The sequence below is a fragment of the Entelurus aequoreus genome, linkage group LG17, assembly GCF_033978785.1.
Source record: "Entelurus aequoreus isolate RoL-2023_Sb linkage group LG17, RoL_Eaeq_v1.1, whole genome shotgun sequence".
Classification (NCBI taxonomy): Eukaryota; Metazoa; Chordata; class Actinopteri; order Syngnathiformes; family Syngnathidae; genus Entelurus; species Entelurus aequoreus.
Genome location: NC_084747.1, coordinates 23,989,564 through 24,061,652, shown reverse-complemented (window position 1 = coordinate 24,061,652; position 72,089 = coordinate 23,989,564). Strand labels below are relative to the sequence as shown.

The following is a 72,089-nucleotide window of genomic DNA, read 5'->3' as shown; positions in this document are numbered from 1 at the left end:
TGCCGGGACTTCCTCCCCGTTGACAATGAGTGGGCATTACGCAATCTACTGCATATCCCAGTGGGAGCGTTCCAACATGCACGCAGTCCACATTTCACTTGCACTAGCAGGACTGCTACTTAGTGACTTGAGGCTGTGTGCTAACTGTTAGCATTGGAGTCCTCACCTTCTCCAGGACCTTGCACACGTACTGGCACCACAGGATGAGGAAGATGATGATGACCAGCAGCAGGATGATGGTCACCAGGCAGCCAATCAGAACGGGTGTCTTGCCGTCATCGGGCGCGTCGCTGGCGGAGGGATTGGCGGCTGGCGAGGGGACGAGACGGCGAGTGAGTGCGGTGACAGCGACTTGTGAGGGAGAAGTGTCAAAGGTCATACCGGGTGTGGCCGTGACGGTGCTGTGGTCACTTGCTGATGGCGGCGTGGCGGCTAAGATGGAGTCTTCTGGGGGCAGACAGGAAGTCAGGCGTGTCCGCGGCGTGACGCGGTGCGTGTGTGTTACCCGACTGGAAGGAGATCTCGCTGAACATCATCCACACGTCAGCAAAGTAGAAGCGGCAGCGCAGCGACACGGCGGTGTGGCGCTCCAGCGGCACGGTCACGTAGCGGGAGCTCGGGTTGCGGTCGTCCAGCACCGTGTTGAAGACCACAGGCTCCGCCTCCCAGTTAGCGAGCAGGCGGGGCTTGAACCAGCAGGAGACGGAGGAGAAGATCTTGACGCCTCGAGTGAACATGTTGTTGCTGTGGACCTGGACAGGAAGTAGACAAGTGAGGCCTTTCAAAGTAAAAGCAGAGACATGTATACCTTCATGGAGGTGAAGTTCCTCTGCTGGTCGAAGACAAACTCCATCTCTACGTGTCCGCCGCCGCCGCCCAGCGAGTGGTTCTTCCAGCCCAGGTAGTCGTAGCCGGGCCACACGTGGTACTGGCGCGTCATCAGGAAGTCGTCCAGGCCCGTCACGCCGTCCGTCAGCTGGCCCAGGCCGCCAAACAACTTCCTGTTGGGACGACACGGTCAGAGAGCACGCGGCATGACGTGCGCTTGGTAAGAGCGTGCCACCTGCCTCTTCTCGTGCACGCCGTCGTAGGTGGAGTCATTCAGGCTGGCCATGGGGGAGCCGGGCGGCGCCATCAGCTGACCCTCGGGGGCGCTGTAGGAGATCAGGCCGTCTGTGAGGCAGGGAGGAGACGCGTCAACGCTTTGGCGCTTTCAGCGGGTTGGACAATGTGGGCGTGGCCTACCCTCCCACGGGCAGCCGTAAAGCTCCGCCCTCATGCAGACGGTGGACAGCTCGGTGAGCGGGATGAGGCGCACCCAGCGCGTGACCACGGGGGGGTGCAGGTCGTTGATGACGGGCTCGTAAGCGTTCTTGTTGCCTTCCATCACCTGCAACACCAAACTTCCTCTTTAAGCTCCGCCCACACACTACTTACACTATTGATGTGTTGCCTTCCATCACCTGCAACACCAAACTTCCTCTTTAAGCTCCGCCCACACACTACTTACACTATTGATGTGTTGCCTACGGGGGACTTCGTTTTTTTGTGCCCCTTGAAGTTTATCTGTATGTGTCAAGATAGTTCTTTACTAACATTAAACATTTTATTACGTTACTGCCTCTCACGCCCCCTTTCCACGACCCCCCACAGTGCCCCCCATAAGACAGATTTTTTTCCCCACGCCCCCCTGAGGTTACTCTTTTTATCTGTATGTGTCAAGATAGTTCTTTACTAACATTAAACATGCTATTACGATATTGCCTCTCACGCCCCCTTTTGCCCGACACCTCACTTGAGGGTGCAGAATATTTTTTATGACCGCCCCCCCTCCGTTTATTTTTGTATCTATACGTGTCAAGATTTCCTAGCATTAAAGATGCTATCAAGCTATTGCCTCTCACGCCCCCTTTCCCACAATACGGCGCCCCAGGGGACAGAATATTTTACACGCACCCCCCTCCTCCGCAAAGTTGTTTTTTTTCATCCGTATGTATCAAGCTAGTTCTTTGCTAACATCAAAGACGCTATTACGCTATTGCTTCTCACGCCCCCTTACCCCGAAACCTGAGGGTGGCCCCCCTTTTGGGAACAATTATTTTTTGCGCCCCGTTGAAGTTTATTATTTAATCTGTATGTGTAAAGATAGCTCTTTATGCAACTAGGCTATTGCTTCTCACGCCCCCTTTCCCCTGACACCTCAGGGTGCCCCCCCAGGGAACAGGGTTTTTTTCACGCCCCCCCCCCCCCCAGAGATTTCTTTTTTTTATCTGTGTCAAGAAAGTTCTTTACTAACATTAAAAATGATATTACGCCACTGCCTCTCACGCCCCCCCCCCGCTCCCCGACACCTCATGGTGCCGCGCCAGGGACAGATTTTATTTTCACGCCCCCCCACACACACACACGTTCCTTTTTTTTTATCTGCATATATCAAGATAGTTCTTTACTAACATTAAAAATGATATTACGCCACTGCCTCTCACGCCCCCCCCGCTCCCCGACACCTCATGGTGCCGCGCCAGGGACAGATTTTATTTTCACGCCCCCCCACACACACACGTTCCTTTTTTTTTATCTGCATATGTCAAGATAGTTCTTTACTAACATTAAAAATGATATTACGCCACTGCCTCTCACGCCCCCCCGCTCCCCGACCCCTCATGGTGCCGCGCCAGGGACAGATTTTATTTTCACGCCCCCCCACACACACACACGTTCCTTTTTTTTATCTGCATATGTCAAGATAGTTCTTTACTAACATTAAAAATGATATTACGCCACTGCCTCTCACGCTCCCCCCGCTCCCCGACACCTCATGGTGCCGCGCCAGGGACAGATTTTATTTTCACGCCCCCCCCCCCCCACACACACGTTCCTTTTTTTTATCTGCATATGTCAAGATAGTTCTTTACTAACATTAAACAATTTATTACATTACTGCCTCTCACGCCCCCTTTCCCCTGACACCTCAGGGTGCCCCCCCAGGTAACAGGGTTTTTTTCACGCCCCCCCCCCAGAGATTTCTTTATTTTATCTGCATATGTCAAGATAGTTCTTTACTAACATTAAAAATGATATTACGCCACTGCCTCTCACGCCCCCCCCCGCTCCCCGACACCTCATGATGCCGCGCCAGGGACATATTTTATTTTCACGCCCCCCCCACACACACACGTTCCTTTTTTTTATCTGCATATGTCAAGATAGTTCTTTACTAACATTAAACAATTTATTACATTACTGCCTCTCACGCCCCCTTTCCCCTGACACCTCACTGGGCCCCTCCCCCAGGGGGCCCAGTCTCACTATTTAAAAAGGGGACATCATTTTTTCACGCCCCCCCCCCCCCCGCCCCCCCTGAAGTGAATGTTTAGGTATTTATGTGTCACCAACAGGAAGTGGAGGTGGTCATGTGACTTGGGCAGAAGGTGTGGAATTGTTTCCCTCAGCCCACTTCCTTCCTGGTGTCCATCACACACACACACACACACACACACACACACACACACACACACACACACACACACACACACACACACACACCATGTTTCCCAGGCGGTTGGTCCATGACTTCCAGGTGACACCGTCCCGGCTGTAGTTGAGGCTGTAGGCGTGGGCGAACTCGATGCCGTTCCTGGCGTAGCGCCCCTGAGTGGCCACCACCGTCAGAAAGGTGAGACGCCGCAAGTCCACCTGAGCGAAGAGACGTGCGCGTTTGACGTGTGAGTGACAGCAGGGGGGACGGGGGGACGGCCAAACCTGCAGGAACTGGGAGTCGGTGGCTTCCAGTTGACCTTCGGGACACCAGGCGCCGTCGCCGTCCTCACGGTTCAACCTGTGAGGAGAAAAAGTGTCACCTGGCGCTCAAAGGACACGTGGACATGGGTCAAGGGTCAGAACTGGAGGTGACCTGGCGTACTGCGGCCCTGTGGTCTCGTGCCATTGGCTGGAAGCTGTGATGTCATCATCCTTGATCCGCCCATCCTCCATGCCCAAGGCATAGCGACAGTGCGCTGAAACACACGTCAGGCGTCAAGGTGCACGTGTGTGTGTGTGTGTGTGTGTGTGTGTGTGTGTGTGTGTGTGCGTGTGTGTGTGTGTGTGTGCGTGTGTGTGTGTGTGTGTTGCTCCCCTTCTTGAGACACGAAGAAGGAAAAGTATCTTCCATATGAGGAGGTGTGAACAAGTGATGACATAAATCAATAACATTGCAATGTCTCATTTGCACCCCTGCTGGATTTGTCACAAAGTGCTCCCCCTCTGGCCAACATATGAAATAACAAGTGTGTGGAAGAAATGGACAAATCCAAATAAATACATACATAGCGACATACTGTAATAACTTCGAGTAAATAATGAAGATTAAAAACCAACCACAAACAAAAAAAAGGAACTAAAGGCAGTCTTTCTCACAATGTGTTGACTTTTTTCTCATCAAATTGGGAACAATTTCTCACATTCTTTCCGTTACTGTAACATTGCAATATTTCCTCGTAAAATTATTACTTTTTAATAGAGATGTCCGATAATATCGGTCTGCCGATATTATCGGCCGATAAATGCGTTAAAATGTAATATCGGGAATTATCGGTATCGTTTTTTTTATTATCAGTATCGTTGTTTTTTTTGTTGTTTTTTTTAATCCACATAAAAAACACAAGATACACTTACAATTAGTGCACCAAGCCAAAAAACCTCCCTCCCCCATTTACACTCATTCACACAAAAGGGTTGTTTCTTTCTGTTATTAATATTCTGCTTCCTACATTATATATCAATATATATCAATACAGTCTGCAAGGGATACAGTTATTAATATTAACAATATATCAATATATATCAATACAGTCTGCAAGGGATACAGTTATTAATATGAACAATATATCAATATATATCAATACAGTCTGCAAGGGATACAGTTATTAATATGAACAATATATCAATATATATCAATACAGTCTGCAAGGGATACAGTTATTAATATTAACAATACATCAATATATATCAATACAGTCTGCAAGGGATACAGTTATTAATATTAACAATACATCAATATATATCAACACAGTCTGCAAGGGATACAGTTATTAATATTAACAATATATCAATATATATCAACACAGTCTGCAAGGGATACAGTTATTAATATTAACAATATATCAATATATATCAATACAGTCTGCAAGGGATACAGTTATTAATATTAACAATATATCAATATATATCAATACAGTCTGCAAGGGATACAGTCCGTAAGCACACATGATTGTGCGTGCTGCTGCTCCACTAATAGTACTAACCTTTAACAGTTAATTTTACTCATTTTCATTCATTACTAGTTTCTATGTAACTGTTTTTATATTGTTTTACTTTCTTTTTTATTCAAGAAAATGTTTTTAATTTATTTATCTTATTTTATTTGATTCATTTTTTTTTAAAAGTACCTTATCTTCACCATACCTGGTTGTCCAAATTAGGCATAATAATGTGTTAATTCCACGACTGCATATATCGGTTGATATCGGTATCGGTTGATATCGGTATCGGTAATTAAAGAGTTGGACAATATCGGCATATCGGATATCGGCAAAAAGTCATTATCGGACATCCCTACTTTTTAACGTTAATTTATTACTTTTGAATGCAAAATGGTGACATTTGTCATATAAAATTCTGACTTTATCACAATATTGACAATTTATTTGTTGTTCTTGTAAAATAGTGACATTTTTGGAGTAAAATGATGACATTTGTCCTAATTTTGCCAAGCAAAATTCACATTATTATTATAATATTGCCAACGTTTTAAAGTGTTGTTATAAAATTGTGACTTGTCGAGTAAAATTACGACTCTTTTCATAAAATTGCCCAAATTTTAAGCTTTTCTTGTAAAATTGCGACTGTTATTCAGTAAAATTCCAACTTGTATCAAAGTATTGCACAAAGGTTCAGTTTTTCTTGTAACATTTTGACTTGCATTTAGTAAAATGAGGACTTTTATTGTAATACTGCCAAAATTCTAAGTTTTTCTTGTGAAATTCCAACTCATTTTTCACAAGAAGCTTCTTTACACTTGCATAGTATGTATATATTATTAGTGTTGTGTACCTGGATCAATCTGTGCGATGGCTGCTGGGGGGTGCAGGATCATCAGCAGGAGGAGGAGGTGCATGATGCTCCACACACACTACATCTCTGCCAACACAAACACTCACTTCATTAGGAACACACCTATCCTGTATTATTATCAGGCAACATCCCATAATATTCCCTTTCGGAAAGATGTCAACACATGCTAGCTGGTTAGCATTAGCACGGGGGTGTAGCTAATCGGAACAATTGTAAGCAAGCTAATATTAGCATGCTAACTTCTTTTGCAGGTATTCACCGCGGTGTCAAACATTTTGGTACATTAGCATGCTAGATTGTTTCAGCTAGTTTAGCGGGTGTACACCTTGGTGTTATATATTTTGGTATTTCACTAATGCTGGCTGTTAGCATGATAGCGTAGTACTGTTAGAATGCCAGCTTTTTTAGCTCATATTTTTTCTTACTTGACGAGTGAGACCTGTTAGCATGCTAACTTTAGTATGCCTGATCTTTTTCTTAGTTCATTTTGTAGGTATACACCTCAGTCATATTTTGGTACTTGATGCATGCTAAGTAGGTAGGCTAGCATTTTAAATACATTTTCAGGTAGACACCTCAGAGTAACACATTTTGGTACTTGACGCATGTTACAGATAGCATTTCAGTATGCCAACATTAGCATGCTAGATTTTTTATTTATAGCTAATTTAGCAGGTATACAAGTCAGGTATTTCACTAATGCTAACTGTAAATATGCTATTGTTAGCATATTTTTAGCTCATTTTGCTAATATTTCTTGTTTCTTGACACTATCTGGCCACTTACTGTTAGCATTTCACAACAGTTTGGCTTTGGCTTTTGAGCATTCCCAAGAAATGTCTACCAAACATGCCTTTTCGAGTTCTTTAAAACCAAATCTAAATATTTGAGTATTTTGGTAGGTGAAAACTACCAAAATGGCCCCCGCATCCTTTGATTGGTCAGTCTGTGGCCCTCGCTGGAAAAAGTTTGGGCACCCCTGCATTAGCATATCTAGCTGTCTTGTTTGACTGACTCCGCCCCTTCACGGGCCCCTCCTCTTGCACTCACTAGTCCCGCCCCCTCCCTCCATGTGCCAAATGCCTCAACATTCCTGACATTCAACACAAGCCTGAGCACTTTTTCATTCTCTTCTGGTGTGTGACAAGAACGCACACGTCTTTGATTGACAGCTGGCCGTTTAGCGTGTCAGTCAGTTAGCAGGGTTAGGGGCGGAGCAGGAAGTAACAGCACCTGGGGGGGGCGTGGCCTGCAGAGAGCATGTGAGGAATGTGTGCCTTTGACTTAACATGTCAGAGCACACACACTCTTTTGTTTGGCTGAGAACGCTCACAATAAAAGACCTAAACAACGATAATAGTATGCTAACTAGGGATGCAACGCTTAGTATTACGTTTCTAATCTTAATTATCGTAAAAGCGTGATCAAACTTTGACAAACTCAAGGCGATACTGCTCATTTCCTGGAGGAGCAGCTAGCATGCTAATCGCAAGCTGGCTTGAACGCTAACATATAAACATAAGACATTAACACATGGCTGTCCCAGCAACTATCATATTCAATTGTCTTCCTTCTTTAAGGCAAATACATTTATTCACGAAACGTACTGAATATCAATGAAAAATGTGTTCAAAAAAACGTTGGATATATATACCGTATTTTTCGGACTATAAGTGGCAGTTTTTTTCATAGTTTGGCCGGGGGTGCGACTTATACTCAGGAGCGACTTATGTGTGAAATGATGAACACATTAGCGTAAAATATCAAATAATATTATTGATGTCATTCACGTAAGAGACTAGACGTATAAGATTTCATGGGATTTAGGAGTGACAGATTGTTTGGTAAACGTATAGCATGTTCTATATGTTATACTTATTTGAATGACTCTTACCATAATATGTGAGGTTAACATAGCAGTTGGTTATTTATGCCTCATATAACGTACACTTATTCAGCCTGTTGTTCACTATTCTTTACACATTTTAAATTGCCTTTCAAATGTCTATTCTTGCTGTTGGCTTTTATCAAATACATTTCCCCAAAAAATGAGACTTATACTCTAGTGCCACTTATATGTTTTTGTCCTTCTTTATTATGCATTTTCGGCCGGTGCGACTTATACTCTGAAAAATACAGTATATACAAATATAGATTTATTTTGTCTTCGTGGTAAGAAAATGTCTCCCTGTAATTTGTCTGCTCTTGAATGGGATTGTGCTGAAAACCTTCATTAACCTTAAGTATTTCTGATTCTGAAAAAAACGTTGGAAATATATACAAATATAGATGAATTTTTTTCTTCGTGGGAAGAAACAGGAAGTTGCAAAGCAAAGGTTGGTTGCATGGACAAAGGCAGTGGGAGTGACACGCTAACAGCCAATCAGGTAACAGTATCAAGTATCAAAAGGTGGTTGCGCGGTTCATTCTTTGCATGCAGTGAGAAGAGAAGAGAAAACATTTAAGAAATTGTGCGTAAAAGAGGAAAAGTCATCTGGACAGTTTGGCAGTTTTTTTTTTGGGAGGGGGGGGATTTTTTTTTTCAACAAACCGTAGTCAGACTAATGTGGTGTGATGATGACCAGCCCACCCTTTAAAGCACAGCTGTAACTTCCTGCAGAAAACACTTATTCTCAGGTTTCTACATGCTTATATTTTTTATACTATTTTCTTACACTTTATTAAGCATTTCTTACATATTCCTTATTGTTGAACCTTCATTTTATTTGTTATTTAGGTGGACTTTTGTTTACATGGATTGTTTGAGTGTTTTCCATGCTTGTGTTGACAGAAAGGTCTGCCTTGACAGGAGTAAAACAGAAGAAGGTTACATTTGAAATAAATACGCTTACATTCAATTCATTTTTCTCCTGCTCCTTATTTTGCATAGGTCATAACAAATATGAGTAATGATCAATATCAAGCGATATATAAGACTTCTGTCCTGTTGCCCAGATAACTTTGACATGAAATGTTACGTCCCTAATGCTAACATGTTACAAACATGCTGACTTGCTAAATAAATAGTTTAGAAGCTTATTTTGTCACAAAGTCTCAATACTTTAGCCGTCCTTTAGCTAGCTATCCCAGGATGCACTGGGACACGGAGAACACTTCCTGTTGTTGTTAGTCACGTGACCTGTACTTTAGCTTCTTGTGCTAACTTAACGCCATGTTGCGTTAGCACAGCTTCTTAGCTATTGCTACCGCTTGTCCACACACGCTAGCTTAGCTTCTTTAGCTCCTGACCGCGTGTTTGTGTCGCTAAAGTGACGTCAAAGTGACAAGTTAGCGACAACAGCCCGGCCCTGCTCGTGCACGCCGCACTGCCAGCCGCGCGCGCGCGCACGTCAGCAAAACTTTTTTTCCACGCTCGCTCGTGACGTCACACTCTTCTTGCAGCTCGCGTCCACTTGTGACGTCACCACCTTTTTTAGTGCACGTCTATCCTTACCTGTCCTGGCGCTCCTCCCGTGCGCGCCCACCGCGGCGTGCGTGTCGTCGTGGTAGTGGAGGGGGGCGCGCGCGCGTGCTCGGACAGGAAGTCTGATGGAGGCGTTCGTAAGATGGACGCTTTGTGGTTCGTAAGATGGACGCTTTGTTGTTCGCCAGATGAAGACAAAAGTGTGATGGAGGACAGACGGCTGGTCCGCGAGCAGAGGAGAAGAAGAAAAAAAAAACATTCACGTACGTCACATCCGCTTGCTGAGGCGGAGCGAGGGACAAACCGGAAGTAGTTTGCGTCTTCACTATGGACTACACTTCTGTGACGTCACCTGAGCACTAACAGGTGAATGGATGCTACATATCACCTGGGAGAATACAATTATACTTGGAATGTTCTCGTCCACTTTTTACTTCACTCCAAGAGCGTCTTTTACCACTTTGTGTTTCACTGCGTGTGTTTGACACCAGGGGGCGCCATAGTGCAGCGTCAGTCACCTTAACTGTTACATCAGCGGCTGCTGCTGCTGCCGGTCACGTGTTGCACGCTTTACGGCAGCCTGGCCCGGTCGCCATGGCAACGCATCACTCAAACCCTTCACAGAACGACGCCAGGCCAGGTTGCCAAAAGACCAGGGCTGTCCCTCCTAAATGTGCATATTACACCAGGGCTGTCCCACCTAAATGTGCATATTACACCAGGGCTGTCCCTCCTAAATGTGCATATTACACCAGGGCTGTCCCACCTAAATGTGCATATTACACCAGGGCTGTCCCTCCTAAATGTGCATATTACACCAGGGCTGTCCCTCCTAAATGTGCATATTACACCAGGGCTGTCCCTCCTAAATGTGCATATTACACCAGGGCTGTCCCTCCTAAATGTGCGTATTACACCAGGGCTGTCCCTCCTAAATGTGCATATTACACCAGGGATGTCCCTCCTAAATGTGCATATTACACCAGGGCTGTCCCTCCTAAATGTGCATATTACACCAGGGCTGTCCCACCTAAATGTGCATATTACACCAGGGCTGTCCCTCCTAAATGTGCATATTACACCAGGGCTGTCCCTCCTAAATGTGCATATTACACCAGGGATGTCCCTCCTAAATGTGCATATTACACCAGGGCTGTCCCACCTAAATGTGCATATTACACCAGGGCTGTCCCTCCTAAATGTGCATATTACACCAGGGCTGTCCCACCTAAATGTGCATATTACACCAGGGCTGTCCCTCCTAAATGTGCATATTACACCAGGGCTGTCCCTCCTAAATGTGCATATTACACCAGGGATGTCCCTCCTAAATGTGCATATTACACCAGGGCTGTCCCACCTAAATGTGCATATTACACCAGGGCTGTCCCTCCTAAATGTGCATATTACACCAGGGATGTCCCTCCTAAATGTGCATATTACACCAGGGCTGTCCCTCCTAAATGTGCATATTACACCAGGGATGTCCCTCCTAAATGTGCATATTACACCAGGGCTGTCCCACCTAAATGTGCATATTACACCAGGGCTGTCCCTCCTAAATGTGCATATTACACCAGGGCTGTCCCTCCTAAATGTGCATATTACACCAGGGCTGTCCCTCCTAAATGTGCATATTACACCAGGGATGTCCCTCCTAAATGTGCATATTACACCAGGGCTGTCCCTCCTAAATGTGCATATTACACCAGGGCTGTCCCTCCTAAATGTGCATATTACACCAGGGCTGTCCCTCCTAAATGTGCATATTACACCAGGGCTGTCCCTCCTAAATGTGCATATTACACCAGGGATGTCCCTCCTAAATGTGCATATTACACCAGGGCTGTCCCTCCTAAATGTGCATATTACACCAGGGCTGTCCCTCCTAAATGTGCATATTACACCAGGGCTGTCCCTCCTAAATGTGCATATTACACCAGGGCTGTCCCTCCTAAATGTGCATATTACACCAGGGATGTCCCTCCTAAATGTGCATATTACACCAGGGCTGTCCCTCCTAAATGTGCATATTACACCAGGGCTGTCCCTCCTAAATGTGCATATTACACCAGGGCTGTCCCTCCTAAATGTGCATATTACACCGAGGCTGTCCCTCCTAAATGTGCATATTACACCGGGGATGTCCCTCCTAAATGTGCATATTACACCGAGGCTGTCCCTCCTAAATGTGCATATTACACCGGGGATGTCCCTCCTAAATGTGCATATTACACCAGGGATGTCCCTCCTAAATGTGCATATTACACCAGGGCTGTCCCTCCTAAATGTGCATATTACACCAGGGCTGTCCCTCCTAAATGTGCATATTACACCAGGGCTGTCCCTCCTAAATGTGCATATTACACCAGGGCTGTCCCTCCTAAATGTGCATATTACACCAGGGATGTCCCTCCTAAATGTGCATATTACACCAGGGCTGTCCCTCCTAAATGTGCATATTACACCAGGGCTGTCCCTCCTAAATGTGCATATTACACCAGGGCTGTCCCTCCTAAATGTGCATATTACACCAGGGCTGTCCCTCCTAAATGTGCATATTACACCAGGGATGTCCCTCCTAAATGTGCATATTACACCAGGGCTGTCCCTCCTAAATGTGCATATTACACCAGGGCTGTCCCTCCTAAATGTGCATATTACACCAGGGCTGTCCCTCCTAAATGTGCATATTACACCGAGGCTGTCCCTCCTAAATGTGCATATTACACCGGGGATGTCCCTCCTAAATGTGCATATTACACCAGGGCTGTCCCTCCTAAATGTGCATATTACACCAGGGCTGTCCCTCCTAAATGTGCATATTACACCAGGGCTGTCCCTCCTAAATGTGCATATTACACCAGGGATGTCCCTCCTAAATGTGCATATTACACCAGGGCTGTCCCTCCTAAATGTGCATATTACACCAGGGCTGTCCCTCCTAAATGTGCATATTACACCAGGGCTGTCCCTCCTAAATGTGCATATTACACCGAGGCTGTCCCTCCTAAATGTGCATATTACACCGGGGATGTCCCTCCTAAATGTGCATATTACACCAGGGCTGTCCCTCCTAAATGTGCATATTACACCAGGGCTGTCCCTCCTAAATGTGCATATTACACCAGGGCTGTCCCTCCTAAATGTGCATATTACACCAGGGCTGTCCCTCCTAAATGTGCATATTACACCAGGGCTGTCCCTCCTAAATGTGCATATTACACCAGGGCTGTCCCTCCTAAATGTGCATATTACACCAGGGCTGTCCCTCCTAAATACATTTATAACTTTGTTTGCCAATTTTGCAGCCAAAGACCTTAGACTCGTACAACTTGGTACTTGACACATGCTAACTGTTAGCATGCTAATATTAGCATTGTAGCATGCTAACATTAGCGTCGTAACTTTTTAAGGCAATTAAGCCGAACACCTAAGAGTCATATAACTTGGTACTACTTGACACATGCTAAATGTTAACATGCTAACTTTTTTCACCAATTTTGTAGCCAAAGACCTTAGACTGGTATAACTTGGTACCTGACACATGCTAACTGTTAGCATGCTAATATTAGCATTGCAGCATACTAACATTAGCATTCATAACTTTTTTGATGTCAATTTTACAGCCCAACACCTCAGAGTCATATACCTTATTACTTAACACATGCTAACTGTTAACATGCTGACTTTTTTTGTGCCAATTTTGCAAACGCCTCAGACTCATGCAACGTGGTACTTGACACATGCTAACTGTTAGCATGCTAACATTAGCATTCTAGCGAGCTAACTTGATTTTGGCCAACTTTACAGGCGAGCAGTCCTATAACTTGCTATCTGACACTTGTTAACTGTTAGCATGCTAACATTAGCATATTAACATTGGCAACTTTACACCTCGGAGTCATTTAACTTGGTACTGGATACATGCTAGCAGATAACATGCTAACTTTTTTTCAGCTAATTCTACATGAGTGAGCTCTCTAATGTCATGACTTGCTGCATTCTAACTCCTTGCATGCTAACATTAGCATTCACTTTTCAGCATTCACACGCAAGTTCTCCAAAATTGCATATTCTCGTTTTTTTTTTTTTTTTTTTTTGCTGTAATGTTCTAATCCGGAATGTTTTTTAAAAAATGATGCTCAGAATGTGTGGCGGGCTAATACGTAACAACCCTGCAGGAGGTGGCGTGACTGTACGCTAACACAACACATGTTGTCAGGCTTTACATGGAAACAGCAGCTATGTATTTTTGTCAAACAAAAAACATCCACTGGGAGACTAGAATGTTCTAGGACAAAAATAGTCTCTTCTAATGTTGATAACACCCTGATTTGTCTTTCTGCCTGGCAGACAAAAGGCGGGGCACAGTGCTGACACGTCAGGACATGCTGGTGTTCACCTTGAGGATGACAACTTTACCACACTTTTTGTTCTTGGATTACAAAACCCCAAAGCCAGTGAAGTTGTCACGTTGTGTAAATGCTAAAGAAAAAGAGAATACAACCAGTCATTTTCAACTTATATTCAATTGAATAGACTGCAAAGACAAGATATTTAACGTTCAAACTGGTAAACTTTGTTATTTTTTGCAAATATTAGCTCGTTTTGAAATTGATGCCTGCAACATGATTTAAAAAAGCTGGCACAAGTGGCAAAAAAGAGTGAGAAAGTTGAGGAATGCTCATCAAAGACTTATTTGGAACATCCCACAGGTGAACGGGCAAATTGGGAACAGGTGGGTGCCATGATTGGGTATAAAAGCAGCTTCCATTCACCAACAAGGACGGGGCGAGGGTCACCACTTTGTCAACAAATGCCTGAGCAAATTGTTGGAATTTAGGGATTTCACCATCTACTCTCCGTAATATCATCAAAAGGTTCAGAGAATGTGGAGAAATCACTGCAGGTAAGCCATGATATTACACACCTTGGATCCCTCAGGCGATACTGCATCAAAAAGTGATATCAGTGTGTAAAGGATATCACCACATGGGCTCAGGAACACGCCAGAAAACCACTGTCAGTAACTACAGTTGGTCGCTACATCTGTAAGTGCAAGTTAAAACTCTACTATGCAAAGCGAAAGCCATTTATCAACAACACCCAGAAACGTTTCGCTGGGCCCGAGCTCATCTAAGATGGACTGATGCAAAGTGGAAAAGTGTTCTGTGGTCTGACGAGTCCACATTTCTAATTGTTTTTGGAAACTGTGGACCAAAGAGGAAAAGAACCATCCGGATTGTTCTAGGGTAAAAGTGTAAAAGGCAGCATGTGTGATGGTATGGGGGTGTATTAGTGGTCAAGACATGTTCTAGGGTGAAAGTGTAAAAGGCAGCATGTGTGATGGTATGGGGGTGTATTAGTGGTCAAGACATGTTCTAGGGTGAAAGTGTAAAAGGCAGCATGTGTGATGGTATGGGGGTGTATTAGTGGTCAAGACATGTTCTAGGGTGAAAGTGTAAAAGGCAGCATGTGTGATGGTATGGGGGTGTATTAGTGGTCAAGACATGTTCTAGGGTGAAAGTGTAAAAGGCAGCATGTGTGATGGTATGGGGGTGTATTAGTGGTCAAGACATGTTCTAGGGTGAAAGTGTAAAAGGCAGCATGTGTGATGGTATGGGGGTGTATTAGTGGTCAAGACATGTTCTAGGGTGAAAGTGTAAAAGGTGTGATGGTATGGGGGTGTATTAGTGGTCAAGACATGTTCTAGGGTGAAAGTGTAAAAGGCAGCATGTGTGATGGTATGGGGGTGTATTAGTGGTCAAGACATGTTCTAGGGTGAAAGTGTAGAAGGCAGCATGTGTGATGGTATGGGGGTGTATTAGTGGTCAAGACATGTTCTAGGGTGAAAGTGTAAAAGGCAGCATGTGTGATGGTATGGGGGTGTATTAGTGGTCAAGACATGTTCTAGGGTGAAAGTGTAAGAGGCAGCATGTGTGATGGTATGGGGGTGTATTAGTGGTCAAGACATGTTCTAGGGTGAAAGTGTAGAAGGCAGCATGTGTGATGGTATGGGGGTGTATTAGTGGTCAAGACATGTTCTAGGGTGAAAGTGTAAGAGGCAGCATGTGTGATGGTATGGGGGTGTATTAGTGGTCAAGACATGTTCTAGGGTGAAAGTGTAAAAGGCAGCATGTGTGATGGTATGGGGGTGTATTAGTGGTCAAGACATGTTCTAGGGTGAAAGTGTAAGAGGCAGCATGTGTGATGGTATGGGGGTGTATTAGTGGTCAAGACATGTTCTAGGGTGAAAGTGTAAAAGGCAGCATGTGTGATGGTATGGGGGTGTATTAGTGGTCAAGACATGTTCTAGGGTGAAAGTGTAAAAGGCAGCATGTGTGATGGTATGGGGGTGTATTAGTGGTCAAGACATGTTCTAGGGTGAAAGTGTAAAAGGCAGCATGTGTGATGGTATGGGGGTGTATTAGTGGTCAAGACATGTTCTAGGGTGAAAGTGTAAAAGGCAGCATGTGTGATGGTATGGGGGTGTATTAGTGGTCAAGACATGTTCTAGGGTGAAAGTGTAAAAGGTGTGATGGTATGGGGGTGTATTAGTGGTCAAGACATGTTCTAGGGTGAAAGTGTAAAAGGTGTGATGGTATGGGGGTGTATTAGTGGTCAAGACATGTTCTAGGGTGAAAGTGTAGAAGGCAGCATGTGTGATGGTATGGGGGTGTATTAGTGGTCAAGACATGTTCTAGGGTGAAAGTGTAGAAGGCAGCATGTGTGATGGTATGGGGGTGTATTAGTGGTCAAGACATGTTCTAGGGTGAAAGTGTAAGAGGCAGCATGTGTGATGGTATGGGGGTGTATTAGTGGTCAAGACATGTTCTAGGGTGAAAGTGTAAAAGGCAGCATGTGTGATGGTATGGGGGTGTATTAGTGGTCAAGACATGTTCTAGGGTGAAAGTGTAGAAGGCAGCATGTGTGATGGTATGGGGGTGTATTAGTGGTCAAGACATGTTCTAGGGTGAAAGTGTAAGAGGCAGCATGTGTGATGGTATGGGGGTGTATTAGTGGTCAAGACATGTTCTAGGGTGAAAGTGTAAAAGGCAGCATGTGTGATGGTATGGGGGTGTATTAGTGGTCAAGACATGTTCTAGGGTGAAAGTGTAAGAGGCAGCATGTGTGATGGTATGGGGGTGTATTAGTGGTCAAGACATGTTCTAGGGTGAAAGTGTAAAAGGCAGCATGTGTGATGGTATGGGGGTGTATTAGTGGTCAAGACATGTTCTAGGGTGAAAGTGTAGAAGGCAGCATGTGTGATGGTATGGGGGTGTATTAGTGGTCAAGACATGTTCTAGGGTGAAAGTGTAAAAGGCAGCATGTGTGATGGTATGGGGGTGTATTAGTGGTCAAGACATGTTCTAGGGTGAAAGTGTAAAAGGCAGCATGTGTGATGGTATGGGGGTGTATTAGTGGTCAAGACATGTTCTAGGGTGAAAGTGTAAGAGGCAGCATGTGTGATGGTATGGGGGTGTATTAGTGGTCAAGACATGTTCTAGGGTGAAAGTGTAAAAGGCAGCATGTGTGATGGTATGGGGGTGTATTAGTGGTCAAGACATGTTCTAGGGTGAAAGTGTAGAAGGCAGCATGTGTGATGGTATGGGGGTGTATTAGTGGTCAAGACATGTTCTAGGGTGAAAGTGTAAAAGGCAGCATGTGTGATGGTATGGGGGTGTATTAGTGGTCAAGACATGTTCTAGGGTGAAAGTGTAGAAGGCAGCATGTGTGATGGTATGGGGGTGTATTAGTGGTCAAGACATGTTCTAGGGTGAAAGTGTAAAAGGCAGCATGTGTGATGGTATGGGGGTGTATTAGTGGTCAAGACATGTTCTAGGGTGAAAGTGTAAAAGGCAGCATGTGTGATGGTATGGGGGTGTATTAGTGGTCAAGACATGTTCTAGGGTGAAAGTGTAAAAGGCAGCATGTGTGATGGTATGGGGGTGTATTAGTGGTCAAGACATGGGTAACTTACACATCTGTGAAGGCACCATTAATGTTGAAAGGTACATACAGCTTTTGGAGCAACATATGTTGTTATCATGGACGCCCCTGCTTATTTCAGCAAGACAATGCCAAGCCACATGTTACAACAGCGTAGTAAAAGAGTGTGGGTACTAGACTGGCCTGCCTGTAGTCCAGACATTGAAAATGTGTGGCAGCTAAAATATGAGAAGGGAGACTGTTGAACAACTTAAGCTGTACATCAAGCAAGAATGGGAAAGAATTCCACTTCAAAAATGTGTCTCCTCACTTCCCAAACCTTTACTGAGTGTTGTTCAAAGGAAAGGCCATGTAACACACTGCTAAAAATGCCTTTTTTGCAATGTGTTGCTGCCATTAAATTCTAACTTCATGATTATTTGTAAAAAATACCAAAGTTTCTCAGTGTGAACATGAAATATCTTGTCTTTGCAGTCTATTCCATTGAATATAAGTTGAAAAGGATTTGTTGTATTCTCTTTTTATTTACCATTTACACAACTTCACTGGTAGATGTTATGTATGATCATCTTCTGGCATGTGTACATGATGTTTGACACACAAGAAGAAGAAGAAGAAGAAGAAGAAGAAGAAGAAGAAGAAGAAGAAGAAGAAGAAGAAGAAGAAGAAGAAGAAGAAGAAGAAGAAGAAGAAGAAGAAGAAGAAGAAGAAGAAGAAGAAGAAGAAGAAGAAGAAGAAGAAGAAGAAGAAGAAGAAGAAGGTTAGGTGTGAGAGGACTTTCCTCCTGGACAAGAAAGACTTTCATGGTCCTGAGAGAAGGAAGAAGAATGAGAAGAATGTGTGGTGGCCAGGGAGCGTCCAGGGTGTGTTGGGTTTCTCCACCTGACTAAGTGCTGTTGAGCAACCCAGCAGGAAGTACAATACTACTTCCTGCTGGGTCCAAGTTGGTCTTGCTGCGACTTGCCCGACACCAAACCCACCACTCATCAAGAGGTGTTTGTTGCACATGTTTCATGTTTGTGTTGTGGTGAGTCATGTTTGTCCTCCATATACACTATATTGACTAAAGTATTTGGACACCTGCCTTGACTCACATATGACCTTGAAGTGCCATCCCATTCCTAACCCATAGGGGTCAATATGACCTTTTGCAGATATTACAGTTTCAACTCTTCTGGAAGGCTGTCCACAAGGTTGCGGAGTGTGTTTATATCTTCTGGGAAGGCTGTCCACAAGGTTGCGGAGTGTGTTTATATCTTCTGGGAAGGCTGTCCACAAGGTTGTGGAGTGTGTTTATATCTTCTGGGAAGGCTGTCCTGGTGGACCAGGTCATGAAGACTGTCTAGAGTCTAAGGTGTCAGGGTCACATACCTTAGACCGGGGCTGGTGGACTAGGTCATGAAGACTGTCAAGAGTCCAAGGTCTCAGGGTCACATACCTTAGACCGGGGCTGGTGGACCAGGTCATGAAGACTGTCTAGAGTCCAAGGTGTCAGGGTCACATACCTTAGACCGGGGCTGGTGGACCAGGTCATGAAGACTGTCTAGAGTCCAAGGTCTCAGGGTCACATACCTTAGACCGGGGCTGGTGGACCAGGTCATGAAGACTGTCTAGAGTCCAAGGTGTCAGGTTCACATACCTTATACCCGGGGCTGGTGGACCAGGTCATGAAGACTGTCTAGAGTCCAAGGTGTCAGGGTCACATACCTTAGACCGGGGCTGGTGGACCAGGTCATGAAGACTGTCTAGAGTCCAAGGTCTCAGGGTCACATACCTTAGACCGGGGCTGGTGGACTAGGTCATGAAGACTGTCAAGAGTCCAAGGTCTCAGGGTCACATACCTTAGACCGGGGCTGGTGGACCAGGTCATGAAGACTGTCAAGAGTCCAAGGTGTCAGGGTCACATACCTTAGACCGGGGCTGGTGGACCAGGTCATGAAGACTCTCAAGAGTCCAAGGTGTCAGGGTCACATACCTTAGACCGGGGCTGGTGGACCAGGTCATGAAGACTGTCTAGAGTCCAAGGTCTCAGGATGTTTCTTGAAGAAGTGGTGATGTCCTTTAAGAGTGTTTACTTATCTACACATGATCTTTCACACGGTCACTAAGTTCTTAGTTCTAGTCCTCCCCAGCGTGCGCAGATAGTTAACAACATGAAGAAAGTGTTTTCTTGATGATTGATGTTCCTTCTTTTGAATGATTTTTCTTCCCCTCTTTTATTTTGTCATTTAGGCTTGTAAGACTGAAAATAGAAACATGATAAAAGTACATTTAGGCTTGTAAGACTGAAAATAGAAACATGATAAAAGTACATTTAGGCTTGTAAGACTGAAAATAGAAACATGATAAAAGTACATTTAGGCTTGTAAGACTGAAAATAGAAACATGATAAAAGTACATTTAGGCTTGTAAGACTGAAAATAGAAACAAGATAAAAGTACATTTAGGCTTGTAAGACTGAAAATAGAAACATGATAAAAGTACAATTAGGCTTGTAAGACTGAAAATAGAAACATGATAAAAGTACATTTAGGCTTGTAAGACTGAAAATAGAAACATGATAAAAGTACATTTAGGCTTGTAAGACTGAAAATAGAAACATGATAAAAGTACATTTAGGCTTGTAAGACTGAAAATAGAAACATGATAAAAGTACATTTAGGCTTGTAAGACTGAAAATAGAAACATGATAAAAGTACATTTAGGCTTGTAAGACTGAAAATAGAAACATGATAAAAGTACATTTAGGCTTGTAAGACTGAAAATAGAAACATAATAAAAGTACATTTAGCCTTGTAAGACTGAAAATAGAAACATGATAAAAGTACATTTAGGCTTGTAAGACTGAAAATAGAAACATGATAAAAGTACATTTAGGCTTGTAAGACTGAAAATAGAAACATGATAAAAGTACATTTAGGCTTGTAAGACTGAAAATAGAAACATGATAAAAGTACATTTAGGCTTGTAAGACTGAAAATAGAAACATGATAAAAGTACATTTAGGCTTGTAAGACTGAAAATAGAAACATGATAAAAGTACATTTAGGCTTGTAAGACTGAAAATAGAAACATGATAAAAGTACATTTAGGCTTGTAAGACTGAAAATAGAAACATGATAAAAGTACATTTAGGCTTGTAAGACTGAAAATAGAAACATGATAAAAGTACATTTAAGCTTGTAAGACTGAAAATAGAAACATGATAAAAGTACATTTAGGCTTGTAAGACTGAAAATAGAAACATGATAAAAGTACATTTAGGCTTGTAAGACTGAAAATAGAAACATGATAAAAGTACATTTAGGCTTGTAAGACTGAAAATAGAAACATGATAAAAGTACATTTAGGCTTGTAAGACTGAAAATAGAAACATTATAAAAGTAGAAGGCGTCACATCAATAAAATAGCTTTAGTGTTAACTCACACAGCAAACATTGCACACATGTGCTTTAACACAATTAAACCTGAGGTGTAGCTTTGTCGCTTTTTATTTGGATTTGTTCAGGGTGGATCTTCTTCTACTCGCCCACTGCTGCTTCATTGTGACACACATGGCTCACTGTTGCCCCCCTGCAGGGCGGTGGCAGTACTGCGTACACGAGCGACCCTGTTTAGGACACTTTCATCCAGACTATCTGGGTGTTGTTGACTTGAAGAAAGTCTGCCAGTGGTCACCAAGCACCACCTCAGAAAAAATACATTTTATTATACAAGGAACAGAACACACATCTTTTTATGCTGCAATGAACACAACAAACATGTTTCAATCATACAACTTTTTATTCTGCAATTGATGGACACAACATGACTCTTTTTTATCATACAATAAACACAACATGACTCTTTTTGTTTAAAAAACATAACAAGTATGTTCTTATTAAACAATGAACATAAAATGTATGTTTTATTATATACATATAATACTATACATGTTCTTATTAAACAATGAAGATAAAATGTATGTTGTTATTGTCCAATGAACATGTTACATAGAATAATGATGTCACTGACATGTGTTGTAGCTTAGCTGCCATAGTGGCTCACATGTGAACATGATCAAAATAACTATGAAAGTTAAAAATAACTATAATGAAAGTTAAAAATAACTATAATGAAAGTTATTAAAGACCTAAAAATACTTTTCTGTTTCCAAATGATAATGATGATGATGATGATGATGATGATGATGATGATGACGGTTATTAGTTGAAGTTTCCACTCAACAATCCAACCTGAATCATGATGTCATTCATGTCTTCATATCATTCATGTCTTCATATCATTCATGTCTTCTTGTCATCCATGTCTTCATGTCTTCATATCATTCATGTCTTCTTGTCATTCATGTCTTCATGTCTTCATATCATTCATGTCTTCTTGTCATCCATGTCTTCATGTCTTCATATCATTCATGTCTTCATGTCTTCATATCATTCATGTCTTCTTGTCATTCATGTCTTCATGTCTTCATATCATTTATGTCTTCTTGTCATCCATGTCTTCACGTCTTCATATCATTCATGTCTTCATGTCTTCATATCATTCATGTCTTCATATCATTCATGTCTTCTTATCATCCATGTCTTCACGTCTTCATATCATTCATGTCTTCACGTCTTCATATCATTCATGTCTTCTTGTCATCCATGTCTTCACGTCTTCATATCATTCATGTCTTCATGTCTTCATATCATTCATGTCTTCATATCATTCATGTCTTCTTATCATCCATGTCTTCACGTCTTCATATCATTCATGTCTTCACGTCTTCATATCATTCATGTCTTCATATCATTCATGTCTTCTTGTCATTCATGTCTTCATGTCTTCATATCATTCATGTCTTCTTGTCATCCATGTCTTCATATCTTCATATCATTCGTGTCTTCATGTCTTCATATCATTCATATCTTCATATCATTCATGTCTTCATGTCTTCTTCCAGTCCCACGGGGCAGTGGAATGTTCCACCCTCCTCCTCCCCCCCCCCCGGTCTTCCCCAGCAGGAAGTGAGTCCAGACTGAGGTGTGTGAGTCACGGTGCAGCAATGAGGGGAGGAGGAGCAGCAGGAAGTGGCTCTGCAAACTTTATTTTCCTGCTCTTTGTGCCACTTGAACACACGTCATGTGACCACCATGTGACCTCATCTTTTCTGTCATCTTGCCCTCCTACGCACTCACACACTAACTGCTGAGTGTGTGTGTGTGTGAGTGTGTGTGTGTGTGTGAGTGTGTGTGTGTGTGTGTGAGTGTGTGTGTGTGTGAGTGTGTGTGTACCAGTGAGTGTGTGTGTGTGTGTGTGAGTGTGTGTGTGAGTGTGTGTGTGTGTGTGTGTGTGTGTGTGTGTGTGTGTGTGTGTGTGTGAGTGTGTGTGTGTGTGTGTGTGTGTGTGTGTGTGTGTGTGTGTGTGTGTGTGTGTGTGTGTGTTGTCACATTTGCTACTTTCCTCAAGCTACTTACACACACACTATGAATGAATGAATGAATGAATGGTGAAGACTTGGATCTTACTTCCAACATTGTGGGAACTTTTGGAGAACTTTTGTGTTGACAACACATGAAGACCTGCTGGGAGGAGTTTGGTGACCTCTGACCCCCGCCACACACAGGTCACACACATGACTTGTGATTGACAGGAGGAACACACACATGACTTGTGATTGACAGGAGGAACACACACATGACTTGTGATTGACAGGAGGAACACACACATGATTGGTCAGGTCCACATGATTCATGTGTGGGTCTAGACTTCTTACTTGGCTTAGTCCAAGACCGTCCATCTGGTGATGTCATTGCTTTCTTGTGATGACATCACCACAAACATGGCGATGTCATCACAAGACAACAAAGTGTCTGAGCATTCAAAGAATGTGTGGTGAAACTTCTCAGCTTCTTTACATCACTGACATCATGCACCTCCCCACTATAGTCCCACACCTCCCCACTATGGTCCCACACATCCCCACTATGGTCCCACACCTCCCCACTATAGTCCCACACCTCCCCACTATAGTCCCACACCTCCCCACTATAGTCCCACACCTCCCCACTATGGTCCCACACCTCCCCACTATGGTCCCACAACTCCCCACTATGGTCCCACAGGTCCCACTATGGTCCCACACCTCCCCACTATGGTCCCACACCTCCCCACTATAGTCCCACACCTCCCCACTATAGTCCCACACCTCCCCACTATGGTCCCACACCTCCCCACTATGGTCCCACACCTCCCCACTATGGTCCCACAGGTCCCACTATGGTCCCACAGGTCCCACTATGGTCCCACAGGTCCAGACTATGGTCCCACAGGTCCCACTATGGTCCCACACCTCCCCACTATGGTCCCACAGGTCCAGACTATGGTCCCACAGGTCCCACTATGGTCCCACACCTCCCCACTATGGTCCCACAGGTCCAGACTATGGTCCCACAGGTCCCACTATGGTCCCACAGGTCCCACTATGGTCCCACAGGTCCAGACTATGGTCCCACAGGTCCCACTATGGTCCCACAGGTCCCACTATGGTCCCACAGGTCCAGATATGTACTGTATATAAATGATGAATACATTTAATAATCATCATGTTGATTCAACAAACTAACAAACACATCGTTAACGCAATGTAGCATTCTTGCTAGTGGCTAATGTGCCTCCACAGTGCAAAGCCACTTCTAAGTCAGCAATCCTTGCCTCCATGGTGGCAAAGAAACTATGCTTTTGTACAAGTAACATTATCACTGGAGGACGAGGAATAGCTGAACATGCTACACTACACGCTGTAGGAGGGTATGCTAACCGCTAACCAAACCCTAGCACTCTTGGCTGTACACAAAACCAAGGCTGTTTGATACAAATATCGACAGTACCGATACCAAGGAAGAATTAGTATACGCTCGATATTAAAGTGATATTTTTTACTATCTTCTGTCCATTTTGTTATTGTTTACAAACTCAGTAAATAAGTCTTTTAGGAGGACTTTAAAAAGGGAACTGTACTTTTTTGGTAACTTTGTCTACTTCTGGGTCTATGTCCACAACCTTCTACTATCCAGGTGAGCGCCATTGTTGAATTACAATCAACTTTCACCAACTCAGAGGCGATGCGGCAGCTCAATATGTCAACATATAGCAGCAAAAGCTAGTTAGCTCGCCGCGATCACGGCACCGCTAAAAGTAGTTCCTCTGAGTTAGCGCTAATAATAACAATATGGCTAATATTCAGGTCGCCACATGTAAACGGAGGATTGTTGGTGCCTTTTTCCCGCCGTTAGCTGCATTGTTAGCCGCCTCGTACTTGCCGTATTTTAGGGGTTAGAATGTGTTAAAAAAAAAGAAAACCATCTTGTCTTACTTGAGGATTGTGAATGACTCCTAAAAAAGTGCAGTTCCAGGGGAGTGAATGTAGAGCCAATAGTAGAAGATCATTGACATATCTAATTTATGTTGTTACACCAGCAAATGTAATCATGTCAAGTATCAGCATCTAGTATCACTAAAGTGTCCAACAACAGAAGAATAAGTGCACTTTACTTTTGATGGAAACATCTTTAAACAGGAAGTCATCATATTTGCATAATATTAGTGTTGATTTATGGTCATAGGAAGTGTTTAGAAATGTGTTATTGGTAAATGAAGTTATATCAGTATGGATGTGAGTGTTGTCTTTAGGCCTGAGACATGACTTCATTCATGTTACATCATTGGCACGAATGAATGAATGAATGAATGAATCACACTGTACGAGCTGAAACACATTCCTGTCTTTGCCTGGAGTTGAATGAATATTTGTGTAATATTCATTATTCATCTTCCTGATCGGAATAAAGTGAACACGTGGACCCCGACTTAAAGAAGTGGAAACACTTATTGGGGTGTTACCATTTAGTGGTCAATTGTAGGGAATATGTACTGTACTGTGTAATCTACTAATATGTACTGTACTGTGCAATCTACTAATATGTAGTGTACTGTGTAATCTACTAATATGTAGTGTACTGTGTAATCTACTAATATGTAGTGTACTGTGTAATCTACTAATATGTAGTGTACTGTGTAATCTACTAATATGTAGTGTACTGTGTAATCTACTAATATGTACTGTACTGTGTAATCTACTAATAAATATGTAGTGTACTGTGTAATCTACTAATATGTACTGTACTGTGTAATCTACTAATAAATATGTAGTGTACTGTGTAATCTACTAATATGTACTGTACTGTGTAATCTACTAATATGTAGTGTACTGTGTAATCTACTAATATGTACTGTACTGTGTAATCTACTAATAAATATGTAGTGTACTGTGTAATCTACTAATATGTACTGTACTGTGTAATCTACTAATATGTAGTGTACTGTGTAATCTACTAATATGTAGTGTACTGTGCAATCTACTAATAAATATGTAGTGTACTGTGCAATCTACTAATATGTAGTGCACTGTGCAATCTACTAATATGTAGTGTACTGTGTAATCTACTAATATGTACTGTACTGTGTAATCTACTAATATGTAGTGTACTGTGTAATCTACTAATATGTACTGTACTGTGTAATCTACTAATATGTACTGTACTGTGCAATCTACTAATAAATATGTAGTGTACTGTGCAATCTACTAATATGTACTGTACTGTGCAATCTACTAATATGTACTGTACTGTGCAACCTACTAATATGTAGTGTACTGTGTAATCTACTAATAAATATGTACTGTACTGTGCAATCTACTAATATGTACTGTACTGTGCAATCTACTAATAAATATGTAGTGTACTGTGTAATCTACTAATAAATATGTACTGTACTGTGCAATCTACTAATATGTACTGTACTGTGCAATCTACTAATAAATATGTAGTGTACTGTGTAATCTACTAATAAATATGTAGTGTACTGTGTAATCTACTAATAAATATGTAGTGTACTGTGCAATCTACTAATAAATATGTAGTGTACTGTGCAATCTGCTAATAAATATGTACTGTACTGTGCAATCTACTATTATGTACTGTACTGTGCAATCTACTAATAAATATGTAGTGTACTCTGTAATCTACTAATAAATATGTACTGTACTGTGCAATCTACTAATAAATATGTAGTGTACTGTGTAATCTACTAATAAATATGTAGTGTACTGTGCAATCTACTAATAAATATGTACTGTACTGTGCAATCTACTAATAAATATGTACTGTACTGTGTAATCTACTAATAAATATGTACTGTACTGTGTAATCTACTAATAAATATGTAGTGTACTGTGCAATCTACTAATAAATATGTACTGTACTGTGCAATCTACTAATAAATATGTACTGTACTGTGTAATCTACTAATAAATATGTAGTGTACTGTGCAATCTACTAATAAATATGTACTGTACTGTGCAATCTACTAATAAATATGTACTGTACTGTGCAATCTACTAATAAATATGTAGTGTACTATGCAATCTACTAATAAATATGTACTGTACTGTGTAATCTACTAATAAATATGTAGTGTACTGTGCAATTATACTAATAAATATGTACTGTACTGTGTAATCTACTAATAAATATGTACTGTACTGTGCAATCTACTAATAAATATGTACTGTACTGTGTAATTATACTAATAAATATGTACTGTACTGTGCAATCTACTAATAAATATGTACTGTACTGTGCAATCTACTAATAAATATGTACTGTACTGTGCAATTATACTAATAAATATGTAGTGTACTGTGCAATCTACTAATAAAAGTCTCCATCAATCAACCAAACAGACGCACTTGTCATTCTTTTGCACATGTTTTTATTATGAAAGATGTAATAAATAGCAAATAAGACGGAATAAATAATTAAATAAGAGTCATTTCGGCCTGTCGGCACAAAGGTGTCAGTGCAGTGAGTCACTTAGTGACCAATTATTCAAGTACAACTTTCTTCTTCTCCGGTCTTTCCCCCCTGGAGGCTCCAGGACGTCACCGGGCCGCCGGCGGCCAGCTGGCCGGCGCACGAAGCTCTTTCCTCGGCTGCGCAGAGTCCGCTCAGCTTCTTCGCGTGTTGTCTTCCGCAGGTGCGGACTTTTATTTGTCCGCGCCCAGCCTGTGGTAGACCAGCAGGGCCACCATGTAGCTGTTGCCGGCGCTCTGCTGGCCGGCCGCCGGGCAGTCGTGGAGCGGGCAGGCCGCGGCTGGGACGACGTCCGCCTCGCAGGCACTCACAGCGGCCGCGGGAGTTGCCGCCGGGCCGGCGGGGAAGGCCTGGTAGTTGTCGGCCGGGCCATGGGCACCGCTGGGCGGCGTGTCCAGGCAGGGCTCCTCCGTGTAGATCTGCCAGAGGAGCACCAGGACGAGGACGAGCAGCCAGCGCTTGGCCGGGCTCCTCTCCGGGGGCGGCAGGTACATGCGGACCTTGGCGGGGTACATGACCCGCGTACAGCGCTTCTTAGGCCGGCCTGCCACCGAGGAGGGCCCGGCGGCGGCTTGGCAGTCAACCCGCTCGAAGGTGAAGATTTCCGGCTGCGTGCTGCGGTTCCACAGCCGAGACGAGGCGAACATCTCCCGCCTGTGGAGAGTTGTCATCGTGGGACTTGAAGGAGGAAACATTTTCTTTTCTTTTCTTTTCTTTTAGTCTTTCCTCTTTTTTTCTCTCGACAAGAAAATTGAGTCTGGCGTGCAGCTGCAAAAATCTGTTTTATACCTTGACCGGACTGTGGACACGCCCACTGCGCGCAGACCACGCCCCCCCAGGCAGTGCCTTTCTTGCTCAACTAAAAAGCCCCAAAACCTTTTCTTTGATGTATTTAAGGAATGTCATGACGTCACCACCTGAGTATGCGCGTTAAGCAAACAATCATCACTTTCATCAAATATTAATTGTTGTATGATTCATAAAGTAAAGCCTCACACGAAGAAACCTAACATATATGTTAGTATATTCATATATGAACACATGAATGTTCTATTCATCCGTTTATGAATGCATGTATGTATGTTTTCATGCATTCATATAAGAACACAGGAATGTTGTATTCATGTATTCCTGTTTTATCGCATTTATGAATGAACACGTGAATACATTAATTTGCAATAGAGAGCAACAATCGGTAGAAAAAAGGGATGTATGTTCATGTTTTAATGTATTCATGTATGAACCCGTAAATAGACACATTTTGTATTCATGTAGTCATATTTTTATATATTCATGTATAACACATGAGTGTTGTTTTAGTGTATGAACACATGAATGTTTAATTTACGTGTTAAACTATTCATGTGGATACATACTTTTTGTATTCATGTGTTCATGTTTTAATATATTCATGTAGGAATACATGAATGTAGTATTTGTGTATGATAATGTTGTATTCATGCATGTTTAATTCATGTATGAATACATGAGTGTTGAATACATGTGTAAATATTCATCAATGTTGATTTCATGTATTCATGTTTTAATTTATTGATGTACAACACATGAATGTAGTATAAATGTTTTCACACATGCATGTTATTTTCATGTATTCATCTTTTAATTTGTTCATGTATAACACATGCATGCTGTATTAATGATTTACACATGTTGTATTCATGTGTTCATGTTTTAATGTCTTCATGGATGAACACATGGAAACATTCATCTTGCATTCATGTGTTCATGTTTTAATGTATTCATGTGTCAACCATGAATACATTCATGTAGTATTTACGTATGAATACATAAATGTTCTGTTCATGTATTCAAGTATGAACACATGAATGTTGTATTCACGTTTTCACATATGTTTCAATGTATCCATGAATGAAAACATGAATGCATGAATTTTGTACTCATGTCTCCATGTATATTTTAATGTATTCATGTATAAACAATGTGATTACTGGAATGTTGTAGTCATGTGTTCATGTTTTCATGTATGTTTTAATGTATTCATGTATGAACAAATGAACACATGAACGTTGTATTCATATGTTCATGTATGAACAAATGAATACATGAGCGTTGTATTCATATGTTCATGTATGAACAAATGAATACATGAACGTTGCATTCATATGTTCATGTATGAACACAAGAATACAGCAATGTTGTATTCATTTTTTCATGTATGTTTTAATGTATTCATTTATGAACACGTGTTGTATTCATGTCTTCATGTATGTTTTAACGTATTCCTGTATGAACATGTGACTACTAGAATGTTGTAGTCATGTGTTCATGTCTTCATGTATGTATGTTTTAATATATTCCTGTATGAACACGTGACTACTAGAATGTTGTAGTCATGTGTTCATGTCTTCATGTATGTATGTTTTAATATATTCCTGTATGAACACGTGACTACTAGAATGTTGTAGTCATGTGTTCATGTCTTCATGTATGTATGTTTTAATATATTCCTGTATGAACACGTGACTACTAGAATGTTGTAGTCATGTGTTCATGTCTTCATGTATGTATGTTTTAATATATTCCTGTATGAACACATGACTACTAGAATGTTGTAGTCATGTGTTCATGTCTTCATGTATGTATGTTTTAATATATTCCTGTATGAACACGTGACTACTAGAATGTTGTAGTCATGTGTTCATGTCTTCATGTATGTATGTTTTAATATATTCCTGTATGAACACGTGACTACTAGAATGTTGTAGTCATGTGTTCATGTCTTCATGTATGTATGTTTTAATATATTCCTGTATGAACACGTGACTACTAGAATGTTGTAGTCATGTGTTCATGTCTTCATGTATGTATGTTTTAATATATTCCTGTATGAACACGTGACTACTAGAATGTTGTAGTCATGTGTTCATGTCTTCATGTATGTATGTTTTAATATATTCCTGTATGAACACGTGACTACTAGAATGTTGTAGTCATGTGTTCATGTCTTCATGTATGTATGTTTTAATATATTCCTGTATGAACACGTGACTACTAGAATGTTGTAGTCATGTGTTCATGTCTTCATGTATGTATGTTTTAATATATTCCTGTATGAACACGTGACTACTAGAATGTTGTAGTCATGTGTTCATGTCTTCATGTATGAACACGTGACTGCTAGAATTTTGTATTCATTTGTTCATGTATGTCTTAATGTATTCATGTATGAACATGTGACGACTGTAATGTTGTAGTCATGTGTTCACGTCTCCACATATGTATGTTTTAATGTATTCATGTATGAACACATGTTGTATTCATGTGTTGATGTATGTTTTAATGTATTGATGTGTGACCAGGTGAATGTTGTAGTCATGTGTTCATGTCTTTTGGTTTGCAACACAGAGTTGTTGCAGTAAAATGTGAAGTTGTTAAAAAGCAGAAGTTTGATGATGACACAGTGAGAGGATGTGACTCTGGATGATGACATCACGTGGTGGTCTTATGGATGATGACATCACGTGGTGGTCTTATGGATGATGACATCACGTGGTGGTCTTATGGATGAGGACATCACGTGGTGGTCTTATGGATGATGACATCACGTGGTGGTCTTATGGATGATGACATCACGTGGTGGTCTTATGGATGATGACATCACGTGGTGGTCTTATGGATGATGACATCACGTGGTGGTCTTATGGATGATGACATCACGTCACGGTGGTCTTATGGATGAGGACATCACGTGGTGGTCTTATGGATGATGACATCACGTGGTGGTCTTATGGATGATGACATCACGTGGTGGTCTTATGGAGAGAGTCCCTTCTGGTCTTTTCCAAGGTTTGTTTGCAGGAAACAATCCACTAGTCAGCAGTTTGAGGTCAGAGTGAGAGTCGTGTCCTTTTTCCTCTCTGACTGTAAATGAAGGCAGCAACTTTTCCATGGCGGGAAATGTTGTGTTAGTGTGTCACTCACTCTGTGCAGTGTGTTACTGTGTGTGTGTAGTGTGTTACTCCGTGTGTGTGTGTGCGTGTGTATGCGTGTGTGTGAGTGTGTGTGTGTGTGTGTGTAGTGCGACACAGCATCAGGTGACCTCTTCCCCCATTTCGGAGGCCTGGCTGTGAACAAAAAAAGGCTAAACTTGCTGTCTTCACCACACGGTCGTCATGGCGACGGCGCCATGTGGGTCACGACCGTGTGGTATCAAAGCTCCTTTTGATTGGCAGCGCTGGCTGGTTGCCATGGGAACGGGCCTACGTGCAGACCCGGGCGTCGTCCAGCAGGTGCTGACCTTCCGAGCGAGGTCACACGCACACGCTTCACCAAGGCCACGCCCACAGCTTGGTCACATGTTGAACTGTTTCCTGTTTGCACAGGGAAACATATTCACTTCCTGTTTGTCTAATGTTTCCATAGCAACCAGCATCCTGGCTCCTGTGGGAATTCTGCACAAACGCAGAGTCAGCACAACAAAACACCACATGACACAACATTACACTACACTACACAATACTAAACTATTTACACAATATGACAAAAGACCACATGACACAACACTATACTACACAATATGACACCACACAACACAACATGACAAAAGACCACATGACACAACACTATACTACACTACACTATATGACACCACACAACACAACATGACAGAAGACCACATGACACAACACTATACTACACTACACTACAAAATACAATACTAAACTACACATTCTGACAAAACACTAGACGACACAACATGACACATCACTACATGACACAACACTATACAACACATTATGAGAGAACACAACACAACAGTATGTGAGAGAACACAACACAACAGTATGTGAGAGAACACAACACAACACAACAATATATGAGAGAACACAACACAACAGTATGTGAGAGAACACAACACAACAGTATGTGAGAGAACACAACACAACAGTATGTGAGAGAACACAACACAACACAACAGTATATGAGAGAACACAACAGTATATGAGAGAACACAACACAACAGTATGTGAGAGAACACAACACAACAGTATGTGAGAGAACACAACACAACACAACAATATATGAGAGAACACAACACAACAGTATGTGAGAGAACACAACACAACAGTATGTGAGAGAACACAACACAACAGTATGTGAGAGAACACAACACAACACAACAGTATATGAGAGAACACAACAGTATATGAGAGAACACAACACAATAGTATATGAGAGAACACAACACAACAGTATATGAGAGAACACAACACAACAGTATGTGAGAGAACACAACACAACAGTATGTGAGAGAACACAACACAACAGTATGTGAGAGAACACAACACAACACAACAGTATATGAGAGAACACAACACAACAGTATGTGAGAGAACACAACACAACAGTATATGAGAGAACACAACACAACAGTATGTGAGAGAACACAACACAACAGTATGTGAGAGAACACAACACAACAGTATATGAGAGAACACAATACAACAGTATGTGAGAGAACACAACACAATAGTATGTGAGAGAACACAACACAACAGTATATGAGAGAACACAACACAACAGTATGTGAGAGAACACAACACAACAGTATGTGAGAGAACACAACACAACAGTATGTGAGAGAACACAACACAACACAACAGTATATGAGAGAACACAACAGTATGTGAGAGAACACAACACAACAGTATATGAGAGAACACAACACAACAGTATATGAGAGAACACAACACAACAGTATATGAGAGAACACAACACAACAGTATATGAGAGAACACAACACAACAGTATGTGAGAGAACACAACACAACAGTATATGAGAGAACACAACACAACAGTATGTGAGAGAACACAACACAACAGTATGTGAGAGAACACAACACAACAGTATGTGAGAGAACAAAACACAACACAACAGTATATGAGAGAACACAACACAACAGTATGTGAGAGAACACAACACAACAGTATGTGAGAGAACAAAACACAACAGTATGTGAGAGAACACAACACAACACAACAGTAGTGTGAGAGAACACAACACAACACAACACAACAGTATGTGAGAGAACACAACACAACACAACAGTATACGAGAGAACACAACACAACAGTATGTGAGAGAACACAACACAACAGTATGTGAGAGAACACAACACAACACAACAGTGTATGAGAGAACAAAACACAACACAACACAACAGTATATGAGAGAACACAACAGTATATGAGAGAACACAACACAACAGTATGTGAGAGAACACAACACAACAGAATGTGAGAGAACACAACATAACACAACAGTATATGAGAGAACACAACACAACACTATAAGAGAGAACACAACACAACACAACAGTATATGAGAGAACACAACACTATATGAGAGAACACAACACAACAGTATGTGAGAGAACACAACACAACAGAATGTGAGAGAACACAACACAACAGTATGTGAGAGAACACAACACAACACAACAGAATATGAGAGAACACCCCACAACACTATAAGAGAGAACACAACACAACACAACACAACAGTATATGAGAGAACACAACACTATATGAGAGAACACAACACAACAGTATGTGAGAAAAGAACACAACACAACAGTATATGAGAGAACACAACACAACAGTATGTGAGAGAACACAACACAACAGTATATGAGAGAACACAACAGGATATGAGAGAACACAACACAACACTATATGAGAGAACACAACAGTATGTGAGAGAACACAACACAACACAACACTATATGAGAGAACACAACACAACACAACAGTATATGAGAGAACACAACACTATATGAGAGAACACAACACAACAGTATGTGAGAGAACACAACACAACAGTATGTGAGAGAACACAACAGAATGTGAGAGAACACAACACAACACTATATGAGAGAACACAACACAACACTATATGAGAGAACACAACAGAATGTGAGAGAACACAACACAACAGTATATGAGAGAACACAACACAACAGTATATGAGAGAACACAACACAACAGTATGTGAGAGAACACAACACAACACTATATGAGAGAACACAACAGAATGTGAGAGAACACAACACAACAGTATATGAGAGAACACAACACAACACAACACAACAGTATATGAGAGAACACAACACAACACAACAGTATATGAGAGAACACAACACAATACAACACAACACAACAGTATATGAGAGAACACAACACAATACAACACAACACAACACAACAGTATATGAGAGAACACAACACAATACAACACAACACAACACAACAGTATGTGAGAGAACACAACACAACACAACAGTATATGAGAGAACACAACACTATATGAGAGAACACAACACAACAGTATGTGAGAGAACACAACACAACAGTATGTGAGAGAACACAACACAACAGTATGTGAGAGAACACAACAGAATGTGAGAGAACACAACACAACACTATATGAGAGAACACAACAGAATGTGAGAGAACACAACACAACTGTATGTGAGAGAACACAACACAACAGTATATGAGAGAACACAACACAACACTATATGAGAGAATACAACAGAATGTGAGAGAACACAACACAACAGTATATGAGAGAACACAACACAACAGTATATGAGAGAACACAACACAACACTATATGAGAGAACACAACAGATTGTGAGAGAACACAACACAACAGTATATGAGAGAACACAACACAACAGTATATGAGAGAACACAACACAACACTATATGAGAGAACACAACAGAATGTGAGAGAACACAACACGACAGTATGTGAGAGAACACAACACAACACAACAGTATATGAGAGAACACAACACAACACAACAGTATATGAGAGAACACAACACAACACAACAGTATATGAGAGAACACAACACAACACAACACAACACTATATGAGAGAACACAACAGTATGTGAGAGAACACAACACAACAGTATGTGAGAGAACACAACACAACACTATATGAGAGAACACAACAGGATGTGAGAGAACACAACACAACAGTATATGAGAGAACACAACACAACAGTATATGAGAGAACACAACACAACACTATATGAGAGAACACAACACAACAGTATATGAGAGAACACAACACAACACTATATGAGAGAACACAACAGAATGTGAGAGAACACAACACAACAGTATGTGAGAGAACACAACACAACACAACAGTATATGAGAGAACACAACACAACACAACAGTATATGAGAGAACACAACACAACACAACACAACACAACAGTATATGAGAGAACACAACACAATACAACACAACACAACACAACACAACAGTATATGAGAGAACACAACACAATACAACACAACACAACAGTATATGAGAGAACACAACACAATACAACACAACACAACACAACACAACAGTATGTGAGAGAACACAACACAACACTATATGAGAGAACACAACAGCATGTGAGAGAACACAACACAACAGTATATGAGAGAACACAACACAACAGTATATGAGAGAACACAACACAACACTATATGAAAGAACACAACAGAATGTGAGAGAACACAACACAACACAACAGTATGTGAGAGAACACAACACAACAGTATGTGAGAGAACACAACACAACAGTATGTGAGAGAACACAACACAACACAACACATGAAGGTGTTAGTTGTGTTGTATTTCTTCATGTGCTTCTGATTGGTCCAGCAGGAGATGGTAGGATGCTGTGACTCCTCCCACCGGCCTGTGGGCGGAGCTATAGCCTCTTCCTGGAACCTCTGGACTCACTCTGACCCAGGAAAGCCCCAGAGGTGTCCCATTGGCCGGCACACTGACCAATCACAGGAAGGGGGCGGGACCTTCCCTGCAGGAACACACAATAGGAGGTCAAAGTGAAGTCAAAGTGAAGTGAAGTGAAGTCAAAGTGAAGTCAAAGTGAAGTCAAAGTGAAGTCAAAGTGAAGTGAAGTGAAGTCAAAGTGAAGTCAAAGTGAAGTCAAAGTGAAGTCAAAGTGAAGTCAAAGTGAAGTGAAGTGAAGTCAAAGTGAAGTCAAAGTGAAGTCAAAGTGAAGTCAAAGTGAAGTCAAAGTGAAGTGAAGTGAAGTCAAAGTGAAGTCAAAGTGAAGTCAAAGTGAAGTCAAAGTGAAGTCAAAGTGAAGTCAAAGTGAAGTCAAAGTGAAGTGAAGTGAAGTCAAAGTGAAGTCAAAGTGAAGTCAAAGTGAAGTCAAAGTGAAGTGAAGTGAAGTCAAAGTGAAGTCAAAGTGAAGTCAAAGTGAAGTGAAGTGAAGTCAAAGTGAAGTCAAAGTGAAGTCAAAGTGAAGTCAAAGTGAAGTCAAAGTGAAGTGAAGTGAAGTCAAAGTGAAGTCAAAGTGAAGTCAAAGTGAAGTCAAAGTGAAGTCGAAGTGAAGTGAAGTGAAGTCAAAGTGAAGTCAAAGTGAAGTCAAAGTGAAGTTTAAAGTGAAGTCAAAGTGAAGTCAAAGTGAAGTCAAAGTGAACTTTAAAGTGAAGTCAAAGTGAAGTCAAAGTGAAGTCAAAGTGAAGTCAAAGTGAAGTCAAAGTGAAGTTTAAAGTGAAGTCAAAGTGAAGTTTAAAGTGAAGTCAAAGTGAAGTCAAAGTGAAGTCAAAGTGAAGTTTAAAGTGAAGTCAAAGTGAAGTTTAAAGTGAAGTCAAAGTGAAGTCAAAGTGAAGTCAAAGTGAAGTCAAAGTGAAGTCAAAGTGAAGTTTAAAGTGAAGTCAAAGTGAAGTTTAAAGTGAAGTCAAAGTGAAGTCAAAGTGAAGTTTAAAGTGAAGTCAAAGTGAAGTTTAAAGTGAAGTCAAAGTGAAGTCAAAGTGAAGTTTAAAGTGAAGTCAAAGTGAAGTTTAAAGTGAAGTCAAAAGTGAAGTCAAAGTGAAGTCAAAGTGAAGTCAAAGTGAAGTCAAAATGAAGTTTAAAGTGAAGTCAAAGTGAAGTTTAAAGTGAAGTCAAAGTGAAGTCAAAGTGAAGTTTAAAGTGAAGTCAAAGTGAAGTTTAAAGTGAAGTCAAAGTGAAGTCAAAGTGAAGTTTAAAGTGAAGTCAAAGTGAAGTTTAAAGTGAAGTTTAAAGTGAAGTCAAAGTGAAGTCAAAGTGAAGTTTAAAGTGAAGTCAAAGTGAAGTTTAAAGTGAAGTTTAAAGTGAAGTCAAAGTGAAGTCAAAGTGAAGTCAAAGTGAAGTTTAAAGTGAAGTCAAAGTGAAGTTTAAAGTGAAGTCAAAGTGAAGTCAAAGTGAAGTTTAAAGTGAAGTCAAAGTGAAGTTTAAAGTGAAGTCAAAGTGAAGTCAAAGTGAAGTTTAAAGTGAAGTCAAAGTGAAGTTTAAAGTGAAGTCAAAAGTGAAGTCAAAGTGAAGTCAAAGTGAAGTCAAAGTGAAGTCAAAATGAAGTTTAAAGTGAAGTCAAAGTGAAGTTTAAAGTGAAGTCAAAGTGAAGTCAAAGTGAAGTTTAAAGTGAAGTCAAAGTGAAGTTTAAAGTGAAGTCAAAGTGAAGTCAAAGTGAAGTTTAAAGTGAAGTCAAAGTGAAGTTTAAAGTGAAGTCAAAAGTGAAGTCAAAGTGAAGTCAAAGTGAAGTCAAAGTGAAGTCAAAATGAAGTTTAAAGTGAAGTCAAAGTGAAGTTTAAAGTGAAGTCAAAGTGAAGTCAAAGTGAAGTTTAAAGTGAAGTCAAAGTGAAGTTTAAAGTGAAGTTTAAAGTGAAGTCAAAGTGAATTTTAAAGTGAAGTCAAAGTGAAGTCAAAGTGAAGTTCAAAGTGAAGTTTAAAGTGAAGTCAAAGTGAAGTCAAAGTGAAGTCAAAGCGAAGTCAAAGTGAAGTCAAAGTGAAGTTAAAGAAGCAATGATAGTCACAGTGGTGAGATTGTTCTCTGCATTTGACCCATCCCCTTGATCACCCCCTGCGAGGTGAGGAGAGCAGTGAGCAGCAGATGTGGCCACGCTCGGGAATCATTTTTGGTGATTGAACCCCCAATTCCAAGCCTTGATGCTGAGTGCCAAGCAGGGAGGTAATGGCTCCCACCTTTATAGTCTTTGGTATGACTCGGCCGGGGTTTGAACTCACAACCTCGCCATCTCACTCTAACCACTAGACCACTGCGCAGGTGTTTAGTCAATCAGCTCTTTTTAAATCCACTTCCTGTTTCAAGGTAGAAACTCTTGCCTTGGACCAGACCTGCGGTCACATGACCCGCACACAAGGAGTCAGGTACATTCCAAAGTGGGCGGGGCTTCCTAAGACGCATGTGAATGGAGGCTATTAGAACAAGCAAAGTGGGCGGGGCTTCAGGAAAGCGTGTGAATGGAGGCTATTGGAACAAGCAAAGTGGGCGGGGCTTCGGGAAAGCTTGTGAATGGAGGCTATTGGAACAAGCAAAGTGGGCGGGGCTTCAGGAAAGCGTGTGAATGGAGGCTATTGGAACAAGCAAAGTGGGCGGGGCTTCGGGAAAGCGTGTGAATGGAGGCTATTGGAACAAGCAAAGTGGGCGGGGCTTCGGGAAAGCGTGTGAATGGAGGCTATTGGAACAAGCAAAGCTAAAAGTAGTCTGGAATGTCAGGAATGTCAGGAATGTTTGCAGATGTGGGCGTGTCCCGCCGGGTGACTGACAGCTGAGTCAGCAGGTTCTCATGGCGGTTCCTGTACGGAATGGAATGTGGCGCCCACCGACAACGCCCGTCCCTCCTCACCTGTGCTGGCGTGTTGGGGAGGATCACGTTGTCATGGCAACAAAGCAGGCCTCAAAGCTGCAGACGGTGAGTCCACCCAATCGAAACCTTCACATCTGAACCAAGGCAGACATGTTTCTACCTGTGTGTGTACGTGTGTGTGTGTGTGTGTGTGTGTGTGTGTGTGTGTGTGTGTGTGTGTGTGTGTGTGTGTGTGTGTGTGTGTGTGTGTGTGTGTGTGTGTGTGTGTGTGTGCCCCTGGGCGAACGAGGGATTACCTCCTTGCTCTCTCAGGTAACATACCTGAGGTACAGTTAGGCCCCGCCCACTTTCTTTCATTGTGCACTTTGTACTTATTATGTTCTCACATGGACTCATTTGCCTCCGTCAGGGGGTTATAAATAATATCTATCATTATTATGTATAACTGTGTGTGTGTGTGTGTGTGTGTGTGTGTGTGTGTGTGTGTGTGTGTGTGTGTGTGTGTGTGTGTGTGTTTTGATTAAACAGTAAAAACTAAACATAATAATAAACAAGTAATAATAATATACAAATATTGAACAAGTCATTGGATATTTCTTATATATTTTGAATAATAAATATAACAAATAATATATAAATATTAAATAACACATATAAAACTATATTACGCATTATGTAATTATTATTTGTATATTTTGAATTCTAAAAATATTTTTAAATAATATCTAAATGAATACATAATTGTCATAGATGATATGTCATGTGTATTTATTAAGTAAATATATTTGATATTAATAAATGAATAAAGATAAACAATTTAATGTGCAATTGTAGCAGTTTAAGGTGTATCATTTCTTAAGTTAAAAAAAAAAAAATCTTAAATCACAATTAATTACGGTAACATGGTTAGTATTTTTTTATAGTATTATGTCATGCAAAGTATTTATTATATATTTTGAATAATAAATACAACAATAAGCAAATAGTATAACAATATTAAATAACACAGGATGTTGCATGTATGCAATTATTTATATATTATGCAAACATAGAAATAATATGTATAAATATGATATATTTATAGTAAATGATATCATGTATTGTCTAATGTATGTATTATCTAAATATATGTCACAATGATAGATGAATTAAGATAAACAATTTAATTTGCACTTGAGCCATGTATCATTTTTTTAATTTATGAAAATGTTTTTAAATCACAATTATTTGTGCTAATATGATTATTTGTGTTTATTGTATTATGTCATGCAGGGTATTTATTATATATCTTGAATAATACATTAAAAAACAAACAATATATAAATATTAAATAACACATATTAAATTATATTATGCATTATGTTGCATATTTATTACTTACATAATATACATCAATATTTACAATAAATGTTGATAATGAATGCATGAAGATGAACAATTTAATTGAACAGTTGGTAATGTGGTTATTATTAATGTAGTGAACAGTTGGTAATGTGGTTATTATTAATGTAGTGAACAGTTGGTAACGTGGTTATTATTAATGTAGTGAACAGTTGGTAACGTGATTATTATTAATGTAGTGAACAGTTGGTAACGTGATTATTATTAATGTAGTGAACAGTTGGTAACGTGGTTATTATTAATGTAGTGAACAGTTGGTAACGTGGTTATTATTAATGTAGTGAACAGTTGGTAACGTGGTTATTATTAATGTAGTGAACAGTTGGTAACGTGGTTATTATTAATGTAGTGAACAGTTGGTAACGTGGTTATTATTAATGTAGTGAACAGTTGGTAACGTGGTTATTATTAATGTAGTGAACAGTTGGTAACGTGATTATTATTAATGTAGTGAACAGTTGGTAACGTGGTTATTATTAATGTAGTGAACAGTTGGTAACGTGATTATTATTAATGTAGTGAACAGTTGGTAACGTGGTTATTATTAATGTAGTGAACAGTTGGTAACGTGATTATTATTAATGTAGTGAACAGTTGGTAACGTGGTTATTATTAATGTAGTGAACAGTTGGTAACGTGGTTATTATTAATGTAGTGAACAGTTATAAATAATGATAAATGGGTTATACTTGTATAGCGCTTTTCTACCTTCAAGGTACTCAAAGCGCTTTGACAGTATTTCCACATTTACCCATTCACACACACATTCAAGTGAACAGTTGGTAACGTGGTTATTATTAATGTAGTGAACAGTTGGTAACGTGGTTATTATTAATGTAGTGAACAGTTGGTAACGTGGTTATTATTAATGTATTGTTCCTCGTGTGTTGTTGTAATATTCTTGATGACAAATAATGAAGGTACAAATGCACAACAACATATTTATTCATAATATACAGTTTATATATAGAAATATATTTAAGTACATTTTACATTTTTACACAAGATGTCAGAAACACTTGAAGGGTCAAAGTAAAAGGTAAATGGTAAATGGTAAATGGGTTATACTTGTATTGCGCTTTTCTACCTTTTTAAGGAACTCAAAGCGCTTTGACACTATTTCCACATTCACCCATTCACACACTGACAGTATTTCCACATTCACCCACACATTCACACACTGACAGTATTTCCACATTCACCCATTCACACACACATTCACACACTGACAGTATTTCCACATTCACCCATTCACACACACATTCACACACTGACAGTATTTCCACATTCACCCATTCACCCACACATTCACACACTGACAGTATTTCCACATTCACCCATTCACCCACACATTCACACACTGACAGTATTTCCACATTCACCCATTCACACACACATTCACACACTGACAGTATTTCCACATTCACCCATTCACACACACATTCACACACTGACAGTATTTCCACATTCACCCATTCACCCACACATTCACACACTGACAGTATTTCCACATTCACCCATTCACACACACATTCACACACTGACAGTATTTCCACATTTACCCATTCACACACACATTCACACACTGACAGTATTTCCACATTCACCCATTCACACACACATTCACACACTGACAGTATTTCCACATTCACCCATTCACACACACATTCACACACTGACAGTATTTCCACATTCACCCATTCACACACACATTCACACACTGACAGTATTTCCACATTCACCCATTCACCCACACATTCACACACTGACAGTATTTCCACATTCACCCATTCACCCACACATTCACACACTGACAGTATTTCCACATTCACCCATTCACACACACATTCACACACTGACAGTATTTCCACATTCACCCATTCACACACACATTCACACACTGACAGTATTTCCACATTCACCCATTCACCCACACATTCACACACTGACAGTATTTCCACATTCACCCATTCACCCACACATTCACACACTGACAGTATTTCCACATTCACCCATTCACACACACATTCACACACTGACAGTATTTCCACATTCACCCATTCACACACACATTCACACACTGACAGTATTTCCACATTCACCCATTCACACACACATTCACACACTGACAGTATTTCCACATTCACCCATTCACACACACATTCACACACTGACAGTATTTCCACATTCACCCAGTCACCCACACATTCACACACTGACAGTATTTCCACATTCACCCATTCACACACACATTCACACACTGACAGTATTTCCACATTCACCCATTCACACACACATTCACACACTGACAGTATTTCCACATTCACCCATTCACACACACATTCACACACTGACAGTATTTCCACATTCACCCATTCACCCACACATTCACACACTGACAGTATTTCCACATTCACCCATTCACCCACACATTCACACACTGACAGTATTTCCACATTCACCCATTCACACACTGACAGTATTTCCACATTCACCCACACATTCACACACTGACAGTATTTCCACATTCACCCATTCACACACACATTCACACACTGATGGCGGGAGCTGCCATGCAAGGCGCTAACCAGCAGCCATCAGGAGCAAGGGTGAAGTGTCTTGCTCAAGGACACAACGGACGTGACTAGGATGGTAGAAGGTGGGGATTGAACCAGGAACCAGGAAAAGTCACGTCACACAGGTGCTTCTGCAGCCCCGCCCACTCCAGGTGTGGTCGGTTGAGACAGTCCAACAAGCTGCTCTGAAGCTCCGCCCACCACTTGGACCCTCCAAAGCTCCTCCCCCTCGGCGTCGCGCTCCACAGCCGGCGCGTCCTCCGCGTCGTCGTCTTCGCCAAGGAGCAAAGACGCACAAACGTTAGCATCGGCCCAGCGGGGGCGCTCACGCGGCGACGTGCGCGCCACTCACCTGCGCAGGTGTCCTCTGTGTAGATCTGCAGCAGGAGCAGTGCGCTGAGGAGGAGGAGCCAGCGCACCGCCTGGTCGGGGGCCTCCGTTAGGCGGGGCCTGCGGCACCGTGAGGGGGGGTACAAGACCCGGCAGCGACGGCGGCGAGGGGGCGGGGCCAGCGTGCAGGTGCAGCAGGTGGTCATGATGATGATGATGATGATGATGATGATGATGTTCTCCCTCGCCTGCTGCTCCTCTCGCCTCTTAAATAACGCAGGGGGTGTGGCCTGCTGACCTCTGCTCACCTGGGCCACGCCCACTCCTCCCAGCATTATTTTTGTTTTCCTTGATTCCTTGTTTCCTTTCCTGGCCACCCACACTCGCACACCTGCCGGCCCCGCCCTGAGCCGCAAACACCTCACGCTCGCTGGATCACCTGCCAGGAGGAAATTAGCTGCGGTGATGTGTTCAGGCGTCAGGATGAAAGTCAGACACGCCGCCGCCAGCCCCGGGCCACGCCGTTAGAGCGTGTGCGGCCGGAAGAAAAGCTCTGGAAGGAGAACACAGGAACCTCAGCGTCACCTTTGACCTCCAGTGCTTGTTATCATTTGTTGTGATGGTTGCTTCCGTGATAGTGATTGGAAATATTCAACTTCAAGTAGGGACAAAACACTGACAGTGTGTGTGTGTGTGTGTGTGTGTGTGTGTGTGTGTGTGTGTGTGTGTGTGTGTGTGTGTGTGTGTGTGTGTGTGTGTGTGTGTGTGTGGGTGTGTGTGTGTGGGTGTGTGTGTGTGTGTGTGTGTGTGTGTGTGTGTGTGTGTGTGTGGGTGTGTGTGTGTGTGTGTGTGTGGGTGTGTGTGTGTGTGTGTGTGTGTGTGTGTGTGTGTGTGTGTGTGTGTGGGTGTGTGTGTGTGTGTGTGTGTGTGTGTGGGTGTGTGTGTGTGTGTGTGTGTGTGTGGGTGTGTGTGTGTGTGAGTGTGTGTGTGTGTGTGTGTGTGTGTGTGTGTGTGTGTGTGTGTGTGTGTGTGTGTGTGTGTGTTCTTGTATTGCTCCCCTTCTTGAGACATGGAGAAGGAAAAGTATCTTCCATATGAGGAGGTGTGAACAAGTGATGACATAAATCAATAACATTGCATCTAATAGACAATGTCTCATTGGTGGTGACATCTGTCCACATGAGGGCGCTCCCAAATAGGAGGGACTTTTCACATTGACTGTGTGTCGCTTTTAAAAGTGCTCCCCCTCTGGTCAACATATGAAATAACAAGTGTGTGTAAAAGTAGAAGTGCTCCCCCTCTGGCCAACATATGAAATAACAAGAAGTGCTCCCCCTCTGGCCAACATATGAAATAACAAGAAGTGCTCCCCCTCTGGCCAACATATGAAATAACAAGTGTGTGTGAAATTAGAAGTGCTCCCCCTCTGACCAACATATGAAATAACAAGAAGTGCTCCCCCTCTGGCCAACATATGAAATAACAAGTGTGTGTAAAATTAGAAGTGCTCCCCCTCTGGCCAACATATGAAATAACAAGAAGTGCTCCCCCTCTAGCCAACATATGAAATAACAAGAAGTGCTCCCTCTCTGGCCAACATATGAAATAACAAGTGTGTGTAAAATTAGAAGTGCTCCCCCTCTGGCCAACATATGAAATAACAAGAAGTGCTCCCCCTCTGGCCTACATATGAAATAACAAGAAGTGCTCCCCCTCTGGCCAACATATGAAATAACAAGAAGTACTCCCCCTCTGGCCAACATATGAAATAACAAGTGTGTGTAAAATTAGAAGTGCTCCCCCTCTGGCCAACATATGAAATAACAAGAAGTGCTCCCCCTCTGGCCAACATATGAAATAACAAGAAGTGCTCCCCCTCTGGCCAACATATGAAATAACAAGAAGTGCTCCCCCTCGGCCAACATATGAAATAACAAGTGTGTGTCAGAAATTGAAATGCGCCCCCTTTGGCTCAAATAATTTCAAATGAATAAATAAATATGTGTATAGAGACATACTCTCATGACTTGAAGTAAATAATGAAGATTAAAAAACTATTACAAACAAAAAATAAATAAAACAATAAATGAACTTAAAGCAGTCTTTCTCACAATGTGTCGACTTTTTTCTTATAAAATTAGGAACAATTTCTCATATTCTTTCTGTAACATTGCAATATTTTCCCGGAAAATTAGAAACTTTTTTTTAATGTAAAATTACTTTATGTAAAATGATGACTTTTTAATGCCAAATGGTGACATCTGTCCTAGAAAATTCTGCATTTTATCACAATATTGCCCATTTTTTTTGTTGTTCTTGTGAAATAGTGACATTTTTTGAGTACAATTATGACTTTTGTCCTAATTTTGCTAAGTAAAATTCCGATTATTATTAATATATTGCCAAAATGTTAGTTTTCTTATAAAATTGTGACTTTTGTCGAGTAAAATGACTCTTTTCGTAAAACTGCAAAAATGTTAAGCTTTTTCTTGTAAAATTGCGACTGTTGAGTAAAATTCCAACTTTGATCATAATATTGCACAAATGTTCAGTTTTTCTTGTAAAAGTTTGACTTGCGTTGAGTAAAATGACGACTTTTATTATAATACTGCCAAAATTCAAAGTTTTTCTCGTGAAATTCCAACTCATTTTTCACAACAAACTTTTTTATATTTGCATAGCATGTATATATTATTAGTGTTGTAAATACACTTCTTTATATATCTAGAAAGGCATTTATCAGAGGTCTCAAGAAGGTAACAAATACATGTGTGTGTGTGTGTGGCCAATCTAAAAATATTTTAAAAAAACATAAAAAGTGGAATAAAAGTGGTGAAATGTATCGATAAAAACAGTTTTTCTTTAAAACTGGCCTTGCTCCAAAAATAATAATGCATCAAAATCACTGATATGATTATTTCATGACTTCACATCAAAAATTCCACTTTGAAATATTTTCATGGGGAAAATATTGCATATTTGGTGTTTTTGCCATTAAACAAAAAACAAGGTTTTGTTTGACATGAGCATAAATCCAACATAAAAAATAAACTTACAATTGACAGATGTGAAGTTGATCTACAGATTTAAGCTTTGAAAATATTATTTTTAAGACTTTTATGAGTGGGACCCTTTTCGATGGCCAAGGATTTGATTGAAACTGTCATTGCTAAATATGATATATATGTATATTTAATATATTTATATGAAATATATGGGTATGAATTATGGACGTATTTAAGGCTCCAATGACTTCACGTCAAAAATTCCACTTTGAAATATTTCTTGCATATTTTGTGTGTTTGCCATCAAAAAGAAAGAGTTCTTTGACTAAAGGGCATAAAACACAAAAAAAACATTTAAAAAAACAACATGTAATGGACAAATAGATCTGAATTTAACCTCCAAATTGAAGCGTTGAAAGTAAAACAATGCTATCCTATCTTGCTGATTGTAGTGTAGCATATACTGTATGTCCCGGTGACAAATCCAAGTTCTGAGAACTTATTAGGGATTCCCAGAGCCCAGAAAAAGTCTGCGGGCTATAGAGCGTCTTCTTTTGGTCTGGAATGTTCTAGCAGGAACAGTTCTCAGTAGAAGCATTTAAAGTCCTACTGAAAGCCACTACTAGCGAGCACGCAGTCTGATAGTTTATATATCAATGATGACATCTTAACATTGCAACACATGCCAATACGGCCGGGTTAACTTATAAAGTGACATTTAAAACTTCCCGGGAAATATCCGGCTGAAACATCGCGGTATGATGACATATGCGCGTGACGAAGTCCGAGTAACAGAAGTTATGGTACCCCGTAGAATCCTATACAAAAAGCTCTGTTTTCATTTCATAATTCCACAGTATTCTGGACATCTTTTGCCATTTTTTTAATGAACAATGAAGGCTGCAAAGAAGACAGTTGTAGGTGGGATCCGTGTATTAGCAGCGGACTACAGCAACACAACCAGGAGGACTTTGTTGGAGCGCTAGCCGCGCTAGCCGCGCTAGCCGCGCTAGCCGCCGACCTCACCTTGACTTCCTACGTCTCCGGGCCGCCAAACGCATCGGGTGAAGTCCTTCGTCCTTCTGCCGATCGCTGGAACGCAGGTGAGCACGGGTGTTGATGAGCAGATGAGGGCTGGCTGGCGTAGGTAAAGAGCTAATGTTTTTAGCATAGCTCTGTGCAGTCCGGTTGCTAAGTTAGCTTCAATGGCGTCGTTAGCACAGCATTGTTAAGCTTCGCCAGCCTGGAAAGCATTAACCGTGTATTTACATGTCCACGGTTTAATAGTATTGTTGATTTTCTATCTATACTTCCAGTCAGGGGTTTATTTCTTTTGTTTCTATATGCAGTTAAAGCACGATGCTATCACGTTAGCTTGTAGCTAAAGCATTTTGCCGATGTATTGTCGTGGATAAAAGTCACTGTGAATGTCCATTTGGCGTTCTGGACTCTCATTTTCAAGAGGATATAGTATCCCAGGTGGTTTAAAATACAAATCCGTGATCCACAATAGAAAAAGGAGAGAGTGTGGAATCCAATGAGCCAGCTTGTACCTAAGTTACGCTCAGAGCGAAAAAAGATACGTCCTGCACTGCATTCTAGTCCTTCACTCTAACGTTCCTCATCTACGAATCTTTCATCCTCGCTCAAATTAATGGGGTAATCGTCACTTTCTCGCTCCGAATCTCTCTCGCTCCATTGTAAACAACGGGGAATTGTGAGGAATACTAGCTCCTGTGACGTCACGCTACTTCCACTACAGGCAAGGCTTTTTTTTATCAGCGAGCAAAAGTTGCAAACTTTATCGTCGATTTTCTCTACTAAATCCTTTCAGCAAAAATATGGCAATATCGCCAAATGATCAAGTATGACACATAGAATGGATCTGCTATTCCCGTTTAAATAAATAAAATCATTTCAGTAGGCCTTTAAGTCCCATCTTAAAAGTCATTTCTATACTCTAGCCTTTAACTAGACCTCTTTCAGACCAGTTGATCTGCCGTCTCTTTTATGGTCTGCCCCCCTCTCCTGCGTGGAGAGGTTGTTATTAGGTGACCACAGATGAGGCGCTAGCTCAAGGGTCAGCAACCAAAAACACTGAAAGAGCCATATTGGACTAGAGTGTCGCCCTGAGATGGGCAGGTTGTGAGTTCAAACCCCGGCCGAGTCATACCAAAGACTATAAAAGGTGGGAGCCATTACCTCCCTGCTTGGCACTCAGCATCAAGGCTTGGAATTGGGGGTTAAATCACCAAAAATGGTTCCCGGGCGCGGCCACATCTGCTGCTCACTGCTCCAGCAATGGTCATGTGGTGACATCATGCTAAATTCATTAAAAAAATTATATATATATATATATATATATATATATATGTTTTATGATGACATGAAATAGAGTATTACTAAGTTGAGGTGACGACATGAAATAGAGTATTACTAAGTTGAGGTGACGACATGAAATAGAGTAGGTGACTACATGAAATAGAGTATTACTAAGTTGAGGTGACGACATGAAATAGAGTAGGTGACTACATGAAATAGAGTATTACTAAGTTGAGGTGACGACATGAAATAGAGTAGGTGACTACATGAAATAGAGTATTACTAAGTTGAGGTGACGACATGAAATAGAGTAGGTGACTACATGAAATAGAGTAGGTGACGACATGAAATAGAGTAGGTGACGACATGAAATAGAGTAGGTGACTACATGAAATAGAGTATTACTAAGTTGAGGTGACGACATGAAATAGAGTATTACTAAGTTGAGGTGACGACATGAAATAGAGTAGGTGACTACATGAAATAGAGTAGGTGACGACATGAAATAGAGTAGGTGACGACATGAAATAGAGTAGGTGACTACATGAAATAGAGTATTACTAAGTTGAGGTGACGACATGAAATAGAGTATTACTAAGTTGAGGTGACGACATGAAATAGAGTAGGTGACTACATGAAATAGAGTATTACTAAGTTGAGGTGACGACATGAAATAGAGTAGGTGACTACATGAAATAGAGTATTACTAAGTTGAGGTGACTACATGAAATAGAGTAGGTGACTACATGAAATAGAGTATTACTAAGTTGAGGTGACGACATGAAATAGAGTAGGTGACTACATGAAATAGAGTAGGTGACTACATGAAATAGAGTATTACTAAGTTGAGGTGACGACATGAAATAGAGTAGGTGACTACATGAAATAGAGTAGGTGACTACATGAAATAGAGTATTACTAAGTTGAGGTGACGACATGAAATAGAGTAGGTGACTACATGAAATAGAGTAGGTGACTACATGAAATAGAGTATTACTAAGTTGAGGTGACGACATGAAATAGAGTAGGTGACTACATGAAATAGAGTATTACTAAGTTGAGGTGACGACATGAAATAGAGTAGGTGACGACATGAAATAGAGTAGGTGACTACATGAAATAGAGTATTACTAAGTTGAGGTGACTACATGAAATAGAGTAGGTGACTACATGAAATAGAGTATTACTAAGTTGAGGTGACGACATGAAATAGAGTAGGTGACTACATGAAATAGAGTAGGTGACTACATGAAATAGAGTATTACTAAGTTGAGGTGACGACATGAAATAGAGTAGGTGACTACATGAAATAGAGTAGGTGACTACATGAAATAGAGTATTACTAAGTTGAGGTGACGACATGAAATAGAGTAGGTGACTACATGAAATAGAGTAGGTGACTACATGAAATAGAGTATTACTAAGACTTGAAACAAATGAATGATTGAACATGTTCAGACTTAAGGGAGCCACAAAGTATAAAATGTGTTGTTTTTGAAGAAGAAAAACATCAACATGTGCACTTAATGACACCATGAAGTGTGAATGAGTGAGTAGTGTTCCTAATAAAGTGACCTTGGCCCCGCCCACCACCACCTGGGCCCAACATGGCGCCCTGTGGTCACGTGAGGGACTTTGGACCAATCATTTCAGGGTTCTTTGTGGCTATGGTCCAAAGTCTGTCACGTGACCAGAGGGCGCCATGTTGGGTCCGGCTCTGAACACACGCGGGGTCTCCTGCCCCCCCGTGGACACACCTGGTTATGACGTAATGTGTTAGTTGGCAGCGCAGCGCCACCTGCTGGATATTACAAGGACGCAGTTTAAAATGAAACACATTTATTTATTTTGTACAAATATTAAAATATTTGAAATGTTTTCTAAAACACAATTTTTACATTTGACACTTCCCAGTTTTGTTGATGCCAGTCACTGTGGGCGGAGCTAGAGGGCGGAGCTAGAGGGCGTGCGTGTCGTGCGTGAGGTAGAAGACGACCACGGCGGTCAGCACCACCGTCATCATCAGCACCAGCGTCAGCAGCAGGGCGCGGCACACTGGCCGGCCCATCAGCCTGAAGAAAGCCCCGCCCACCGCCTCCTCGCCAGCGCCGCCCCTCACCAGGGGGCTGGGAAGGCCCACGTCCAGGGAGCGGGTGGCAGCCAGCGACCTCTCACCCCAACACGGCTGACCGTCAGACAACCTGAAGGGAAAAACAGGCGTGAGTGACATCATGGCGTCCTTCCCGCCGCGCCACTGACCTTTTGACCTGCAGCCTGCCCTTGCTGCGCTGGAAGCGGATGCTGTAAACTCGCTGCATGGCGGCCGGCAGCGACGCCAACACGCCCACGTCGGTGGTCAGCCTGGGCAGGCCGAGGGCGGGCAGCGGCGTGGGGCGGCGACACAGCGGGCAGCGGATGGCGGCGGGCTGCAGGGACTTGACGTTGATGCGGGCCAGACACTCCAGGCAGAAGGTGTGGCGGCACGTCAGCACTTTGGGGCAGCGGAACACGTTGTTGAACTGGCTGTAGCACACCGAGCACTCCAGCTCCGCCTCCTCGCCATGCGGGAGGGGGCACGGGCGCAGGTCTGGCGACAAGACGGACACGGCGGGGGGCGGTGGAGGGGGGGTGCAGGGCCGGGGGTAAACACGGTCTGTGCCAGGATTCATGGCCGGGGGCGGTGGAGGGGGGGTGCAGGGCCGGGGGTAAACACGGTCTGTGCCAGGATTCATGGCCGGGGGAGGGGGGGAGGGGGTGCAGGGCCAGGGGTCAACACGGTCTGTGCCAGGATTCATGGCCGGGGGCGGTGGAGGGGGGGTGCAGAGCCGGGGGTCAACACGGTCTGTGCCAGGATTCATGGCCGGGGGCGGTGGAAGGGGGGTGCAGGGCCGGGGGTCAACACGGTCTGTGCCAGGATTCATGGCCGGGGGAGGGGGGGAGGGGGTGCAGGGCCAGGGGTCAACACGGTCTGTGCCAGGATTCATGGCCGGGGGAGGGGGGGAGGGGGTGCAGGGCCAGGGGTCAACACGGTCTGTGCCAGGATTCATGGCCGGGGGCGGTGGAGGGGGGGTGCAGGGCCGGGGGTCAACACGGTCTGTGCCAGGATTCATGGCCGGGGGCGGTGGAGGGGGGGTGCAGAGCCGGGGGTCAACACGGTCTGTGCCAGGATTCATGGCCGGGGGCGGTGGAAGGGGGGTGCAGGGCCGGGGGTCAACACGGTCTGTGCCAGGATTCATGGCCGGGGGAGGGGGGGGAGGGGGTGCAGGGCCAGGGGTCAACACGGTCTGTGCCAGGATTCATGGCCGGGGGGGAGGAAGGCCAAAAGAGGGCGGAGTCAAACGGCTCAACAACCTCCACCGGTGAGACGTTCACTTGCCACATCAGCGTGGGACTTTTGACAGCCAGCCTAAAAGAACAAACATTGGTGAACAGCACTCCCATGATGCAATGCTGCATCTTGACACGGTGGCCATTTTGATGGATTCAAAACCAATATGCATATTTTTGGCTCCTCCCCTTTGGTGCTGGGGACCCAGAAAAATGGTAGAAATAATTCAGATTTTCTTCAAGGCTTAAATGTGAGGAACCTCTTTCATGTGGCCTGACACATGCTACACCTCTTTCATGTGGCCTGTGGAGCCTCTTTCATGTGGCCTGACACACGCTACACCTCTTTCAGGTGGCCTGACACACGCTACACCTCTTTCAGGTGGCCTGACACACGCTACACCTCTTTCATGTGGCCTGACACATGCTACACCTCTTTCACGTGGCCTGACACAAGCTACACCTCTTCCATGTGGCCTGACACACGCTACACCTCTTTCATGTGGCCTGACACATGCTACACCTCTTCCATGTGGCCTGACACACGCTACACCTCTTTCACGTGGCCTGACACAAGCTACACCTCTTCCATGTGGCCTGACACACGCTACACCTCTTTCATGTGGCCTGTGGAGCCTCTTTCAAGTGGCCTGACACACGCTACACCTCTTTCCTGTGGCCTGACACATGCTACACCTCTTTCATGTGGCCTGTGGAGCCTCTTTCCTGTGGCCTGACACACGCTACACCTCTTTCATGTGGCCTGACACACGCTACACCTCTTTCATGTGGCCTGACACACGCTACACCTCTTTCAGGTGGCCTGACACACGCTACACCTCTTTCCTGTGGCCTGACACATGCTACACCTCTTTCCTGTGGCCTGACACACGCTACACCTCTTTCCTGTGGCCTGACACAAGCTACACCTCTTCCACGTGGCCTGACACACGCTACACCTCTTTCCTGTGGCCTGACACAAGCTACACCTCTTCCATGTGGCCTGACACACGCTACACCTCTTTCCTGTGGCCTGTGGAGCCTCTTTCACGTGGCCTGACACACGCTACACCTCTTTCCTGTGGCCTGACACACGCTACACCTCTTTCCTGTGGCCTGACACACGCTACACCTCTTTCCTGTGGCCTGACACACGCTACACCTCTTTCCTGTGGCCTGACACACGCTACACCTCTTTCCTGTGGCCCGTGGAGCCTCTTTCATGTGGCCTGACACACGCTACACCTCTTTCCTGTGGCCTGACACACGCTACACCTCTTTCCTGTGGCCTGTGGAGCCTCTTTCATGTGGCCTGACACACGCTACACCTCTTTCCTGTGGCCTGACACATGCTACACCTCTTTCATGTGGCCTGACACACGCTACACCTCTTTCCTGTGGCCTGACACATGCTACACCTCTTTCATGTGGCCTGACACACGCTACACCTCTTTCCTGTGGCCTGACACACGCTACACCTCTTTCAGGTGGCCTGACACACGCTACACCTCTTTCCTGTGGCCTGACACACGCTACACCTCTTTCAGGTGGCCTGACACACGCTACACCTCTTTCCTGTGGCCTGACACACGCTACACCTCTTTCCTGTGGCCTGACACACGCTACACCTCTTTCAGGTGGCCTGACACACGCTACACCTCTTTCCTGTGGCCTGACACACGCTACACCTCTTTCCTGTGGCCTGTGGAGCCTCTTTCAGGTGGCCTGACACACGCTACACCTCTTTCCTGTGGCCTGACACACGCTACACCTCTTTCAGGTGGCCTGACACACGCTACACCTCTTTCCTGTGGCCTGACACACGCTACACCTCTTTCCTGTGGCCTGACACACGCTACACCTCTTTCAGGTGGCCTGACACACGCTACACCTCTTTCCTGTGGCCTGACACACGCTACACCTCTTTCCTGTGGCCTGTGGAGCCTCTTTCAGGTGGCCTGACACACGCTACACCTCTTTCCTGTGGCCTGACACATGCTACACCTCTTTCCTGTGGCCTGTGGAGCCTCTTTCCTGTGGCCTGACACACGCTACACCTCTTTCCTGTGGCCTGTGGAGCCTCTTTCAAAAACAAAAACATTGTTCCGTTCCCTGAACGTTGGCGCACGTCTCTCTCGCCTCAGTGCCGCCCCCTGCTGGCAACTCCTAACCACTTAAGACACCTCTGAAGGTCTCTTAAATATGGTGGAGAGTAGGAGTGATTCTTAGACTTAAGAACGTTGATAAAAAGCTTTTATTCTTAAGTTTGAGAGTAGGACTAAATTTTGCAAATTCTCAGGACTTAAGTGTAAAATGGCACTCTAAGAAGCTTGATAAGTACGGCCCTTGAAGTTGATCTCGAGATTATTGTGTTAAAAGTAAACCGTACAAAAAATCTATAATTTATTTTTTAACACTATAATTATTTGGATCCCCAATCATTTTAGTGTGATTTGTTTTTAAGTGTCATTGCTCAAAAAATAATAATGAATTAAAATCAATGTTGTTATGAGTTATTGACCTTTTTAAGGCTCCAATTATTATATAATCTCAAATATTGCACTTAAAAATTTTAGTGTGAAAATATTGCATATTTTGTATTTTTCCATAAAAAAACTGTTTTCTTTGACAAAAAGAGCATACAACTTCAATCTTTACAAGCGTTATATTGACAGATAGACCTCATGTTGATCTAGAGCAGGGGTCAGCAACCTTTTTGAAAGCAAGAGCTACTTCTTGGGTAGTGATTAATGCGAAGGGCTACCAGTTTGATACACACTTCAATAAATTGCCAGAAATAGCCAATTTGCTCAATTTACCTTTAACTCTATGTTATTATTAATAATTAATGATATTTACACTTAATTGAACGGTTTAAAAGAGGAGAAAACATGAAAAAAATGACAATTAAAATTTGAAACATAGTTTATCTTCAATTTCGACTCTTTAAAATTCAACCGAAAAAAAGAAGAGAAAAACTAGCTAATTCGAATCTTTTTGAAAAAATTTAAAAAATAATTAATGGAACATCATTAGTCATTTTTCCTGATTAAGATTAATTGGGGCGGTATAGCTCGGTTGGTAGAGCGGCCGTGCCAGCAACTTGAGGGTTCCAGGTTCGATCCCTGCTTCTGCCAACCTAGTCACTGCCGTTGTGTCCTTGGGCAAGACACTTTACCCACCTGCTCCCAGTGCCACCCACACTGGTTTGAATGTAACTTAGATATTGGGTTTCACTATGTAAAGCGCTTTGAGTCACTTGAGAAAAAGCGCTATATAAATGTAATTCACTTCACTTCAATTTTAGAATTTTGATGACATGTTTTAAATAGGTTAAAATCCAATCTGCACTTTGTTAGAATATATAACAAATTGGACCAAGCTATATTTCTAACAAAGACAAATCATTATTTCTTCTAGATTTTCCAGAACAAAAATTTTAAAAGAAATTCAAAAGACTTTGAAATAAGATTTAAATTTGATTCTACAGATTTTCTAGATTTTCCGGAATAATTTTTTTGAATTTTAATCATAATACGTTTTGAAGAAATATTTCACAAATATTTTTCGTCAAAAAAACAGAAGCTAAAATGAAGAATTAAATTAAAATGTAATTATTATTCTTTACAATAAAAAAAATAAATTTACTTGAACATTGATTTAAATTGTCAGGAAAGAAGAGGAAGGAATTTAAAAGGTAAAAAGGTATATGTGTTTAAAAATCCTAAAATCATTTATAAGGTTGTATTTTTTCTCTAAAATTGTCTTTCTGAAAGTTATAAGAAGCAAAGTAAAAAAAAAAAAAGAATTTATTTAAACAAGTGAAGACCAAGTCTTTCAAATATTTTCTTGGATTTTCAAATTCTATTTGAGTTTTGTCTCTCTTAGAATTAAAAATGTCGGGTAAAGTGAGACCAGCTTGCTAGTAAATAAATACAATTTAAAAAATAGAGGCAGCTCACTGGTAAGTGCTGCTATTTGAGCTATTTTTAGAACAGGCCAGCAGGCTACTCATCTGGTCCTTACGGGCTACCTGGTGCCCGCGGGCACCACGTTGGTGACCCCTGCTCTAGAGATTTAAAACTTGAACAATAATAAAAATAATAATACTGAATAATGACACATTTTTTATATTTTTTTTACCAAAACCCTTTGGGGTCCCCGGGATCAAGCCTGAGTGGAGGCCTGAATGTATCTTTTTTATACATATATTGTATTGCTTTTTAAAATAAAAAATATCAAAATGGCCCCCGCTTGCTTTCATTTTTCAGAATGCGGCCCTCAGTGGAGAAAGTTAGGACACCCCTGATCAACGCCGACTTAATAGTTGCCGTCATTGCCTTCATTACAAATAAAACTTACCTTTTCAAAGACGCTGAAGAGAGTCACACACGCCGAGTGGAGTCCAACACGATGTCGGCTGGAACAAGAAGAGGGATCAAATCGTGCGAAGATAAAATGTTTACACACAGCAAAAAAAAAAAAGTTTAAAATGGTAATATTTTGAAGGCAGTCTGGCCCTCACCTGCCGGACGTCATTTAAATGATGAAAAGCCAAGCATGAGTTCACCTGCTGCGCACCTGATGGCAGTCACACCTGATTACACTTTTGCTCCTTTTCTGGCCTTTGTAGCGCAATCTTTGGCAGTCGAGCGCCTGTTGTACTCCGGTGCTGCAGGGGGCGCTGCGTCATAGCTGTTGTTCTCCGGTGCTGCAGGGGGCGCTGCGTCATAGCTGTTGTACTCCGGTGCTGCAGGGGGCGCTGTGTCATAGCTGTTGTACTCCGGTGCTGCAGGGGGCGCTGCGTCATAGCTGTTGTTCTCCGGTGCTGCAGGGGGCGCTGTGTCATAGCGGTGAGCTAGCCTAGCTGGCTGAGCAACTTTTAAACATTGATTCAACGGAGCTGATAAACTCATTAAATAATCACAATAAATTGTAATAAGTGAAGGAATTATTTATATATACAATTCTGGATAGAAACATTCGATTTAATGCTGGCTCAAATCAGTGGTTTCCGGTTTAGGAAGGGCGGTATTTCCTGTTGACGTTTGTGTCATTTTTAAACAGAATTCCTGTACTGCTGATGAAAGTAAAGTGTGTAAAACAATTTATTCTTCTCAGTGTAACTACTAACATCAAATGTGAATGATAGTCCGCAATAAATGTGAGTCTGCGTTTCAATGTTTTGTCACTTCCGGTTTTGGTCAGGCGTGATTTCCTGTTAAGGTTTGAGGCATATTTACTCGATTAATATTCCCACTTAACTTGTGTAAATATATTATCCTTAGTGTAACTACTAACATAAATGATTATATGCATTTGATTTATTCAAAGTCACTCCCGGTTTATGTGGGGCGGGACTTCCTGTTAAGGTTTGTGTCATAATTACTCAATGTTTCATACATAATTCATAATTCAACCTAACTGTAACTTGTTTGGATTTTAGTGTAACTACTATCGAAATAAATAGTATGCATTTGATTTATTAAAAGTCACTTCCTGTTTAAGTGGGGTCGGACTTCCTGTGGAGGTTTGTGTCGTATATTCACTCGATGTTTCATAAACAAATCATATTTTGACTTGACTGTTGAAGTAACTTGTGTAAATTAATCTTAATGTAACTATTAACAAAATATATATGCACTTGATTCTTTAAAAGTAACTTCCGGTTTATGTGGGGCGGGACTTCCTGTTGAGGTTTGTTACATTTTCTCCGTGTTTCATACACAATTTATATTTTGACTTAATGTTTATGTAAATGTTTTCATTTTAATACTATGCATTTGATTTATAAAGACACTTCCGGTTTAGGTGGGGCGGGACTTCCTGTTAAGGTTTGTGTCATTTACTTGCTACATAATTCACATTTCGATCAAACTGTTGAAGTAACTTGGGTAAATGTTAGTGTAACTATATGCATTTGATGTATTAAGACACTTCCGGTTTATGTGGGGCGGGACTTCCTGTGGAGGTTTGTGTCATTGATTGATTGATTGAGACTTTTAGTAGATTACACAGTACAGTACATATTCCGTACAATTGACCACTAAATGGTAACACCCCAATAAGTTATTCCAACTTCTTTAAGTCGATGTTTCATACATAATTCATATTTCAACCTAAGTGTAACTTGTATAAATGTATTATTCTTAGTGTAACTAACAAAATAAAGATAGTATACATTTATTAAAAGTCACTTCCAATTTCTGTGGGGCGGGACTTCCTGTGGAGATTTGTGTCATATTTACTCCATGTTTCATACATCAATCATATTTCAACCTGAGTGGAACTCGTACAAATGTATTCATCTATTATAAATAGTAGTATACATTTGATGTATTAAGTCACTTCCGGTTTAGGTGGGGCGGGACTTCCTGTGGAGGTTTGGGTCTTATTGACTCTGTTTCAGTCATGTAAATATCTTAATGTAACAAATGATACTATGCATTTGAAGTATAAAGACACTTCCGGTTTAGGGGAGGCGGGACTTCCTGTTGACTTTGTGTCATATTAACTTTGTTTCCATCGTAATTGTTGTAGTAAGTTGTGTGAAAGTATGATCTTGGTGTAATTGTTGAAGTAGTGTGAAAGAATGATCTTGGTGTAATTGTTGTAAGTTGTGTGAAAGTATGATCTTGGTGTAATTGTTGTAAGTAGTGTGAAAGAATGATCTTGGTGTAATTGTAGTAAGTTGTGTGAAAGTATGACCTTGGTGTAATTGTTGAAGTAAGCAGTGTGAAAGTATGATCTTGGTGTAATTGTTGTAGTGTGAAAGTATGATCTTGGTGTAATTGTTGAAGTAGTGTGAAAGAATGATCTTGGTGTAATTGTTGTAAGTTGTGTGAAAGTATGATCTTGGTGTAATTGTTGTAAGTAGTGTGAAAGAATGATCTTGGTGTAATTGTAGTAAGTTGTGTGAAAGTATGACCTTGGTGTAATTGTTGAAGTAAGCAGTGTGAAAGTATGATCTTGGTGTAATTGACGTAAGTAGTGTGAAAGTATGATCTTGGTGTAATTGTTGTAGTGTGAAAGTATGATCTTGGTGTAATTGTTGAAGTAGTGTGAAAGAATGATCTTGGTGTAATTGTAAGTAGTGCGAAAGAATGATCTTGGTGTAATTGTTGAAGTAAGCAGTGTGAAAGTATGATCTTGGTGTAATTGTTGACATAAGCAGTGTGAAAGTAGGATCTTGGTGTAATTGTTGACGTAAGTAGTGTGAAAGTAGGATCTTGGTGTAATTGTTGACGTAAGTAGTGTGAAAGTATGATCTTGGTGTAATTGTTGACGTAAGTAGTGTGAAAGTATGATCTTGGTGTAATTGTTGACGTAAGTAGTGTGAAAGTAGGATCTTGGTGTAATTGTTGACGTAAGCAGCGTGAAAGTATGATCTTGGTGTAATTGTTGAAGTAAGCAGCGTGAAAGTATGATCTTGGTGTAATTGTTGAAGTAAGTAGTGTGAAAGTATGATCTTGGTGTAATTGTTGAAGTAAGTAGTGTGAAAGTATGATCTTGGTGTAATTGTTGAAGTAAGTAGTGTGAAAGTATGATCTTGGTGTAATTGTTGAAGTAAGTAGTGTGAAAGTATGATCTTGGTGTAATTGTTGAAGTAAGTAGTGTGAAAGTATGATCTTGGTGTAATTGTTGAAGTAAGTAGTGTGAAAGTATGATCTTGGTGTAATTGTTGAAGTAAGTAGTGTGAAAGTATGATCTTGGTGTAATTGTTGAAGTAAGTAGTGTGAAAGTATGATCTTGGTGTAATTGTTGAAGTAGTGTGAAAGTATGATCTTGGTGTAATTGTTGAAGTAAGTAGTGTGAAAGTATGATCTTGGTGTAATTGTTGAAGTAAGTAGTGTGAAAGTATGATCTTGGTGTAATTGTTGAAGTAAGTAGTGTGAAAGTATGATCTTGGTGTAATTGTTGAAGTAAGTAGTGTGAAAGTATGATCTTGGTGTAATTGTTGAAGTAAGTAGTGTGAAAGTATGATCTTGGTGTAATTGTTGAAGTAGTGTGAAAGTATGATCTTGGTGTAATTGTTGAAGTAAGTAGTGTGAAAGTATGATCTTGGTGTAATTGTTGAAGTAAGTAGTGTGAAAGTATGATCTTGGTGTAATTGTTGAAGTAAGTAGTGTGAAAGTATGATCTTGGTGTAATTGTTGAAGTAAGTAGTGTGAAAGTATGATCTTGGTGTAATTGTTGAAGTAAGTAGTGTGAAAGTATGATCTTGGTGTAATTGTTGAAGTAGTGTGAAAGAATGATCTTGGTGTAATTGTTGAAGTAGTGTGAAAGTATGATCTTGGTGTAATTGTTGTAAGTAGTGTGAAAGTATGATCTTGGTGTAATTGTTGAAGTAGTGTGAAAGTATGATCTTGGTGTGAGTATTGTGCAGGTGATGCTTTATTGAAAGGTATGGTGGTAGAAAGACGTACACTCATGAAGGCATTTGTCTACTTGTGCCGTTACAAAGTATAAACATTTATTGCAGCAGATTGTAAAAAAGTGAAAATACATGTTATTGTTTTGAGCAGCCAGCAGAGGGCGCTAAGTGTGCTAATGCTAGCAGAGGATGGTTCTAGAAGCACTTGCGGTGGACGATGGCGGGGCCGGACTCGTCGTACTCCTGCTTGCTGATCCACATCTGCTGGAAGGTGGACAGCGAGGCCAGGATGGAGCCTCCGATCCACACCGAGTACTTCCTCTCCGGGGGGGCAATGATCTGCACACATCCACACTCAGGTAATACTCCCACCTGACACTAGGGGGGGCAATGATCTGCACACACATTCACACTCAGGTAATACTCCCACCTGACACTAGGGGGGGCAATGATCTGCACACATCCACACTCAGGTAATACTCCCACCTGACACTAGGGGGGGGGGGCAATGATCTGCACACACATTCACACTCCGGTAATACTCCCACCTGACACTAGGGGGGGGCAATGATCTGCACACATTCACACTCAGGTAATACTCCCACCTGACACTAGGGGGGGCAATGATCTGCACACACATTCACACTCAGGTAATACTCCCACCTGACACTAGGGGGGGGGGCAATGATCTGCACACACATTCACACTCAGGTAATACTCCCACCTGACACTAGGGGGGGCAAGAAGCTTACCTTGATCTTCATGGTGGGCGGGGCCAAGGCGGTGATCTCCTTCTGCATCCTGTCAGCGATGCCGGGGAACATGGTGGTGCCACCAGACAGCACGGTGTTGGCGTACAAGTCCTTGCGGATGTCCACGTCACACTTCATGATGCTGTTGTAGGTGGTCTCGTGCACACCCACAGACTCCATGCCTGCGCCACACCACAGGAAGTGTTACAGGAGAAGACATCAAAAAAGGGAGGAAGTGGGACAGACCGAGGAAGGAGGGCTGGAAGATGGCCTCGGGACATCGGAAGCGCTCGTTGCCGATGGTGATGACCTGTCCGTCAGGAAGCTCGTAGCTCTTCTCCAGCGAGGACGACGACGCCGCCGTCTGCATCTCCTGCTCAAAGTCCAGCGCCACGTAGCTGAGCTTCTCCTTGATGTCACGCACGATCTCACGCTCGGCTGCGGGAGAGAGGCGGGAGTTAGCCACTATAAGCGGGAGTAGGAGGCGGAGCCTGACACGACATTGAAACAACGTTGAGAACTTGTTGAAGTAGATCCTGAACTCAACTTAATGATTAGATCCTGACATTGAACAACTCAACTCAATGATTAGATCCTGACATTGAACATCTCAACTCAATGATTAGATCCTGACATTGAACAACTCAACTCAATGATTAGATCCTGACATTGAACAACTCAACTTAATGATTAGATCCTCACATTGAACATCTCAACTCAATGATTAGATCCTGACATTGAACAACTCAACTTAATGATTAGATCCTGACATTGAACATCTCAACTTAATGATTAGATCCTGACATTGAACATCTCAACTCAATGATTAGATCCTGACATTGAACATCTCAACTCAATGATTAGATCCTGACATTGAACATCTCAACTTAATGATTAGATCCTGACATTGAACAACTCAACTTAATGATTAGATCCTGACATTGAACAACTCAACTTAATGATTAGATCCTGACATTGAACATCTCAACTTAATGATTAGATCCTGACATTGAACAACTCAACTTAATGTATAGATCCTGACATTGAACAACTCAACTCAATGATTAGATCCTGACATTGAACAACTCAATGATTAGATCCTGACATTGAACATCTCAATGATTAGATCCTGACATTGAACATCTCAACTCAATGATTAGATCCTGACATTGAACCTCTCAACTCAATGATTAGATCCTGACATTGAACATCTCAACTCAATGATTAGATCCTGACATTGAACAACTCAATGATTAGATCCTGACATTGAACATCTCAACTTAATGATTAGATCCTGACATTGAACAACTCAACTTAATGATTAGATCCTGACATTGAACAACTCAACTTAATGATTAGATCCTGACATTGAACAACTCAACTCAATGATTAGATCCTGACATTGAACAACTCAACTTAATGATTAGATCCTGACATTGAACAACTCAACTCAATGATTAGATCCTGACATTGAACAACTCAACTCAATGATTAGATCCTGACATTGAACAACTCAACTTAATGATTAGATCCTGACATTGAACAACTCATCTTAATGACCTTTAATCCATGTTGGGTTCTGACCTTTGAATTTTGAACAACTCTAACCCAGCGTTAAAACATTCCTTTTGACAACGTTTAATCAATGTTGATTCTGACCATTGAATTTAGGTCATTTGGTCAACTCAAACCCAACGTTGAAAAATTCCTTTTGACGACATTTAATCAATGTTGATTCTGACCTTTGAATTTTGGTCAACTCAAACCTAACGTTGAAACAACATTCCCTTGATGACATTTAATCAATGTTGGGTTCTGACTTTTGTATTTTGATCGTGTGAAAGCTAACATTGAAACATGCTTAATGACGACATTTAATTTTGGTCAACTGAAAGCTAACATTGAAATATGCTTAATGACGACATTTAATTTTGGTCAACTGAAAGCTAACATTGAAACATGCTTAACGACGACATTTAATTTTGGTCAAGTGAACCCTAACATTGAAACATGCTTAATGACGACATTTAATTTTGGTCAAATGAACCCTAACATTGAAACATGCTTAACGACGACATTTAATTTTGGTCAACTGAAAGCTAACATTGAAACATGCTTAATGACGACATTTAATTTTGGTCAAGTGAACCCTAACATTGAAACATGCTTAATGACGACATTTAATTTTAGTCAACTGAAAGCTAACATTGAAACATGCTTAATGACGACATTTAATTTTGGTCAACTGAAAGCTAACATTGAAACATGCTTAATGACGACATTTAATTTTGGTCAAGTGAACCCTAACATTGAAACATGCTTAATGACGACATTTAATTTTGGTCAAATGAACCCTAACATTGAAACATGCTTAATGACGACATTTAATTTTGGTCAACTGAAAGCTAACATTGAAACATGCTTAATGACGACATTTAATTTTGGTCAAGTGAACCCTAACATTGAAACATGCTTAATGACGACATTTAATTTTAGTCAACTGAAAGCTAACATTGAAACATGCTTAATGACGACATTTAATTTTGGTCAACTGAAAGCTAACATTGAAACATGCTTAATGACGACATTTAATTTTGGTCAAGTGAACCCTAACATTGAAACATGCTTAATGACGACATTTAATTTTGGTCAAATGAACCCTAACATTGAAACATGCTTAATGACGACATTTAATTTTGGTCAACTGAAAGCTAACATTGAAACATGCTTAATGACGACATTTAATTTTGGTCAAGTGAACCCTAACATTGAAACATGCTTAATGACGACATTTAATTTTAGTCAACTGAAAGCTAACATTGAAACATGCTTAATGACGACATTTAATTTTGGTCAACTGAAAGCTAACATTGAAACATGCTTAATGACGACATTTAATTTTGGTCAAGTGAACCCTAACATTGAAACATGCTTAATGACGACATTTAATTTTGGTCAAATGAACCCTAACATTGAAACATGCTTAATGACGACATTTAATTTTGGTCAACTGAAAGCTAACATTGAAACATGCTTAATGACGACATTTAATTTTGGTCAACTGAAAGCTAACATTGAAACATGCTTAATGACGACATTTAATTTTGGTCAAGTGAACCCTAACATTGAAACATACTTAATGACGACATTTAATTTTAGTCAACTGAAAGCTAACATTGAAACATGCTTAATGACGACATTTAATTTTGGTCAACTGAAAGCTAACATTGAAACATGCTTAATGACGACATTTAATTTTGGTCAAGTGAACCCTAACATTGAAACATGCTTAATGACGACATTTAATTTTAGTCAAATGAACCCTAACATTGAAACATGCTTAATGACGACATTTAATTTTGGTCAACTGAAAGCTAACATTGAAACATGCTTAACGACGACATTTAATTTTGGTCAAGTGAACCCTAACATTGAAACATGCTTAATGACGACATTTAATTTTGGTCAAATGAACCCTAACATTGAAACATGCTTAATGACGACATTTAATTTTGGTCAACTGAAAGCTAACATTGAAACATGCTTAATGACGACATTTAATTTTGGTCAAGTGAACCCTAACATTGAAACATGCTTAATGACGACATTTAATTTTAGTCAACTGAAAGCTAACATTGAAACATGCTTAATGACGACATTTAATTTTGGTCAACTGAAAGCTAACATTGAAACATGCTTAATGACGACATTTAATTTTGGTCAAGTGAACCCTAACATTGAAACATGCTTAATGACGACATTTAATTTTGGTCAAATGAACCCTAACATTGAAACATGCTTAATGACGACATTTAATTTTGGTCAACTGAAAGCTAACATTGAAACATGCTTAATGACGACATTTAATTTTGGTCAACTGAAAGCTAACATTGAAACATGCTTAATGACGACATTTAATTTTGGTCAAGTGAACCCTAACATTGAAACATACTTAATGACGACATTTAATTTTAGTCAACTGAAAGCTAACATTGAAACATGCTTAATGACGACATTTAATTTTGGTCAACTGAAAGCTAACATTGAAACATGCTTAATGACGACATTTAATTTTGGTCAACTGAAAGCTAACATTGAAACATGCTTAATGACGACATTTAATTTTAGTCAAATGAACCCTAACATTGAAACATGCTTAATGACGACATTTAATTTTAGTCAACTGAAAGCTAACATTGAAACATGCTTAATGACGACATTTAATTTTGGTCAACTGAAAGCTAACATTGAAACATGCTTAATGACGACATTTAATTTTGGTCAACTGAAAGCTAACATTGAAACATGCTTAATGACGACATTTAATTTTGGTCAAGTGAACCCTAACATTGAAACATACTTAATGACGACATTTAATTTTAGTCAACTGAAAGCTAACATTGAAACATGCTTAATGACGACATTTAATTTTGGTCAACTGAAAGCTAACATTGAAACATGCTTAATGACGACATTTAATTTTGGTCAACTGAAAGCTAACATTGAAACTTGCTTAATGACGACATTTAATTTTGGTCAACTGAACCCTAACATTGAAACATGCTTAATGACGACATTTAATTTTGGTCAACTGAACGCTAACATTGAAACATGCTTAATGACGACATTTAATTTTGGTCAACTGAACCCTAACATTGAAACATGCTTAATGACGACATTTAATTTTGGTCAACTGAACCCTAACATTGAAACATGCTTAATGACGACATTTAATTTTGGTCAACTGAAAGCTAACATTGAAATATGCTTAATGACGACATTTAATTTTGGTCAACTGAAAGCTAACATTGAAATATGCTTAATGACGACATTTAATTTTGGTCAACTGAACGCTAACATTGAAACATGCTTAATGACGACATTTAATTTTGGTCAACTGAACCCTAACATTGAAACATGCTTAATGACGACATTTAATTTTGGTCAACTGAACCCTAACATTGAAACATGCTTAATGACGACATTTAATTTTGGTCAACTGAAAGCTAACATTGAAATATGCTTAATGACGACATTTAATTTTGGTCAACTGAAAGCTAACATTGAAATATGCTTAATGACGACATTTAATTTTAGTCAACTGAAAGCTAACATTGAAACATGCTTAATGACGTTTAATCAACGTTGGCTTCTGACAGAGTTGTGTTCATTTCCCCACCACCAACGTTGTCTGAACTGACAACTATTTTGCATCGTTGTTTGAAAGCGTGTTTCAAAGGACGTTGCATGAAGGCGGTATGAAGGCGTGCTGGGCAGGAAGTGGGCGGTACCGGTGGTGGTGAAGCTGTAGCCGCGCTCGGTCAGGATCTTCATCATGTAGTCCGTCAGGTCTCTGCCCGCCAGGTCCAGACGCAGGATGGCGTGGGGAAGAGCGTAGCCCTCGTAGATGGGCACCGTGTGGCTAACACCGTCGCCGGAGTCCATCACGATGCCTGTTAGCACATTAGCACGTTAGCACGCCGCGCGGACCCGCCGCTGGGGACGGCGGCTCACCTGTGGTGCGACCGGACGCGTACAGCGAGAGGACGGCCTGGATGGCCACGTACATGGCGGGCGTGTTGAAGGTCTCGAACATGATCTGCAAGGCGGCGCAGGTCAGCGGGGGGTAGAGGGGGCGTGGTGGGCGGGGCCGAGACACTCACCTGCGTCATCTTCTCCCGGTTGGCCTTGGGGTTGAGCGGCGCCTCGGTCAGCAGGACGGGGTGCTCCTCGGGGGCCACGCGCAGCTCGTTGTAGAAGGTGTGATGCCAGATCTAAGCCACAACACAGTGGGTAAGCCCCGCCCCTAAAAGGCGCCCCACCCGCCCAGGCGCTCACCTTCTCCATGTCGTCCCAGTTGGTGACGATGCCGTGCTCGATGGGGTACTTGAGGGACAGGATGCCCCTCTTGCTCTGAGCCTCGTCGCCCACGTAGGAGTCCTTCTGGCCCATGCCCACCATCACGCCCTGCGACACACACACACGCCGTCACGCCTTCTCCCCGCCGGCCCCGCCCACCTACCTACCTGATGCCTGGGGCGGCCCACAATGGAGGGGAAGACCGCGCGGGGGGCGTCGTCCCCGGCAAAACCGGCCTTGCACATGCCGGAGCCATTGTCCACCACCAGGGCAGCCACGTCGTCTTCCATCTCTGGAAGGTCAAAGTTCAAATGATTGCAAGCCCCGCCCACATTTAATGGACTGTCACTCTTTCAGAATAGGAAATTAGCTCGTCCAGTTTATTTACATTTATGTATTTAATGGAAATCAGCTCATTTTATTTGTCATAAGAAAATAAACTTACATTTTTCTATCAAATAGGATCTTTATTTTTCTAAAACAAAGTAGAGGCACATTTATTCTTTCAAAATATTTAATAAAGAAAAATTCTATATTTAATGCACACATTTTTTAAATTGAAATTAGCACATTTTTTGCACTTATTTTATTTGTTATATTATAAAGAAATGTGTTTGTTTATTTTAGCATCAAATAGGATCGTTATTTGATTTAGTTTACTAAAATAAATTGGTGCCTTTGTTATTTTTTGTAAAATAATTTCAGTTTTTTTCATAAAAAGTTTGTATTTAATTGGCAACTTTATATACTCATTTTATTTTATTTGTTATAAAATGTTTTATCAAATAGTATCTTTATTTTTCTAAATATTTAATAAAAAATGATTTTATGTATTTAATGAACACAATTTTTCGATTGAAATTGGCACATTTTATGCACTCATTTTATTTTATTAGTTACAAAATAAAAAATGGCTTGTTTTTTATTTTTGTATCAAATAGGATCATTTTAAGTGAAGTAATTGGCTCTTTATTCCATTTTTCAAAATAACCAATTTGCTTGTTTATTTTATGTGTTTGTGTAGATTTCTAAAATAAAATTGGCAATTTTTTGTTATTTAGTTATTAAAGAAATTGGCTTGTTAATTTTGTATCAAATAGGATCTATATTTCTTCAATATTATCTAAAACATAATTAGCTGCTTTTTTGCGTTTTTAAAATCCACTAATTTGTTGTAATTTTTCATTAAAAATTTGATTAATTCCAAACAAAGATGAATCACATTTTCATTTCTTTACACGCCCGAAAAGGAGTAGGAAGAAGCACATTTTATGCATTTAATTGCTCAACTTCCAGAATGAAATTAGCATATTTTCTGCACTTGTTTCATCATAAAATAAATATTTTTGTATCAGAGGATCCTTTTAGTGAAAATGAATTACTTTATAAAATAATTCGCTTGTTTATTTATTTATTTTTAATTAATTGCCACATTTACTGGCTCATTTTGGCTAATTGTATGCACATTATAAAAAAAAATGGCTTAATTCTTTGTATTAAATTTTCTTCTTTATTCTATTCCTTTTTTTTTTTAAACTAAATAATTTGCTAGCTTAGCATTTAAAAAAAAAATAATTCTCAATATTCTGCAGTTGAAGCTGGGCTACTAAGACTTAGTGTCACCAGGCAGAACTCAAACCAACTTATTTTCTAAAATAGCAGTTTATTTTTTGACATGTTAAAAAGCAAATCAAAATAAATACATTAATCTTGATAACATTAAGCAAAGTAGAAGTAATATTTCACAGTGAAAACACATCATGGCTTTTTTTCCATCTCCAAAAAAGGAGTGGCAGGAAGTGAAACTTATTTTAGACCTCAAATATTTTTCTTTGATCATTATCAGTACTTTATACAACATACCGGTCTTATTACAATATATCATCAATAATCTTTTTACCCACAAAAATACAATACATACAACAACTACTTATTGATGGCAACACTCACCAAATTAAAATAATAAAACACTGATTGCTAATAAAAATAATTATTAATGTTCATGCACATTTTTATTGCATTTGTTTGAATAAACTTGCTTGTTGAATTCATTATAGCAATTTTTTTTTTTAATGAATCAAATGAAGGCAAATTAAATAATTAAATTAAACAAAAAAAATGAAACAAGGCTGACTAATTTTTTAAAAAATTGCTCATTTAAATAATTATATATATATATATATATATATATATATATATGTTAAATGTCATACTCTCAAGTGTCTGTGCATCAATGAATAAGTTTGTAAAGCAAAGATGAAATAAGTATTGAATAAAGAAGGATAATGTCGTTTTAGTTTCCTTGAGTCAGGATTGTTGCAACATTGTTCAAGTAGATCTACATACAGGAGGCGGCCATCTTGCACACGCACACGCACACATACACACACCTACACACTTACACACACCTACACACACACACGGTGTAAGGAAGGGTAATGTAAGTCCATACCATCTTATATCAACAATAACTATTTTGCCAAAATGGCCACCAAGAAGTGGGTGTTGGCTGAGTCGGCTGTCCCTAATGAATTGACCGCGGAAAGGTCTTACCTGTGCAGGTGAGCGTCTGGGTGCAGCTGAGTGGGAATGTGGCAGCGCAGCTTTGGTTTTATTGACATGTGTGACACAGGTGTTGTCCATAAAAGGTAACATCCTCTCTGATTGGTGCACCTCTCTCAACACCTGGGAGCCCCTCCTCCAATTAGTGTGTGTGGGCGTGTGTGTGTGTGTGTGTGTGTGTGTGTGTGTGTGTGTGTGTGTGTGTGTGTGTGTGTGTGTGTGTGTGTGTGTGTGTGTGTGTGTGTGTGTGTGTGTGTGTGTGTGTGTGAGTGTGTGTGTGTGTACTTCACATACCGCCAAGAAGCTCCTGGGGCGAGTTGCGTTGCCAAATGTGAAAAAGTGCACTTCCTGTGTGTGTTGTTGTTGTCGTGGAGCCAACAGCCAATGGGAGGCCAGCATTTCTGGGCCGTATGCAAATGAGCGGCCTGACCAAGAAACGACAAGCAGAAAGGGAATAATCAACTGACCTCTGACCTCCGTGTGCTCACTTCCTGTCTCTGCAGGTCACAATGATGTATGTATGGGACTTTTATTTTGTAGGATCAGAGTCCTGAGGGGACGCCAGGAAGTCACAGAACCAGGTCAACTGGGGGGTTCACTGACAACCAGTTCTTCCACATTTTCACACACTCTCCCAATAACACACACACACACACACACACTTACACACACAGACACACACAGACACACACACACACACACGCACACACGTTCACTTTGGACATCAAATAATGATCATCCATGTTGTATTCAACACACGTGTTCCCTTTAAAAATAAAATAATTAGCATGTATAAAATATAGAATACATCATTATTAAATATGTTGCATAAAAGATTCAAATAATAACAAACATGTTGTATTCAACATACATGTTGTATTTGACAATACAATAATTAGCATGTTGGATTAAAACATAAAATAGATCATTATTAAATATGTTGTATTGAGAAATAAAACAATAATAAATATGTTGTATTCAACATACATGTTGTATTTAACAATGAAATAATTAACTTATTGTAATAAAACATGAAATAAATAATTCATAAATATGTTGTATTAAAAAGTATATATATATATATATATATATATATATATATATATATATATATATATATATATATATATATATATATTTATATTTATATACAAAATGAAAGAATTAACAATTTGTATAAAAACATCTAAAATGAAATATAATGTATACAAAACTAAAATAATGAATACAAATAAAAACTTTCATAATAAATATATTGTATTACTAAAACAGTATTTAGATATTTTTTTTATCAAAAATACATATATGTATTAAGAAATAAAATAATGATAAATATGTTGTATTTAACAATAAAATAATTAACTTGTTGTTTTTAAAAATAAAATAGATCATTATTAAATATGTTGTGTTAAGAAATAAAATAATAATAAATATGTTGTATTCAACATACATGTTGTATTTAACAATGAAATAATTAACTTATTGTAATAAAACTTGAAATAAATAATTAATAAATATGTTGTATTAAAAAGTATATATATATATATATATATATATATATATATATATATATATATATACAAAATGAAAGAATTAACAATTTGTATAAAAACATCTAAAATGAAATATAATGTATACAAAACTAAAATAATGAATACAAATAAAAACTTTCATAATAAATATATTGTATTACTAAAACAGTATTTAGATATTTTTTTTAATCAAAAATACATATATGTATTAAGAAATAAAATAATGCTAAATATGTTGTATTTAACACACACGTTGTATTTAACAATAAAATAATTAACGTGTTGTTTTTAAAAATAAAATAGATCATTATTAAATATGTTGTGTTAAGAAATAAAATAATAATAAATATGTTGTATTCAACATACATGTTGTATTTAACAATGAAATAATTAACTTATTGTAATAAAACTTGAAATAAATAATTAATAAATATGTTGTATTAAAAAGTATATATATATATATATATTATATATATATATATATATATATATATATATATATATATATATATATATACAAAATGAAAGAATTAACAATTTGTATAAAAACATCTAAAATAAAATATAATGTATACAAAACTAAAATAATGAATACAAATAAAAACTTTCATAATAAATATATTGTATTACTAAAACAGTATTTGGATATTTTTTTTATCAAAAATACATATATGTATTAAGAAATAAAATAATGATAAATATGTTGTATTTAACACACATGTTGTATTTAACAATGAAATAATTAACTTGTTGTTTTTCAAACTAAAATAGATCATTATTAAATATGTTGTATTAAAAGATAAGATGATAATAAATATGTTATATTCAACAGACGTCTTCGGTTAAAAAATAAAATAATTACCTTGTTGTTTAAATAATTATTAAACTTATTGTGTAAAAAGTAAAATAATGAATAAAAATGTTTCATTTTCTTCTAAAAGCTAAATAAATAAATATTTTGGATTAA

The 72,089-nt window shown here is 40.5% G+C and overlaps 3 protein-coding genes across 5 annotated transcripts in view; all 3 read right to left on the bottom strand.

Annotated features, from left to right (window-relative positions):
* The window catches only part of LOC133632722 (discoidin domain-containing receptor 2-like), a 32,673-nt gene extending 22,872 nt beyond the window's left edge, over positions 1 to 9,801 (bottom strand). Inside the window, exons 1-11 of one of the 2 annotated variants that reach the window (XM_062025340.1) lie at positions 9,587 to 9,801; positions 6,112 to 6,198; positions 3,914 to 4,016; positions 3,763 to 3,838; positions 3,547 to 3,696; positions 1,246 to 1,390; positions 1,064 to 1,173; positions 809 to 997; positions 506 to 752; positions 382 to 447; positions 167 to 309 (exon numbers count right to left, since the gene is read on the bottom strand). In XM_062025340.1, the coding sequence (XP_061881324.1) occupies positions 167 to 309; positions 382 to 447; positions 506 to 752; positions 809 to 997; positions 1,064 to 1,173; positions 1,246 to 1,390; positions 3,547 to 3,696; positions 3,763 to 3,838; positions 3,914 to 4,016; positions 6,112 to 6,175 (1,293 nt within the window). In that variant the 5' untranslated portion in view covers positions 6,176 to 6,198; positions 9,587 to 9,801. The remainder of the gene's footprint in view (positions 1 to 166; positions 310 to 381; positions 448 to 505; positions 753 to 808; positions 998 to 1,063; positions 1,174 to 1,245; positions 1,391 to 3,546; positions 3,697 to 3,762; positions 3,839 to 3,913; positions 4,017 to 6,111; positions 6,199 to 9,586) is intronic. The other variant, XM_062025341.1, reaches the window with a different exon arrangement.
* Positions 9,802 to 50,583: 40,782 nt separating this feature from the next.
* Positions 50,584 to 56,644, bottom strand: LOC133632732 (uncharacterized). Of its 2 annotated transcripts, XM_062025365.1 has the most exons (4): positions 56,569 to 56,644; positions 56,406 to 56,463; positions 50,976 to 52,122; positions 50,584 to 50,917 (listed from the first exon to the last, which is right to left on the bottom strand). In XM_062025365.1, exons 3-4 carry the CDS (start codon positions 51,950 to 51,952, stop codon positions 50,674 to 50,676), a joined length of 1,221 nt encoding a protein of 406 aa, XP_061881349.1. In that variant the 5' UTR covers positions 51,953 to 52,122; positions 56,406 to 56,463; positions 56,569 to 56,644; the 3' UTR covers positions 50,584 to 50,673. The 2 variants fall into 2 exon arrangements, with proteins under 2 accessions (XP_061881349.1, XP_061881348.1); XM_062025364.1 differs by lacking the exon at positions 56,569 to 56,644 and having other exon boundaries at positions 56,406 to 56,562.
* A 3,775-nt stretch (positions 56,645 to 60,419) lies between these two features.
* Positions 60,420 to 69,675, bottom strand: LOC133632733 (actin, cytoplasmic 1-like). Its single transcript, XM_062025366.1, has 9 exons — positions 69,582 to 69,675; positions 67,196 to 67,320; positions 67,008 to 67,136; positions 66,833 to 66,943; positions 66,684 to 66,768; positions 66,461 to 66,622; positions 61,416 to 61,607; positions 61,170 to 61,351; positions 60,420 to 60,756 (listed from the first exon to the last, which is right to left on the bottom strand). The coding sequence occupies exons 2-9, from the start codon at positions 67,316 to 67,318 to the stop codon at positions 60,613 to 60,615; spliced, it is 1,128 nt and encodes a 375-aa protein (XP_061881350.1). The 5' UTR covers positions 67,319 to 67,320; positions 69,582 to 69,675; the 3' UTR covers positions 60,420 to 60,612.
* Positions 69,676 to 72,089: the final 2,414 nt, after the last annotated feature.

Coding starts and splice junctions, on each gene's coding strand:
- LOC133632732 (XM_062025365.1), bottom strand. CDS start 51,952: ATGAATCCTGGCACAGACCGTGTTGACCCCCGGCCCTGCACCCCCCTT. Junction 50,918..50,975: donor GGCAGGCTGCAGGTCAAAAG/GTCAGTGGCGCG, acceptor TTTTCCCTTCAG/GTTGTCTGACGGTCAGCCGT.
- LOC133632733 (XM_062025366.1), bottom strand. CDS start 67,318: ATGGAAGACGACGTGGCTGCCCTGGTGGTGGACAATGGCTCCGGCATG. Junction 67,137..67,195: donor TGGGCCGCCCCAGGCATCAG/GTAGGTAGGTGG, acceptor TGTGTGTCGCAG/GGCGTGATGGTGGGCATGGG. Junction 66,623..66,683: donor CGCGTCCGGTCGCACCACAG/GTGAGCCGCCGT, acceptor ATGTGCTAACAG/GCATCGTGATGGACTCCGGC.